The sequence below is a fragment of the Chenopodium quinoa genome, unplaced genomic scaffold, assembly GCF_001683475.1.
Source record: "Chenopodium quinoa cultivar QQ74 unplaced genomic scaffold, ASM168347v1, whole genome shotgun sequence".
Lineage (NCBI taxonomy): Eukaryota > Viridiplantae > Streptophyta > Magnoliopsida > Caryophyllales > Amaranthaceae > Chenopodium > Chenopodium quinoa.
The window spans coordinates 2,819,503-2,889,145 of NW_018745281.1; the positions used below are offsets into that span (position 1 = coordinate 2,819,503).

At 40.8% G+C, this 69,643-nt stretch overlaps 1 protein-coding gene and 2 pseudogenes across 1 annotated transcript; 1 reads left to right on the top strand and 2 right to left on the bottom strand.

Annotated features, from left to right (window-relative positions):
- Positions 1-4,413: 4,413 nt before the first annotated feature.
- LOC110711583 lies at positions 4,414-17,443 on the top strand (annotated as a pseudogene).
- Positions 17,444-17,481: 38 nt separating this feature from the next.
- Positions 17,482-29,799, bottom strand: LOC110711584 (annotated as a pseudogene).
- A 690-nt stretch (positions 29,800-30,489) lies between these two features.
- Positions 30,490-40,268, bottom strand: LOC110711585 (receptor-like kinase TMK4). Its single transcript, XM_021889992.1, has 13 exons — positions 40,170-40,268; positions 39,960-40,036; positions 39,724-39,847; positions 39,335-39,634; positions 39,049-39,228; positions 38,372-38,414; positions 37,943-38,278; positions 36,188-36,223; positions 35,972-36,030; positions 34,350-34,716; positions 33,886-34,047; positions 33,281-33,335; positions 30,490-33,187 (listed from the first exon to the last, which is right to left on the bottom strand). Exons 1-13 carry the CDS (start codon positions 40,266-40,268, stop codon positions 30,712-30,714), a joined length of 4,314 nt encoding a protein of 1,437 aa, XP_021745684.1. The 3' UTR covers positions 30,490-30,711.
- Between the last annotated feature and the right edge of the window lie 29,375 nt (positions 40,269-69,643).

The following is a 69,643-nucleotide window of genomic DNA, read 5'->3' on the forward strand; positions in this document are numbered from 1 at the left end:
TTATCACAGCGAGAGTTGGATATAAACGGATTTAAGTAAATCAATTTAGGGTTTGATTCTCAACACGAGAGTAGTTGGGTTTGATAATTGGGAAGTGAGAGTAATGTGTTTAATGTCTCTAATATGCATGATACCATGAGAATAGGATTGATTGTATGTTAGGGAAGCCATTGATACTCGAGAGAGATCCTTGGTACTTATTAGGGTTTACTTTTCCCCGTTCAATTGAAATCGTATGTTAAGGGTAGAATTACAATTGCATCGATAATAGTTGTGGTGAAGCTAGATCTTGGATGTTTTTAATTGCTTGATTTAATCATCTTAATTAGTTTATTTTCGATTTTTTCCTAAATTTTAGATCCTTAGTTATTGATTATAATTGATTCTTGCTTAGTAGAAATTCGAGTCTATTTAATTATTTTTGAACCATAGTCTCTTGGGATCCGACCCTTACTTGCCAGTCTACATTAGTATTGGTATGTTAGGTTATTTTTGATAGGTACGCGACACGCCTACCAACCACAATAAAATTCCTTTCAATATTCCAAACTCAATCAAACATGTAGTTTAATTAAACATGCTCTCAATCATGCTAATAATAAAAGTGTGGTTCATAATCAACATGCCAACATAATTAATTCCAATCACCAATTCATCATAAATAATTCATACATCACAAATCATTCACCAACATCAATCATACAACAAATTCCACCCAACACCTATCATGATACTACTTGGAATTAATTAAACAAAGCCTAGCATGATTCTACATAATCAAATAATTACCAAGTACGCGAACGTACCTTGAATATGATCTCAAAATCGCCACGACTAAATAAAATCACTCACTTGGAAACCTCCTACAAACCAAAATTACAAAGAGGCATTAATACCTATTCCACACAAATCTCCAGCAATATACACTCTTTAAATCACGCATAAACCCTCTAAAACAAGCTAAAATTTAATTTAAAACCTTTACTTTTATTCCCAATTAATGAGTTATTAAAAATCCTTTCAAGAAACATAATTATAGCTTATATATAAAAATTCCAGCTTTATTAAATCATCTAAAATTGCTGTAATTGTGTTTTAAAACACTTATTTCAATAATTTAAATCACCCATGAACAATTTCCATCAATATACATAAACTTAGAAACCTAGGGTTTATAATTTGGGGCTTTTTAATTCAAAACCAAATCTAAAAATTTATATACATCATACTTAAAATCAAACATCATAAAAATCATCACAAAACTCAAAATCAATAATTAGATCAAGAGTGGATTTAATTAAAAATAAAAAAGAAGAATATATATATATATATATATATATATATATATATATATATATATATATATATATATATATATATATTTCACAAAACACACGCACGCACAAAGGGTGAAAGGGAGTGTGGCTGGCGCCACCTCCCACAGCTGCTGCTGCTGCTGCTGGCCCTATGCTGGCGGTGGCGGCCGGCTGTGGTGGTGGTGGCAGCCGGCCACCGTGGTGTGTGTGGTGGTGGTGGTGAAAAAAAATTAAAATTAAAATAGGTGAAGGGGAAAGATAAGAGAGAGAAAGAAAAAATAAGAAGAGAGAGAGAGTTACCTTTGGGTATTCTCCACCTTGGGCAAGGTTCAATTTGCCCATGCGATGGGTATTTTTACCCCCTCTCTAAACCCTCCTACTTAAATTCCCCTTTTTTACCCTTAATGACCTCTTCTCCTATTCAAACTAGTATTTTGACTTTTCTTAAATACCATTGGCTTTAAAATTTCCTTTTATAAAATAATATGCCCCAAAGTTTCCAAATTATGAAATAAAATATTTTCAAGATTGTTAAATAATTAAAAATAAACTGTTAATTAAACTAATTCTTTTTAAATTAATGAAACACCATAAATAATTCATTTTGAATTATTTAAATACTTTAAGAAATACTTATTTAAGTTAAAATTCATATAAAAATACGGGGTATTACAATATTCTCTCAAGCTAGTCTCAATAAATAAATTTCCTATCTTTATAAGTTTATCGTGGAAGAATATTTGATAATAATATAATATAAGTCATACATATAATACATTAGATTTGAAAAATAAAAAGACTATTATTAATTAGAAATATTTGAGTAAAAAATTCGACTAACATCATGTTCGGGCACAACACCAAATCTATGACTTCAATCTTTGTCCTGAATAATGTTCGATAAATTTGTATCTATACTCAAAACGTTAAATCTTTTAAAGCGAGTTTAAAATCTACAAATTCACTATAAATAAGCAAAACTGCAAAAAAGTACTCCATGTTTACAAAGAGTATGGAATCAGAATTGGGGGAATAATAATTATTTTCCACTAAGTTTATATAAAAATATATTTTCTTAAATCTAGTACTGAGCATTTTGCTAAATAAAGATTAAAGAATCAAGCTTTAAAGCAATCCTTCTATTAATTCCTTCTAATTAATAAATTAATTATACTTTTCAGCTAGACAAAGTTAAATGGAACTATATCCTGTACCATAATTGGTAAAGAAAAATAACTTAAGTTAGTACAATTCTTAATTATTAGTATAGTAATCATGGGGTTCATGTGATTAAGTACAGATTAAAGTAATTAACGACAGTCTTTTGCCTTAATCTTTGTCCCAACTTTAGTATGAAAGCACCATGTTTTGCTCTTAAAGAGACATCTTTTATTGGATATGATGGATGTATATTAAATGATTAAAATATCAATAAATCATGCATATTAAGCTTTTACACCAATTATTGTATTGTTATTTCAACAGGTAAAGTGGATGACAAACCTGTCAAACCATATCCAATTAGAAGAAAATAAATGTTATTTTAGAGTTTCTCCATATTAAATCTGTGCAATTTTTGACTTTTTACACCATATCTTTTACTCATTGTAAAAACTTTTAGAAAGTGATTAGAAGGCAAACAAACTAATTTATCAAAATAATTTTAATGGAAATAAGGAAGGGTTAAGTATTGTGTATTACACTAATTATCTTCTTTTATAATAATTGTAACAATTTAACTTTTGCGCGGTTTAGATAATGACTTTGACTATGATTTTTATCAGTATTTAAATAACATATGTTGCTATGAAAAATATTTTCGGATTAGTCTTTTTTAATATTTTCATAATATCAACCTTTTATAATTACAAATATTTATGATCAGAAAGTGAGGGATACTCCGTAGCTCAAGTGGTTAGAGCTTCCCTCCTGGTTCTAAGAGATCTTGGGATCGATTTTCATCACCCGCTCTTGTGACTCTCTAAATACAAAAAAAAACAAATATTTATGATCAAAATTGTATATTGACAAGTGTTAGTCAAAATGTTGTAATTATTATGAAATGAAGAGAGTATAAATTATTTTATCAGTTTGTTTGTTTACATCATTTATTCTCTTTCTTAAACTTTGTCCCATGATTTGTGTTGGGAAAAAAAAAATATTAATTTCAAAATATTTATTCAAATTTGCCCCATCATTGCATGTCATACCTTCTTTTCATCTTAGCATGTCATTTTGGGCAACAATATCTTCTCTACTTCACTATTTTGAAGCATATCATCACTGCCTGTTAGCCTAACTATCTCAAGCAGACCAGATAACTATTCTGGCTCGGCCTTCCTATTTACCATATATAAGCGAGTGGATTGGCACCCGGACACTTCTGCAGGTGTATACTTTGATCTCCAAATATGACTTCATGCTAGTACTATGACTTCATAACTACAAACATCAACTTTCTCCGTTATCTTGCTCCCCTTCATCATTTAGGGTCAAGGTACGTAGCCTCGAGTTTATCTTATTTGAGTCATTACATATCTTTCATCCACTTCAGTAAATGCAGTCAGGCCAAATTCTAACAACTACTGAAACATAGTAGCATAGTTCAAGTACTCTGTATGTATGCCTTAAGTTTATGTGTGATCTGCAACATCGCGACCAATTTACCAAATTTGTAGTAGGCGTATACAAACATAGCCAACTATCCACTTATCTAGCAACTATCAGACTCGAACTGACACACCCCCAAGTACCCAACTTTACCTTACGCCAACTCTTCAACCATCAGTCAGGCAAAAACATCAAAACCTGCAACATACAGATTTTTCTTGGGAAATTTAACATAAATAGACACAATCATAGGTTATATAAGGCTGCAAACAGGTAGTTCAAAGCTCTGGATCAGATTTGCAATATAGAGGTACTGAAACAACATAAATTTATGCATATTTCCACAAACATCATGTTTTTTCCTACATGTATACATTAAGGGGCGTGTATATATATATGTACAATATCTAACATCTTCTATAAGTAACAAAACATGGATAATATAATACTTGTGAAGTTGTGATTCTTTCCCTTTCATTTGTGTTCTTTCACCTTCTCAAATCCTTTTGCTAACCTAGCGAAAATTCATGCTCCTTTGATCAGTCTAAAGCTAGAAAGTGTCACAACAATCGTCGTGTCTTCCTCTTCCGTGGCCAAAGAAATGTTCCTCAAAAGTGACCAAGTACTTGCTAACCGAACCATTCCAGACTCTGTAAAGGCAGGTAACCATGACAAACTCTCCATGTCATGGTTGCCTATATCCCCAAAATGGAGTACTCTTAGGAAGATCTCTTCCATCAAAATACTGTCCACCCAACGTCTTGACGCTAGCCAAGCCAAGGTGAACCAAGTTCTTGCATATGTGCAAGATTGTTGTACAAAAATGCAGCCCGTTGATATAGGGAGGCCAGTCATGAGTCTAGTGGATCCCAAGAGTTTAAACAACTCATGTGGAACATTATGGAGGAAATGGGAAGGCCTAATTATGCTGATTTTTTTCCTATTCTTAGCTACATTAATCCCTTTGGAATAAGACGTCATTTGGCTGGTTAATTACTTTGATAAACTTATAGTTGTCTTCCAAGATATCATTCACGAAAGGCAGAAGATTCGATTGGTGAATCATTCTGTTGCAAAACAAGCAAACAATGTCCTAGACACCCTTCCCAACCTCTATGAAGAGAATGAGCTGACTATGGATGAAATTGATCATCTTCTCGTGGTGAGTAGTTTATATTGTTATTTTCCTATGTTTTGTTTCTTGCGGTAACTCATTAGGATAATGATACTACAAAATATCCAATGGCAGGACATCTTTGACGCTGGAACGGACACTACAGCAAGCATTCTAGAGTCTGCATTGACAGAGCTAGTAAAAAATCCAGAATTGATAGTCAAAGCTCAAAATGAAATTGAGAAGACTCTAGGAAAAGATTTTCCAAGCATTCAAGAATCTGACATCTCATAACTGCCTTACTTGCAAACCATTGTCATTTGTCAAAGAAACACTACAATTGCATCCTCCTAAGGTGTTTCTCCTCCCTCGAAAGGCAAACACAGATGTAGATTTATATGGTTATTTTGTGCCAAACAATGCACAAGTCCTTGTCAATCTTTGGGCCATTGGTGTGATCCAAAGGTAGTGCCAAAGAGGTTCTTAGATAGTGATATTGATTTGAAAGGACAAGATTTTGAGCTCTTACCCTTTGGAGCTGGTAAAAGGATATGTCCTGAACTAACTTTGGCATGTAGAATGTTAAAATTAATGTTGACAACTCTCCTTCAACACTACAACTTGTTCCGGGTGAGCTCCGGTAACTTCAGTCTTGGGATCCATAAAGGTCTATCGGCCAATTAAGTACCTGCACAGTCAGCACAAATTAGCTAACCCGGGGAATTATCCTGAATAACTGCTCCGATGCTAAAGTTAGCAATTTGAGGAGAAGGATAAGAGTAAAGATGAAAGAGTGTTTAGAGAGAGAGAGAGAGAGAGAGTTAGAGAGATACAGATTGTACCTTAATAATGAATTATGCTTGGGTATTTATAGGAAGATAATTAGGTGCCACCTATCGACATAGGTGGAAAGTTGACTTCGTAGGCAACATGTGTCTACGTGGTAGAAAGCAGCTCTTCACGTGGCCGTGATTAAGGTTGGTATGGAGAGTAAGCCGATATGCGTAATAATGGACAACTAACAGCGTAACGTATTTTAATGGACAAACCCTAACGGTGTCGACACTATCCCGTACAGCTAGCCCCCCAAGTGAGGACGTCTGAGTGACTGACGTTCTCGATTGTCACATGTGCCAAAGTGGATCGTGCCGACAGTAAACGTAGGTGGAGTAGTTGAAAAATCTCCGATTTGCCCCGAATGTGAGCAAAGTAAGAGTATTAATTTGCTCAATTTTAAACATTAGGCCGAGATTGAAAAATCTCCGATTTTTCCCTAAAGTGAGCAAAGTAAGAGTATTAATTTGCTCAATTTAAACATTAGGCTGAGATTGAAAAATCTCCGATTTGCCCCCAAAGTGAGCAATGTAAGAGTATTAATTTGCTCAATTTAAACATTAGGCCGAGATTGAAAAATCTCCGATTTGCCCCCAAAGTGAGCAAAGCCGAAATGGGTATGCCTAAATGGATTTAATATTATTGAAAGTAAAATGAGGTTTAGGGAGACCGACAAAAAATTGAGCGGGAAAATATTTGAAGTAGTAGGGCACGTGTCAAACATCTAAAGTGGGTTGGTGAAAAGGCGCTTTTTCCCAGCCGTTGGATTGCATGCAACTAATGTCACATCAACCGCCATTGTTCACTGGAGTATAAATACTCAAAAATGCGCATTTCTACACATTTCAACTCACGAAAAATTTCGAAAAAATTTCTTCAGTGGTTCTTACGATTGTGCGAATTAAAATTTCGATCTAAGAATCAAATTTCTCAAGCATTTCGAATACCAAGTGTTCATCAGAATATCATTAGCGGCTTTATTTTGTGACTTTACGAGGAACCGGAACTTCAAGAGGTAAATAACCCTAACTTTCGTTTCCGTTTTTTGTTATTGGTACTTGTCCTTTTACAGAAGATTTTAGCAGTATTTTGCTTTAAATATCATAATGTCTGGATCTGGAAAGCACTCGAATATGGGTAAAGCCGATGAGGCTGACCTTTTTATACCCTTGTCCTCGGCGCAAGAACAGGAAGCTTATTATCGGCATAAATTTCTTGCTGACGTCGAGAAGGCTTTACGCCTCGATAATCCCAATATTTTAGAAGATGTAGAGATTGTGGATATTGAGCCTAAGTGTCCGTTATCATTTACGGAGCGATTCAAAATTTCTTGATCAGTACGGTACAAATATCAGCAAAATAGGTGTTAAAAGTACCAAAATGCCGAGAATGAAGCGTACCAGCTATTAGCCTCAAGAGGCTGAAGAAGTCAGTCAGTGTCTTGGCAAAGAACCAATGTCAGAGCCAAAACCGCCAACATCAGATGTTAGGGACGAGGATGTGTTGTATGTCGAAAGAAGTATCGAGGGTTCGGAGGAGGATGTGGAGCAAAGTGTTAGTAATGTGCGAGAAGGTGATGAGGACAGTGAAGAAGAAGAAGAAGAAGAAGAAGAAGAAGATGAAGAGGAAGAAGAAGGTGGAGATGGTGTTGAGGAGGAGGATGACGAAGAGACCGATGAGGATATTAGAGCCGACTTTGCTATCGCCGATCAGGTGGCAAAAGAAGAGAAGCTTGATAATGGCTATAACTCAGAATTAGATGATTCTAAATACCGAGAGCCTTTGCGTTTACCACGCGAGTAAAAAGTGGTAGATACCGTAGTTGATCCTGAGTGGCTCAAGGTTGCTACCGAGAAAGAATATTGCCGGCACGGGCAACATTTCTTCAACTTGCCTGACGCCTATGACCTCACATTGCCTGAAGAAGGTCAAACTGCACTAAATTATCCTGCCGGTCATATCGTGGTGTATGCCAAGCAATTCGAGTTTGGTTTACGGTTTCCCCAACATCATTTTATTGAAAAAATATACAGAGCCTGGAACTTGTGCGTTGCACAGTTGACACCGCCGACAATTCGGAATGTTGTAACTCTTGTATGTGCTATGTTATTCCTGGATTTCCCACTAACCTTGAACCTGTTTCGACGGTTACACTAGATAAAAAAGACAGTCAATCACCGGGATTTTGGTCGTTGTACATGGCTCCCGGTAAATGTACAGTATGGCTGAAATTGACAAGCTACAAGATATGAATGAATCAGTTCTATTTTTTTAGTGTTCGTGATGACTATAAAGTTCGTAGATCATTTTACCCTCTTCATAGTATGTTTGATACAATTAAAAGTAGAAATCTAGGTAGATTGGAAGAAAAAGCATTAAAGTTCTTTGACTGTGTATATGTAAATGCCGGTAAGAAAAGAAAAGTTGTTCCGGGGGTGTGGCTGCCCAATTGTAATAATATTCTGGGCAACGCCCCTCTTTCTCATGTCGGTCTCTACAAGACAGACGAATATGGTATGGCTTCATTAAAGCTACTAATAAATTTTGTCCATGTTTCGTATCTGCTTGTTGTATTGTCGTCCATTTTATCTGAAAAACTCTGTTCATGTCGCCCTTCTCGTGTGGTGTGCTTTTTTCTTTGTTTTCTTTCTTTATTCCCCCTTCTTCTTCTTCTTCTTCTTCTTCTTCTTCTTCTTCTTCTTCTTCTTCTTCTTCTTCTTCTTCTTCTTCTTCTTCTTCTTCTTCTTTTTTTTTTCACTTAGTTGTGGACATCATTTTTTTTACACGTACATTATTCTTTTCATTTTTGTACTAATAAGATTAGTGTGTTTGCAAGAATCAATAAATTAGACTTTTCACGAATTGGGTTGCATCCTGACGGCCGTGTAAAGGAGCAGTGTCCACTCAACCCCAAGTAGGATTATGACACGCTACCGGTTTTTGACACCAGAGCGTCGAAAGGAAAAAAGAGAAGTAAGCGCGATATGTTTGCAGATGAACAGAGAAGGACGCGCCCCAAGACTCTTCCTCTGAAAAAGGGTGGTGGCGCCAGCATTGGATCTAAGAGGTCCAGTGATGCAACTGACCGAGATCAGTCTAAAAAGCAAAAGTCTGGCCCTCCCAAGGATCAACAATCGGCTCAACTGAAGGATGTCCCAGTGGACAACTTAAATGTTGTAAATCTAGAGGATGATGACGATAAAAAACATAAGGAGACAGTGAACATTGTTGTTCACAACAAACCGTCATCTTTTGCCGACAAGGCAACCTCGATCAACAAGGACATATCGTCAACGACCATGCGACTTGGTTCTAGCAGTCATAATGCTTTCATCCCGGTGTTGACGAGCAATTATATAGAGATCCCTCACATCAAGGTTCCTGACGAGGTGAGGGAAGAGTTTCTGGTACCTGTTGGCACTGTAGGTGAGCCATGGCGTCCGTGCATTAACGTGAATTGAGGGGAATCCGTTATCGTCGACGATCCGACGACCGGTGGGAGCATGGGTTGGAGAATGCTGAAGGACTTGGCAACTCCAGCTGATAGGCCTGTTGATCGAATGTCAGCTCCTTACGGCCAGATGATGAATGATTTGCTGAGGGTATGACCTTATTTCATATGTCGATTTCATTTCTTCCCTTCCTTTTGTTTTTCTTTATTATTTTCATATAAGTTAACAAAGTTATTTTCGTATGCAGACTGTCAACTCGGCTGTGGAGGTCGTGCATATGTATAAGTATTATCAAAGATATGCAGACCAAGATGAGACGAAGGTGAATAAGGCTGATGACGAGCGTAAGGTTGCTGTTATCGCGCTCGAGGAAAACAAGGCCCAGATGAAGCTATTGGAAAAGCAAGTTTCTATTATGCAGAGCTGAAAAAGAAACTTTTGGATCAGAACAAGATAACCAAAATTACCGAGTTGGAGAAGAGTCTAAAAGCTGAGAAAGCGGAGAAGAGCTGGAGAAAAAGCTGGAGGAAACCCATCGTGAGAAGCCCGGTATCAAACGCCGAGCCGTCAATCGCTTTCTGAGATTAGATTTGTACCGAGACAAGCTTGTTGATCGTTATACTAGCAGATGGGTGGCGGCACATCGCTGTGTATGCAAAGCCGAGGACTGGAATAAGTAAAAGTGGCAAGTTGTAAAGACTGCCTATGGCAATGACAAATATCATTCTCCTACCAGCTATGAAAAAGACTATTTCGCTGATCCTCCATCTTTTGAAATAATGACGAACGTGGATCCACGCGATATGCCCGAAGAGGAGTTTGAGGATGCCCTTCTTGCCAGTCCTCAGACCGAGAAAGGACTAGAAAAAGAGTCCAAGAAGAAGAAAGATTAATAGAGCGGGCAATTATCACCAAATTTGTCATGTGGGTCCTCGTTGTCATGCAACCGTTGCTGAGCTGTAATGAAGTTGTTTTTGTTATTTTTTAAGACTAAGTTTTTGTCTGTATAACTAAATTAATGTTTATCTTTAGCCGGTTTGATCCTTGTGATTTTTGGGTGATGGTTGTCGTTTTACGTTTCACTTGAAGGTACTCTGACAACTATTTTAGATTTTAATTGTTATGAATATATGAACGTTATTTGTTCTATCCTTTTTATTTGTGTTCTTTGTATATCAATTACATACCGTTCCTTTAGCCTGTCATTTTACTTCCCAGTATTTTAAGCAATGTTTCGTACCAGCTTTTACAGATTTATACCTTATAAAACCTTTATTTAAAAAGAATATTTTGTCGATATTTATCGGTTATGCTGCGTTTTAAGCCAGGTTCTATGTATTGGTGTGCGCTTCAGTCCTCCGAGTAGTTTTAATTAAAACCTACTCGAATACCTTTCGCAAAGACGGATATCGGCCACTATAACATGACCAGATTATAGGTCCAAGTTATAGCACGATTTCACCGGTAGGATACTTGCAACCTTTTTAGGCCGAGAAAAGATAGTGGATCAGACCATCATTTCAACTCGCCTATTAGGTGCATTTGTTGTCTAACCTCCCTCCTCACTTGACTGGGTGAGATAGCTAGCTAGGCTGTTCGCACATCCATACCGAAAGAGGGGGTGGGGGGGGGGGGGGGAAGGTTCTCACACTTTTGATATCGGGTCGTTAACTTCATTTTTATTAACTGCTTCAACCAAATACAAAACACCTACAGAATATGATGACTTTTAGTCATACCGATAATACATATTTACGAACTAATACGAAAACAAACATTAAACATAATATTTCTTAAAGACGCTTACATTCCATACATTCTTAAGGGGTACACCCTCTAAAGTCATCATCAACCGGTATGACCCTTTCCTTAGCGTTTCATAAATCTGATATGGACCTTCCCAATTTGCGAGCTTGCCATCTACGTTTCCCTTACCAGTAGTTGTCGTTCTTCTTAAAACAAGATCTCCATCTTTAAGAGGCCGATAGTTAACACGTTTATTGTAGGCCTAACTCATTCTATTTTTGTAGGCTGCGGACTTGATTGCAGCCTTCAACCTCACCTCTGGCAAAAAATCTAATTGATGCCGCAATAGAAGGTCGTTTTGCTTCTCACAGTAATGCGATACGAAATGTGGGAAAGCCGACTTCGGCTGGGACAACCGCCTCTGAACTAAAAGAAAGGTTGAAAGGTGATTCCCAAGTGGTTTCCCTTGTTGTCGTTCTATTGGCCCACGTTATCTTAAGCACTAGATCGGCCCATAGCCCTTTTGCTCTTCGATTTTCTTTTTCAGCGCACATAGTATCTGTTTATTTGCGGCTTCAGCCTGACCGTATGACTGTGGATGGCAAGCTGCTGTGTAGTCAAACTTCACCTTATATATGCTCAAGAAATTTTTGACAGGGCTGTAATCAAAGTGGGAGCCGTGATCGAACACCATTGCCATCGGGAAACCAAACCGGGTAAATAAGTTTTTTCCAGATGAACTTTTCACCTCGTTTGCCGTCATTTTCGCTACCGGTTCAGCTTCCATCCATTTGGTGAAGTAATCTACTCCAACAATTAGGAACTTTCTTCCCCCCAGTAGCCGATGTGAAAGGTCCGACTATATCCATTCCCCATTGTGCAAAAGGTACTGGATTTAAGATGGGTGTTAAATCGTTGGGTGGCTGGTTTATTGCCGGCCTAAACTTCTGGCATTTATCACACTTTTTTGCATATGCTAGCATATCTGCGTTCATTGTCGGCCAATAGTAACCCCTCTTCATAGCTTCTAAGGACATAGACCGACCACTCGCGTGATTTCCACATTCACCCTCGTGAATCTCTTCTATCAACCTTGTAGACTCATAGGCCGTTATGCACCTTCGCAGTGGTATGAGAAACCTCTCTTATAAAACCCTCCGCGAAACATAACAAACCAAATACTAGCCTTTTTGACTTTTTGAGCTACAAGCTTGTCGGCAGGAAGTGTATCATAAAACTTGTAAGCTAGGATGTCATCATACCATTCTCAACCTCCGTTAATGTAGTTGACCTCCACATGAGTCGCCTCAATACTCTTACGGTCTAGGATCTCTACCATCACCGTTCGCTCTAAATCATTGAAGCTTGAACTTGCCAACTTTGCCAAGGCATCTGCCTGCGCGTTATGGGCACGTGGAACCAGGTTGATCTCAAAATGTTCTAACTTTGTCGTTATTTCCTTTAATTAGGCCAAGTACGTTATCATTGTCTGCCCCCGGGCTTCATACTCACCGCTAAACTGACTTGCAACCAATTGTGAGTCCGTTGATAATTTGATTCGTTTTGCCTCCGCCACTATGCATAATTGAACTCCAGCGATTGCTGCTTCATATTCAGCTTCATTATTAGAAGCCTTAAACTTGAACTTGAACTTTATAGCATACTCGAATACATCTCCCTGTGGGGAAGTCATTATAATACCAGCCCCTGAACCTGTTGACGCTGTCTAACCGTCAACCGAGACCTTCCACGTTCTAGTATCCTCCACTTCATCTGTGTAAGAAGCTTCCACAATGAAGTCAGACAAAGCCTGTGCCTTTATAGACACTCGCGGTTTGTAAACTGTATCATATTCCGACAACTCTATGGCCCACTTAAGCAAACGACCAGAGGTTTCCATTTTCTGAAGGGACTTTTTTAACAGCTGATTTGTAAGAATTTCAATTCCATGCACATCAAAATATGGCCTCAACTTTTGCGCCGCTATCACCACTGCATATGCAATTTTCTCTATCAACTGATACCGTCGTTCCGCGGCATTCAAGACTTGACTCACGAAATAAATGGGCATTTTCACTTTCTTTCGTTTTACGAGCAACATCGCCGCTACCGTTTTCGGAGATGCTGAGATATACAATTGCATCTTATCTCCTTTCTCTGGCCTCTATTGTCGGTAACGACCGGAGGTGATTTTTGACCACCTCGAGTGCCTTTGTCTGCTCTTTCCCCTATACGAATGTTTTGTTCTGGCGCAATACCACGAAAAATGGTAAAGCTTTATCGACAGATTTGCTGATGAACCTTGTCAATGCCGCCATGCGACCTGTAAGATTATGTTTATCTTTTATCGACTTTGGTTGCGGCAAGCTGAGGATGGCATCAATCTTGTCGGGATTTGCATCAATTCCCCTTCACTAACCATAAAACCCATAAATTTTCGTGACTTAACCCTAAAAACACTTCGTTCTGGATTTAGCTTCATTCGGTACTGTTGGAGAGTATCAAAGGTTTCTTGTAAGTCCGCAATGTGATCCGTAGCCAGTCGGCTTTTCAGAATTGAGTCATCCACGTATACTTCCACGTTTCTTCACTTCTGATTTGCAAACACTTTGTCGACCAATTTTTGATACGTTGCACCTGCATTTCGCAACCCAAACGACATTGCTCTGTAACAATAAACTTTGGCATCCGTGATGAATGCGGCCTTGGTTCTGTCGGGCTCATATAAGCTGACTTGATGGTATCCAGAGAAGGCATCCATGAAACTCAACAGAGCATGGCCCGATGTAGAATCTACGAGTCTGTCTATCATGGGCAATGGATAACATTCCTTGGGACAAGCCTTATTCAAGTCGGTGAAATCGACTCACATCCTCCACTTCCTTGACGACTTTTTCACCATCACTACATTTGCTAACCACTCAGGGTAAGTGCAAGGTTCTACAAATCCTGCGACTAACAGCTTGTTCACTTCGGCTTATATAGCCTTGATCTTCTCAGTTGAGAAGTTTCTTTTCTTCTACCTTACTGGTCGCGCTTTTCTATCCACGTTCAATTTATATGCCATAATGTCTGGATGTATCCCTGGCCGAAAAAGAGAATACATTTGCATTCTCCCACACGAGATCAACTAAGTGACACCGTAAATCAACATCCATGTCTGACCCAACCCTTACTACTCAGCCTGGGACTTCAGGCTGTAATTCCACTTCAACGGTTTCTCCTCTCGGCAAGGGATGAGGCACCGATACTAGTCGTGTATCAAAATTCTCCATAGACAAGTCATGTGTGGATGGGGTTCTTTCTCTTTTCTAACCTGCAACACTGCTGGCGGATGTCAGCATGGTTGTTTCAGTGCGGTCACATAGCATTCTCTGGCCATTGTCTGGCTTCCCTTAACGCTCAGGGAAACCTCTATTAGGTACGTATATCATCGTTAGGTGGTATGTCGACACGACAGCTTGCACATCATGAATCATCAGTCTCCCGATGATAGCGTTGTATGCTGACGACACATCCACCACCAGAAATTTCGTCGTTATATCTCTTGTGGCAGCTCCCTCGCCGATATGAACCTGCAACACAATGCTGCCCTCGGGCCTGACGGTAGATCCGTTGAAGCCAATGAATGGGTATGGCACTTATGTCAAGTACTGCCTTCTAATCATCATGGCGTCAAAGGCCTTTGTGAACAATATATTTGCAGAGCTTCCTCCGTCAACCAAGACTCGCTTGATTAGGCTGCCATTTATAGCCAGTATGAGTACTAATGGGTCATCATGAGGAAAAACGATGCCCTTAATATCATCTTCTGAGAAGGATACCGAGGGAATGCTGGAGGGCCGAGGGTGATCTTCTACACCTAAAGCATTCACCACGTGTCTGTGCTCCGACAAGCTTTTCTTGGCGCCACTAATGGATCCCCCGTGCACCGGCCCACCGGTAATAACATCCACCACTATATTATGCCCTGACGATACCTGCCCCTTCCTTGGCATGTCATTCTGCCGACTTGCCTCAGGTGCACGTCTGTGTCTGATTGCTGGTATTCAATCTGTCTTACTGGAGGTTGTTGTGGCCGATTTGTATCTTGTTGGGCTCGGTACTGAGAGAGATTCCCTTTTCCGAATCAAATCCTCAACGTTTTCTTTCAGCTGAATGCAATCTTCGGTGTAATGGCCGACATCTCTGTGGAACATGCAGTACTTCTTCATGTCTCGTCCCTTGGCTTTCATGGGTACCGGCCTGGCCCAATCTTCCCTTTGCTGATTTATGGAATAGATTGCCGCCCTTGGCGTGTTCAGCAGCGTATAATTGCTATATCGGCCCAGGCCTTTTGCTGGTCTGCCTACCCTTTGTTGATTTTTTTGCGTTGCGTTGTCAACCGGCCACCGACTTGACTCTACCGGCGCCGCTCTGTTACTAGCTTTCAAGAGCTCTTCACTCTTAATGTATTCATGCGCCGTGTTGAATGCTGCGCCCAAGTTCGAGAAGGTTTTCTAGGCCATATACTTTTTGAAATCACAATCACTTAGCCCATTCATGAGGGCCATCACAACTATTTCCTGTTGCAACTTGGGAATCGTATTTGCTTCGTTGTTGAATCGTCTAATGAAATCCCTTAGAGATTCATCCTTCTTTTGACCAACTGCCATTTGCCTTGCACTATTGCTTATATATTGGCTTGTGAACATCTCCACCAAAGTTTCAAAGCAGTCGATTGAGCCAGGTTCCAGGTTCGAGAACCAATCTGAGGCTGCTCCCGTCAGCGTTGTCGGGAAGACTTTACACCACACGACATCTTTGTCGGTATACAACAACATATGACTTTTAAATGCCGCCACGTATCTCTTGGGGTCACCCTTGCCGTCATATTTGCATTATGGCATTTTAATTTTTTCCATTCCCTAATCCAGGATCTCCTGAATGAACGGAGAAACTCTCGACCTGACCACGGCTCTGGTCACACGCCTAGATGGCCCACTGCTGGCTTCTTGCCTGTGGGACCTTGAATCTTCAATCCGCACACTCTTTCCAACGATCCTGGCCTTAATGAGGGTGACCCGTCTCGCGGTTGTCGGCGAGGTGGGGGTGCAGCCTGATTAAAGTGACTTTCTAAATTAACAAACGCAGGTAAGGACTGTGGCCTGTCTCCTCCTACCCTGCCAACAACTGTTTTGTCGACTTCCTTTCTTTTCCTAGACATAGCGTGCATGACTCTGGCCGTCAGTTCCAATTCCTCGGGAGTGAACTCATCCATAGGATCTGGCATTGCGGCACGAGGTCGTTTAGGTGTTATCGGCATATTTGCCGTATCATGAGGAATAAGGTAGGTTTCATCTTCCACCACAATCTCTAGCACATTGTTAACGGTCTTACTTGCACCGACATTGAGAATACTGGTGTCATAGTTACAGTTATATCGGTCCGGGGTAGGTACTATAGTTTCATTGTTCCCCTCCATGACCGCTTAAGGTTCTTTGGATGATAGAAGTTATTATTATCCCCTCCTTCTAGCGCCATTTGTTCCGGGTGAGCTCCAGTAACATGAGTCTCGGAATCCGTAAAGGTTTATCGGCTAATTAAGTACCTGCAGAGTCAGCACAAATTAGCTAACCCGGGGGATTATTCGGGGATAACTGCTCCGATGCTAAAGTTAGCAATTTGAGGAGAAGAATAAGAGTAAAGATGAAAGAGTGTTTAGAGAAAGAGAGAGAGTTAGAGAGATAAAGATCATACCTTAATAATGAATTATGCTTGGGTATTTATAGGAAGATAACCAAGCTGGTACCACCTATCGTTTTTAAACTCCCGGTAAGCGAGTAGTAGACTAGTCGCAAGGTAGGTGCAAGAAGGCCTCGTTGCTCAAGTAGTGGCAAGTTGACTTCGTAAGCAACAGGTGCCTACGTGGTCGGAAGCAACTCTCCACGTGGCCGTGATTAAGGCCGGTATGGATAGTAAGCTGGTATGCGTAATAATGGACAACTAATAGCGTAATGTATTTTAGTGGACAAACCCTAACGGTGTCGACACTATCCCGTACAAAGCTGGAAACTCGAAGGTGGTTTAAATCCTGAAGGTTTGGACATGGACGAGAAGTTTGGGATTACATTGCAGAAGGTTAAGCCTCTTCAAATCATTACAGTCCGAAGGAATAACATAATGTATTTTTTATGATAAACTATGTCTCCCAACATATACTCCTGAAGCAGATCTGATGTATACACTATGTCTCCCAGCCTAATTACTTATAATGTTCTCACATAACATATACTCAAGCAGAAATCATATACTCTTGAAGCAAATATATGTTGATGACTATATATAGTGTATTACATTTAATGGGTAAATTATACAGTTTGAGTAGCTGAAATGTCCATATATATTTTCTGATGTAAGATAAATACATGAGTTTTTATTACAGAATATTGATGCATTGATATTTAGAAAATAGATAGTCACAAAGGCAAACAAACTTAACAGTAGGGACAGACTTACTTATCGAGGTCCAGAGAGAACAGATGCTGTTAGTGGTGACTTTGAATCAGTCCCTTGCCTCTCGATCATTGTTGGGGAAGTGTAGCAATAATTACTGATAAGCTCTACAGTCGGCGAATCCTCTAAGATTTTTACCACAGTAGACATGGTAGGCCTTCTTGCTGCATCAGTGTGCATGCACCATAATGCTAGTTTCATTATCTGCTCTGCTTCTTCACCATTTTGCTGCATATGACTGCATGTTGAGCCTTTTGATTTTGATGGACAAATTGACAAACTCGACTAATGAATGTTTTGAGTCTTTGGTGAATAAAGGGTTCAAGCAAAGTTCGTTCCGGAGTAGGAACTTGGATGCGGAGTAGCATTCTTTAAAAAGCCTCGTGCAAATCTCACGTTCGAGTTTTAATTGTGAGCACTCAATAATATAAAGTCGGAAAGGAACTCAATGACTTATGTTAAAGACTACTGGAATAAAAGTTAGTTTTAAAAGATAATTTCTTAAAGAAAAGATAATTTGTAAAAGTTTTAATAAAGATAATTATCGAAGATAATTATCTAGTTGTTTTAATAAATAATAAATTTATCTTTTCAAATAAAATCTTTTTAAACAAACTTTTGATAATCTTTTAAATAAATATTTGATAAAGTTAGCAAGTGGTTTTTCTGTGAGAAAATCTTTTATACGGCTAATGGTTATCAAGTTGTTAGGATAGTGGTTTAATTAGATAAGGCTAGGAAACCTCTTCATGATCACAATCTGTCAAGATAACTCCACAAGTTGTTAGTGGGTTGTTGACATGTGGACGTGATTATGGTGGAGGTTAATGACTAAGCCTTCTCTATAAATACTCATGCAAACTATCTCAGTAAAACATAACTCTTGAGCATAAAAATTCCAGTAGCCATCTAATAACATAAAGAGAGTTATTTTCCTTCATATATTCTTGAGTGCAATAGGTATTTGTAATCACAGATTGTATTCAAGTACTTAGGGGTTGGGATTGTGAGTTTGTAAAGTGAGGTCAAGGAAGCTTCGTTGCTGAAGTCTTCTGTGAGAGTTGGGAACAAGTTCCTAATTTGTGGAACTTGTTAACGGGTTTGAATCTTCACTTGTAAAGAGTTTGATTACTTAGTGGAAATTTAGAAAAGCCTATATCTTCTCTCGTCACTATTTCATTTAGTTAAATTCCGCAAAAAGTTTTTAGATTTCACCTCAAATACAATTCACCCCCCCTCTTGTATTAGCCAGTTAGACTTTCAGTTGGTATCAGAGCAGGAACTCAGAACACGCAGGCAACCCTGTTGAGTAAGTTCCTGGAAAATGGCTTACACAGAGGAAAAGGAATTCGGGAGTACATCCATTCAAAGGCCTCCATACTTCAACGGCAAATTTTATCCTTATTGGAAGGATAAGATGGAAATCTTTATCCAAGCAGAGAATTATCAGGTATGGCGAATTATACAAGTAGGAGATTACGAAATTACGAAAACGAATGCTAATAATGAGGTAATCCCTAAACCTATGGATGAGTATGAAAAAACTGATTTTGAAAAACTTGAAATGAATGCTACTGCCAAAAAGTTTTTAATTTGGGGACTTGGACCCGATGAACATACTCGTGTCAAAGGGTGCAAGTCCGCAAAGGAAATTTGGGATCTTCTGGAAGTTACACATGAAGGAACGTCAGATGTTAAACGTTCCAAAATAGACATTCTTTTGTCTCAGTATGAGCGCTTTGAAATGGGAAACAAAGAATCCATTAAAGACATGTTTACTCGATTTAAAGGTATTACTAACGAACTAACGTGTCTTGGCAAGATAATTCCTATAGATGAGCAGGTCAGAAAAGTCTTAAGAAGTCTTCCAGACAATGACAGATGGAGAGCAAAGGTTGCAGCGGTGCAGGAATCAAAAGACTTCACCAAGTTCAATCTGGAACATCTTGCGGGTTCCCTCATTACTCACGAGATCCAGTCGAACAATCGGACTCAGGAGACTGTCAAAAGTCAAGGGCTAGCATTAAGAGCTAATGAAGAATCCGAAGAGAAGTCTGACATCGATGAAGAAGAAGCTGCAATGTTGGTGAGAAGGCTGAAAAAATTCTACCGTAACAACAAGTTTTTAGACAAGAAGAAAGGATACAGTAAAAGAAATCAGGAACCCAAAGCCAAGTCTTCTTGTCACAAATGTGGAAGCACCAACCACTTCATCAAAGAGTGTCCATTATGGGAATCTGAGAAAGGCAAGGGAAAAGAAGCTGATCAAAGCAGAAATTCCAAGCCTAACTTTTCTAAAACAAATTTCAGGAAAGCAATGATTTCCACGTGGGGAGAATCAAGTTCCGAAGAAGAGGAACAGGAACACACAGACGATGAAGTAGCCAATCTCTGTCTAATGGCAAAGCATGATGATGAGGTAGTCATTCAACCTAATTATTTGAAATCTCTCTCAAAGGATAAATTAATCTCTTTATTGTTAGAAACCTTAGATGAATATAAAGAATTATGTGCAAAACTAAGGCAAGCCGAAAAGGCAACTGGAATTTGTAGAGATCATGTTAAGTATCTGAATAGCTTAAGAAATGATGTTCAAGGCAGATTCTTTGAATTGTTAGATAAAAATATTATGCTAAAAGAATCCCTTGAAAGAGTCAAGAGTGAGAATATCATGCTGAATATTGAATTGACTCAATATAAAATGTTGTGTACTAACATTGATTCTTGCAGGTCTACTGAAGTTCCTTTAATCATGTTTAATAATGAACTAGAGCATGTTAAGAAAGAGATAAAGGAAACCAATGATAAAAATGAGAAACTAGAAAAGGACCTAGAAATTGCAAGAAAAAGTAAAAATACAGCAAGCACGGGTGTTCCCAAGTGGGTAAAGGAAGCTCAGACAAAAAGAACAGAAGGTCTAGGCTATGTTCATAAGAAGAAGTCCACTGGAAAGAAAAAGAAATATGTGAACTTACCTAGTGAGACCGTTTGTTCTTTCTGTGGTAAAAAGGAACATCGCAGTGAAGAATGTACTAAGAAAGCAAATCTGTACAATAAGAATGTGAATTATGTTTGGCAGAAGAAATCTGATTTAAATGTGTCAACACAGGAACCCATGAATGAAAGGGTTCCTACTACTAACTCTTAATTTCTTTTGCAGGTCGAAGTGAGGGGGAACAACCAGTGGTACCTCGATAGCGGTTGTTCTAAGCACATGACAGGAGATGAATCCAGATTTCTCTCACTGACGGCCTATACAGGGGGAACAGTGACCTTTGGAGACAATAAGAAAGGCAACATTGTTGCTGTTGGCAAAGTAGGAAGGTCAAGTTCCCATGCAATTGACAATGTATTTTTAGTCGAGGGTTTGAAGCATAATCTACTTAGTATTTCTCAGTTTTGTGATAAAGGAAACTTTGTAAGCTTTTCTTCTGAAAAATGCAAAATCATCAACAATAACACTGGTAAAATCGTTTTGGAAGGAACTCGTAAAGGGAACACATATACCGTGGACCTTAACAAAGTTCCAAAATACAATCTATCTTGTTTAAGTGTTATTGAGGATGATCCACTTCTATGGCATAAACGTTTTGGACATGCTAGTCTTTCATTGCTTGACAAATTAAGGTCAAAGGACTTGGTAATCGGATTACCTTCTATCAAATTCCTAAATGACAAAATTTGTGAAGCCTGCATCAAAGGAAAGCATGTTCGATCATCATTTAAATCAAAGAAAATGGTAAGCACCACAAAACCATTGGAACTCATTCATATGGATTTGTGTGGCCCCGTTAGAATTCAAAGTAGAAGTGGAAAAAGATATGTCTTAGTTCTTGTGGATGATTATTCTAGATTTACATGGGTCATATTCTTACATAGTAAAGATGAAACTTTTGATATGTTTATGACTTTCTTGAAAAAGACACAAAAATCAATAGGTAATCAACTTATTCATATGAGAACTGACCATGGTACGGAATTCGAAAATTCCAAGTTTGATGAATTTTGCAGAGAACAGGGAATAAGTCACAATTTCTCAGCGCCAAGAACACCACAACAAAATGGTGTGGTTGAGAGGAAGAACCGAACATTGGAAGACATGGCAAGAACAATGCTAATAGCAAGTGGGCTTCCAAGAAATTTTTGGGCAGAAGCCGTCAACACAGCATGCTATATCGTCAACCGAGCCATGCTCAGACCAATGTTGGACAAGACACCTTATGAACTGTTAAAAGGGAGAAAACCTAATATTGCTCATTTAAGAGCTTTTGGATGCAAATGTTTTGTTCACAATAATGATAAAAGAAATCTTGGAAAATTTGATGAAAGGAGTGATGAAGCAGTCTTTTTAGGATATGCATCTAATAGTAAAGCTTATAGAGTTTACAATAAGAGGACTATGTGTGTAGAAGAAAGTATACATGTGATTTTTGATGAAACTAATAATTATGGTTGTATACAGGAATATGAAGATGGAGATTTTGAAATTGGTCTCACTCGTTCAACAGACCAAGATGAAGAATTAATTCCCAGAAAGCAGCATGTTCGAATTACTGAAAATACTAATAAGGAACCTACTGAAGTTCCAAATAATACTGAAGCCTCTGATCAAAATACAGAAGAAACAGAAAATACAGAAGGCGAAGCAAATGCAGAAGCAGAACACCATGAAGAAATGGAAGAAAGAGCAACTCAAAATAACACTTTTATACCAGCTCAATCATTCCAACCAAAGCCATGGAAACATCAAAGGTCACACCCCCTGGATAAAATTATAAGTGACCTAAGCAAGGGAACTTAGACGAGATCCCAACTGAGAAACTTCTGTGCATTCAACGCCTTCTTATCAACACTGGAACCTCGAAATCACAAAGAAGCCTTGGAAGATGCTGATTGGATTGTTGCCATGCAAGAGGAATTAAATGAATTCGAAAGAAACAAAGTGTGGCACCTTGAACCCAAACCAACAAATCAAAAGGTTATTGGTCTCAAATGGGTATACAGGAATAAGCTAGATGAACATGGCACAATTGTAAGGAACAAGGCAAGATTAGTTGTTAAAGGCTACAATCAGCAGGAAGGTATCGATTTTGAGGAGACTTTTGCTCCTGTAGCTAGATTAGAAGCAATTCGTATTTTAATTGCATTTGCTGCATTTATGGGTTTTAAACTTTATCAAATGGACGTCAAATGTGCTTTTTTAAATGGTTTTTTAAAGGAAGACGTCTATGTTGAACAACCACCTGGATTTGAGGATCCAAACTTTCCTAACCATATTTTTAAACTTGATAAAGCACTGTATGGATTAAAACAAGCTCCAAGAGCATGGTATGAAAGACTTTCAAAATTCCTTTTACAAAATGATTTTAAAAGAGGAAAAGTTGACAAAACTTTGTTCTTAAAATCAAAAGGAACTCATTTATTAATTGTACAAATTTATGTTGATGATATTATTTTTGGTGCAACTAATGAATCCTTGTGCAAGTACTTTGCTGATTTAATGAGCAGTGAGTTTGAGATGAGCATGATGGGGGAACTCAACTTCTTCCTTGGGCTCCAAATTAAGCAAACTAACGAAGGAATAATGATCCATCAGCAGAAATATGTGAAGGAGTTATTAAAAAAATACGGTATGGAAAGCACAAAGATAAACCACACTCCCATGGGAACAACCACAAGGTTGGACCAAGACCCCAAGGGAACTCGTGTGGATCAAACAAAATACAGAGGTATGATTGGTTCCTTGTTATATTTAACTGCCAGCAGACCTGACATTTCGTTTAGTGTAGGTCTTTGTGCTAGATTTCAATCGGATCCAAAGGAATCGCATCTAACAGCCGTCAAAAGAATTCTACGATACTTGAAAGGGACGGAAGACTTGTGTCTGTTTTATCCAAAAAGTGACTCGTTTGACCTAAAAGGATATGCTGATGCTGACTATGCAGGAGATTTGGTCAATCGTAAAAGCACATCAGGTATAGTCCAATTCTTAGGCTCTTGCATGGTTTCTTGGAGTTCCAAGAAACAAAACACTGTTGCTCTATCCACTGCCGAAGCAGAATATGTGGCTGCTGCTGCATGTTGCTCTCAATTGCTATGGATAAAACAACAGTTGCGTGACTATGGCATTATTTTAGAGTGCGTTCCTATTCATTGTGATAACACAAGTGCCATTTGCATTTCTAAAGATCCAGTACAACACTCTAAAGTTAAGCATATACATATAAGGCATCACTTTTTGAAAGATAATGTTGAAAAGGGCTTAATTAAGCTAGATTTTATTTCTACTGAATTTCAAATTGCTGACATTTTAACTAAGCCTTTAAGCAGAGACAAGTTTGAAAAGATGCGTGTGGAATTGGGGATGCTACGGCTCAAGTGATTTTTGTTTGGAACCCCTAAGGTAAAATCGGATGTAACTAACAATGCTACGCTCAATCTTGTGTGAATAACACAGCTGAAATTACCCAGGGGAAAGATTTGTGAAGTATTGAAAAGTCACTTATACATACTTTTAATATGTTAAAAGTATTGAGCCATGTTGTTTCAAGTTCCTTTTTCATCATTCTTTACTCTCTGTATCATGATCACGTAAATTATCATCATAATTTACAATCAATCTGCTCTCATTTATCTTTTTCGTTTTTTTTATTTTTCTTCTTGTTATTTTCTTTCTTATCTTTTATTTCTATCTTATTTTTTATTCTTATCTTTTTCCTTCCTTATTTTTTCATGATGAATTTTTCTATTCCTCATAGAATTCAAAAATACAAAAAGATCTTATTTGCTACGTAAGATAAGAAGCATGTATATCAACTTCTTAACTTACGATTTTATTTTATCAACATTGAATTAGATGAGTGCAATTATTTCACCAAATTAAATCCTACTACCTCTAAAACTACCCCACTACCTCACAGTTTAAACCGTCACTTTTCTTTCTCACTCCTCCCCATTAAACTCTTTTTCTTCTTTTCACTCCACCTTCACCTATCAAATCAATTAAATTCCCCATACACTCCCATAACCGGCCTCACTCTCTCTCCTTCCTATTCACACTATTCATCTTCTCCTTCCCTTCATTTTACCTTCAACACCATGAAAACCAACCGAAACACCACCCCAAAAACCCGATCACCACCATTCAAACCCTCCTCAAACACGGGGTCTCCACAACCGGTGCCAATTGCGGTGGTGCATCCATCTGCTCAGCCAAAGAGGAAGGCTAAGGCTGTGAAGGGCGGCGACAGGAAACGGCGCGCAACCACCAAATTCCCATCATGGAATTACACTCTCGGATATCACATCAACTATGATTGGTGTGTGGCGAGTAAGTTCACTGAATTTACTTCTTTAATTGATTATCAAAAATGGACTCACTTGTTCCAGAATTGTTCTCATTACCCTGTTTATCCTAAATTTATTTATGAGTTCAAAAATACCTTTCAATGTGATAATGGTGTGTGCTCGGCCGTAGTTAATGATATTCCAATTTCGTTTGATGCCAATTATCTTGGAAATCTATTTCAAGTTCCTGTTAAAGGCTATTGTTCTTATTTGAAGCACAAACAATCTGTAAACATTGGCCATAATGATGAATGCAAAATCCTTCAATTTATTGGAGGAAATCCGAAAGTGAAAACTACTCACCATCATGCCCTAACACCCCTTCATAAGCTACTGTTTACCTTCACCTGGAAGGGTATAGTACCCCGTTTACAAAAACGGAGTACCGTATCACTCTTGGATGCCTCCCTCATATTCTGTCTTGCATGCAAAATACAGATTAATTTCCCTGCTCTAATGATTGAACACTTGAATTTTTATGCTCAAAAGACCACAATTCCATATGGCTCTTTCCTTACTGTGTTGTTCAAATCTTTTGGTATTGATGTTGAATGTGAATCCCCAACATATCTCAAACCCGATAATATCCTCTCTGAACAATCATTACTTAGACTGAGTCTTAGGCTTACAAATGGCAAAGTATGTTTTGTGCCTCGGAAAGGAGGGGAGAAAAAGAAAGGGAAAGGGAAAGAAGCTAAGGAAGAATGTGATGCAAGCAGTGACCAGGGTAGTGAGGAGGCTAGTGAGGGTGCTACCACCTCCAGTGATTCTGAGGGAGATAAGGAAGAAGAAAAAAGTTCTAACGGAGAGAAAAACAAAGAAAAAATACTTGAGGGAGATGTGCAAGGAGAAAAACAGGAAGATTCTGAGGGGGAACATATGGAAGTTTCTGAGGGGGAAGCTCGAAAATCTGACTTACATGAGGGGCAGGGAACTGATCAAAGTGAGAGGGAACATACCACAGACTCTGAGAGCACAGCTGGACCACCTGTCATTCCTGTGTTTACAGGGGGCCTTAGAAGGAGTAAGAGGAATGTGGTCAAGCCTGCCCTTTCTACTACACACCCTGTGACTGTAGAAACCATCAGCTCCTCAGACAAATCTGATTCCACCTTCAAACCTACCCAAGTTCCCTCTTCCACTGAACCCTCTTCTATTCCTGTCTCACCTACTAGGCAGCCTTCTCATTCACCTTCTCCTCCTCCATTTCAGCCTACTGGCTTTGCTGCTTTCTCTGGAACTCGTGTGTCTGTTTATGATTTTCAACAGGTTCAAGCAGATATGGAGAAGTTGACTACTCTGGTGAGCAAGAAACTGGAGGAAATGGCCTCGGAACTGCTTTCTCTTAAAGGCCAGGTGCAGGCTCTGGCAGATTCTCAAGCAACCGGATTTGCAGGCGTAGAGGCAAAGCTTGCACAGGCTGAAGGCAAGTTTAGTGAAGGCAACAAGGAGATCTTGGAAACTATCAACAGAGTAGCCTTTGAGGAAGTCGAGGAAGACTCTATTGATCCCACAAATCCAACCCTTGATCCTACCAATGCAGCCTTTTAAATCCTTGATTGCACTTATTCTAATTTCATATGTTGAACAATTTTATTTTGGTCTTGTTTAATCTCTCTGAACTTTGGTTTGTACGCCTTTATCCTTTGCTACATTCTCTATGTTCCTCTTCTATTTCCTAAATCGGAACTTGGCTCGTATTTTTCATATGATTGTGTGAGGTTGCTGATGATTTAGTACCTAACTTATTTTTGCCTTGCATTATTTGAGCTCACTATTCCCTACGTAGTCTAGTGGGAGTATAGCAAAATGTTTTTTTTCAATCTTTTGATAATGCCAAAAGGGGGAAAAGACAAACTTCATGGCGGCTAAAGTGTTTACCAAGGAACTCACACATCGAAGGTACAAACTTTTCTAAGTTAATAAAGTCCTAGTAATCTAAGTTTTTAAACTTTTTCTAAGATTTTAAAGTCTTTGTTAATTTTTTCTCTTTTGCTCAGTCTTTTTAAAATAAATACTTTTTAGCTTTTTTTTAAGTTCTTTAATTACTCTGTTTTTTTTGTTTTCATGTCTTACTTTAAATTTCTGTTGCATGCCTGGATGATTTTATTTACTTAAGTTTGTCAATGTTTGTCATCATCAAAAAGGGGGAATTTGTTGAGCCTTTTGATTTTGATGGACAAATTGACAAACTCGACTAATGAATGTTTTGAGTCTTTGGTGAATAAAGGGTTCAAGCAAAGTTCGTTCCGGAGTAGGAACTTGGATGCGGAGTAGCATTCTTTAAAAAGCCTCGTGCAAATCTCACGTTCTAGTTTTAATTGTGAGCACTCAATAATATAAAGTCGGAAAGGAACTCAATGACTTATGTTAAAGACTACTGGAATAAAAGTTAGTTTTAAAAGATAATTTCTTAAAGAAAAGATAATTTGTAAAAGTTTTAATAAAGATAATTATCGAAGATAATTATCTAGTTGTTTTAATAAATAATAAATTTATCTTTTCAAATAAAATCTTTTTAAACAAACTTTTGATAATCTTTTAAATAAATATTTGATAAAGTTAGCAAGTGGTTTTTCTGTGAGAAAATCTTTTATACGGCTAATGGTTATCAAGTTGTTAGGATAGTGGTTTAATTAGATAAGGCTAGGAAACCTCTTCATGATCACAATCTGTCAAGATAACTCCACAAGTTGTTAGTGGGTTGTTGACATGTGGACGTGATTATGGTGGAGGTTAATGACTAAGCCTTCTCTATAAATACTCATGCAAACTATCTCAGTAAAACATAACTCTTGAGCATAAAAATTCCAGTAGCCATCTAATAACATAAAGAGAGTTATTTTCCTTCATATATTCTTGAGTGCAATAGGTATTTGTAATCACAGATTGTATTCAAGTACTTAGGGGTTGGGATTGTGAGTTTGTAAAGTGAGGTCAAGGAAGCTTCGTTGCTGAAGTCTTCTGTGAGAGTTGGGAACAAGTTCCTAATTTGTGGAACTTGTTAACGGGTTTGAATCTTCACTTGTAAAGAGTTTGATTACTTAGTGGAAATTTAGAAAAGCCTATATCTTCTCTCGTCACTATTTCATTTAGTTAAATTCCGCAAAAAGTTTTTAGATTTCACCTCAAATACAATTCACCCCCCCCTCTTGTATTAGCCAGTTAGACTTTCACTGCACATGTCAAGCAGGTCAGATAATTGCTCGGCCTCAGCCTTCTGTATTACCATATCGGTTAGTAGACTGTCATCCTCTTCTGCGAGTGAATAGATTAAGTTTTTCCTCCTGAATATAACTTCCAATACCATAGCTATACACGTCAGCTTTCTCTGTTATCCTGCCACCTAACCATTCACGTGCAAGGTATCCCGGAGTTCCCCTCATTTGGGTCATTACAAAACTTTCATCCCTGTCAATTAATGTCGCGAGGCCAAAATCTGACGATCTAGCATTGAATTTATCATCTAGGAGGACATGTTGGGGCTTCACATCTAGATGAGCTATTCGCTTATGACAGCCCTCATGCAAATACGCGAGTCCTCTAGCAATGTGCAGAATAATCTTTTTCCTAGTATCCCATCCAAGGTTTGTTTCTAGATTACTATGGAATATCCACTTATCCAACGATCCATTGCTGATGTACTCATATATCAGAAGTCTATGCGTGTCTTCAGCACAAAACCCAAATAGCTTTACCAAATTAACATGGTGTATGTTTCCTATAGTCCTCACCTCAGCCGCAAACTCTCTTCTTCCGTGGCCTATGTGATCCAAACGTTTCACTGCAATCTTGGTTCCATCACTTAACATGCCTTTAAAAACCGAACCACAGCCACCATGTCCAAGTTTTCTTTCCGTGTTGAAATTGTCAGTTGCAGTCCTCAAAACTTCATACGTGAATCTCATAGGGGAGTTGGGTAGTAGAAACAAAGGATCCTCTGATCACTCTAAATCTACCCTATCCTCTGATCGATGCTGCCTCTTTCTGTACATTCTTATATGTATCCACAATAATATGAATATAACAGGAACTACAATGATTGCTATCAGTAGATGTAGGGGTACTCGGACTTTAGGGACATGTTTTGGTATAAAAGGGCTTGGTGCTGGTGCAGAGACCGGTGATACGAGGTTAATAAACTCAAAGGTTACTCTGCTCGAAACTGTCACATCTTCCATCTAAGATAAAAATGAACGCCCTGCAAGAGCAAAACATACAGATAAAATGGTGACCAACATCAGTCTTCTTTAATTATCAAGAGAGGGAAAGTGGAAACTGAAAGAATTACCTGCAGAAGAAGGGACATCAATGACCTGACCAGCTTGGAGCTAGGAAGGATCATCTAACCGCCATGCAGCGACTGAACTCAATGAAGCAATAAAAAATCAGAAAGAATGGTAGGAAGTACTCAGGAACATCCATCTTACAAATTTTTATAGTAATTCAAGCTTTTATCATTAGTTTAGTAGTTATAAATTTTCAGCTAATATTATTACAGGAGATTTGATCAGCTGAAATAATTTAGACAGGGTCAATTCGCTTACCTCATATACAGTATATTGGTTGGACTTAGACATGGTCAATTGCTTCCTTTATAGTTTACATAACCACCGGACTAGTAATGATTAACGAGTCTTATGATATCTATGTATACCAACCACGTTGAAATGACTTCGTTGTCTAATGATATCTTATACTCTTCCTACTAACGAGATATCTCTCTCTCTCTCACACACACACACACACATACCATAGTATCTTTAACGTACAACCAATTCTATCTGAATCAAGGCTATTTTTTGCTCATGCGCTCATGGGCAAATAAATAACTTAAACTGTACCATACACAAAGTAAAACCACACATAGAAAATTACCTTCCATGGTTAATTGGCATAGCTAAACGCACCCGATTACCCACACTCAAAACCAAAAATTTTCAATAAATATTCAACTATCACTGAATCCCAAGTTGACTCAAACTTAGACCCAAACAGAACCAAATAGCTCATCAAATCACCCAAATACGATGATTCGAAGATTCGTACTCAATTAAGCCGAACCAAATTGGGTCTGTTTGCCCCTTCTAGTTAGCAGTAGTTTTTTATGGCAAATATACTCCCATATAATGTCCTTTGCTACACTGACTAACAGCTTCAGTTCGCCGGGGTTAGAAATTGTAGTCCTCTTGAGCATCTTCTGATTCTACACGATAATTCATGGTGCTACTGTAAATTCTCGACAGTTTGTGTTACCGTCTTTATGAGAATCTCAGTTTTGGTTGCTTCATCTTGGATTCTACCATTCTCTTTGTTCATGTAGAGCTCAATATTCTTATGGACATCAACGGAAACTGTTCGAATATATATATGACCAACACTATGAAATTCGACTATTTTTAGAAATTATGAAATTGTTTCCCTTTTCAACCAAAGAACTTGATTGAAAAAGTGGAAATTAGTCAAATTTACAGTATATATAGTCTGAAATTCATAAATATAAGATTCTTGAAATTTTAAAAAAGACAAAATACATTTCAAGCTAACAAAATTCATTATAGAAACTGGAGTCAACACCTTATATTAAGAGTAATTTTATAATTGAACTACATTATGCATTATTCCCATAGCCTACTAAAAGTCCTAATATTCATCAAAGTTCTAAAAAATGCCTACAATTTTTTTTTGGGAAATTTTTAGGCACTACTAACAGAATCTCATCATACACTTAAATCAAGCATAAACATTAGACAAGAGGCTGTCAAAAGGAAGATACACATTTAGGCAAGTGCCTACCTCATCTTGGACCTGATAGAACAGAGTCAGAAATTTCTGTCATCAACGGGCTTGTCAAAGAATAGTTATCAATATCCTCGAGGATCGTTACACCCTCTAAAATTTTCACCACCATTGACATGGGAGGCCGCCCTGCTGGTTCACTGTGCAAACACCGGATTGCAAGACTTATGGTCTTCTCTATATCTTCATAGTTGTCAAGCATATCCTCGCTGCATGTATCAAGCAGATCGAGTAGCTGACTCTCCTCTTCTTTCTTTTTCACCTGCATTATTAGAGTGCTTTCTTCAGGGTGTGAGCAGTCCAAGTTCTTCCTCCCGAAAATTACTTCTAACACCACAACTCCATAGCTGTAGACATCTGCTTTCTCTGTAATCTTCCTTCCTAACCATTCAGGAGCCAGGTACCCTCGAGTTCCTCTCATTTGAGTCATTACGTAATTTTGATCTCTATCAATCAGCTTCGCTAGACCAAAATCTGATATTTTGGCATTGAACTCATCATCTAGAAGCACGTTTTGGGGTTTTACATCTAGATGTACAATCTTCTTGTGGCACTCCTCATGTAAATAAGCGAGCCCCTTGGCAATGTGGACAATGATCTTTTTCTTGGTATCCCAAGTGAAGTTATCTCTTGAGTTGATGTCAAAGATCCATTTATCTAATGACCCTTTGCTCATGTACTCATACACCAAAAGCCTATGCGAGTTTTCAACACAAAACCCAAGTAACTTCACTAAGTTGAGATGGTGTATGCTTCCCATAGTACGCACCTCTGCCAGAAATTCCTTCCTTCCTTGCCCAAGACAATCCAAACGCTTAACTGCAACTTTGGATCCATCACTTAAGCTTCCCTCAAATACAGTTCCCAACCCACCTCCTCCAAGTTTCTTATGCATGTCAAAATTGTTTGTAGCCATTTTCAAGGCTTTGTAAGTGAACCTCGTTTGAGAGTCGGGTGCCAGCTGGGAGTTTCCCCATTGCTCTAGATCTTCTTTGGATTCTGTCTCGTGCCTTTTCTTTTTATATATGTATACAAGAATCCCCAATCCAACAATAGCAATCGAGGGAACAAGTACTCCAGGTATAATCTTAGCCATCTTCCCAGAAGATCTATCACTTGCAGCAGTGGTGTTTGGAGTTGTCCCATTGGTAGTACTTGTAATAGGCTTAATATTCCTATTCCCACTGGTCAAAACAGTCACCGAGGATCGGAAGCTTGGCACTTGCCCTCTAAGATCATTATTAGAGACATCAATTTCTGTCAGCTGGGACAAGGTTGTTAAACTATCTGGTATAGTACCAGTCAATTTGTTATCATTCAAGTACAATTGACGCAGATATGTCAACTGTACAAGTGCTTGGGAAATGTTTCCACTGAATCCTTGCCTGGATATATTAATTGCAGTGACATTCCTTGAGGCATCACAAGTCACAAATTCCCACTTGTTACACACATCATTACCATGCCAAGCCTCAGCAAGCTTCAAGGGATAACCCAAAGCTCCAGCAACCTCTAGTAATATCGATACATATGGATCACATTCCCCCGCAATATCCTTACAGAACGAATTGTTCTCAAGAGCACCTGTCAATTGTTTCGGATAAGATGGAAACGGGCCTTGGAGCTTGTTGCTATGCAATGAGATGTTTACTAAGTACAAGGATATTAAGGATGGTGGTATAGGACCGGTCAATAAATTGTTGTCCAGTCTTAGATTAGAGAGACGAGTGCAATTAGAAAGGTTAGGGATGGTACCAGTAAAATAATTTTTTTGTAGCCAGACTTCACGTAAGCGGGTCATCCATGCAAGTACATCAAGGGTTCCAGATAAACCCATGTGCTGATTATCGAGCTTCAAGTTACGAATCCGACTCCCATGAAAAGAAAAAGGGAGTGACCCTGTCAAGTTGTTACATGACAGCCTCAAGTTTTGCAAACTGGTGAGGGAGCTGAAGATATCTGGTATCTGTCCTATGAGATTGGCATTGCTAGCAAAATAACCCACCAAATTAGGAGAGCTAACCAACTCAGCAGGGAAGCCCCAAGGACGGAGACTCAGGTTGTCTTCCAAGGACAGAATTCTGAGGCTGCTTAGGCCAGAAAAGGCACCATTTGGTACAGACGTGAAATTGTTGGATTCCAGGTGTATCTCTTGGAGTAATGCGAGGTTATTAAAGGAGGGGAGAGGCCCGGAGAGCTGATTGCCTTGGAGAAAGATTCCACTGAGCTGAGAGAGGGAGCTTAGATTGGAAGGGAGAATACCACTTAGATTAGATGAGGGATAGCTGATAGATTTTACAAAGCCATTGTTATCACATATTACTCCCTGCCACATGCAAAACTTGTCCCCTGACCAACCAAAAGGATGCCCGAGTGTAGTAGCCAAACTCTTCATGGCAGCTCCATCAACTGTTGTTGAGAAAATAACAAGGGTAACTAACAGAAAAATAAGAGTAGAGAAATGAACACAATACCTGTTAACATTGAGAATTTGTGTGTACTTACAACTACTGCATGATTACAATTACAATATCGGTGGTAAACATAGAAAAATTGCGATGAAGTACCTTGAATTTTTAGCACCATAGTGACTTAACACTTTCAAAATATCTAAGAGGTATCCTAATTTTTAAATTTTGAGTGATAAGCAAGTCTCCAAACATTACTAAGAAGAAATGTATATCCGTTAACCTTTCTAATTTGGAACAGACCTTTACCAATAACTTTTGGGTACACCCAGGGTACAATTCCTTTACTTTACATTACCTATTTGTCGGGTAACTTTTAACTAAATTTAGGTAAACTTGGGTTGGATTAACTATAATCCATTGTATTTTTTTTAATTAAACTATCTTTGTTTCATGTTATGTGCAACAAAGACATTGACATGAACTCTTAGACAAAATTTGTTTGTATGTTAAATTGAGAGAGAAAGATAAAGATGCATATGATGAATAGAGAGGTAGATAGGATAGGAATGACAATATTAAAAGAAAAGAAAACATTTGATGTGCATAATATATAGAAACCATTTTTAGTAATTGCTGTGGGGTTCAAATGTTTAGACCCAACTAAAACATATATTACCATACCTATAGTTGGCTCAATAGACCAGTTTGTAACCTTTTACGTGTTCAGAAAATTCATACTTTGAGTGAGAACACAACGATACCTTGAGAAGGGGCAGTCGGAGGTTGAAGAGGAATATCAATGATTTTTCCGTATACTGGTTCATTTGAAGTTAAGTTGTTGAGTTTCTGCAATGTCCTCAAGTTAATTCCAAATTTAGCAGCGATCTGACCAGTGTTTGTGGCAAGGCCATTGGAGGGATGACCTGAATTGCAACACAAAAATAGAAACAACAAAAAGAGAGGTTAGTTTGGCAGTGTGTTTTCTGAAAAATAATTCATTAAATTCAGTTTAGATCACCAAGTTCCAATTCTCGGTACTCATAGACTCATAGACGTCATAGTAGTTTCAGTATGACAAATGCAAAGACAAGACCCTTCAAGTACAATTATGTTGTGTTATTCTGTAACAAGTTATTATTTTGAATTGTATGATTCTATTGTGAGTGGAACACACAGCTCTTGTTATATTTATGTATACTCCAAATTATCTTGTAGTTGTGCATACCTGTTTGTAGTTGTGCATGTGCGTAGTGCACCACCTTTTGCCCCTCTTCATCGTCGCAACTGCATGGCAGTGGAATCCACAGCTTCTGTCCCTCAATCAGCGTATCGCTATCTTCGAGATGATTTACATCCTTGACTAGTTGGTCAGTTGTCAAACTATTAAAAAGGGTTTTTGATATATAGTTTAGGTCCTTACCGCTCTCAGCCTTGGTAACAATGTGGACAGGAAGGCCATCAGAGAGGCCCGTTCCGTTTTTACAGCGACAAGGGAAGGGGATCCTTACTGTCTGACCTCTGTAAATCAGAAAATTACGAGGGGTAGAAGGAGGCAGGAAGTTGGTCAGCAAGAGGGAGGTCAGGCTCTTGACCTGAAACAAGAATTGGATGTCGCCCAGTGTAGTGTTACTCTGTGTAACATAGCCTGCTAAGGCCTCGCAAGTGGCCGTGTCTGTCATGCATTTGATTAACGATTTGTTTATTTCTAACAAGGGTGAGCACTCCTCCTGTTCTATCATGCAGTTAAATGACGATTTGGTGTTTTCAAAGGGGGGTGATGGATAGTTTGAACAGCATACGGTTTTGAGATTCAAAATAAACACTAATAATAATGTAATAAACTGTTGAGCACCCATTTCTTTTTAATACTATTAAACATATAATTTATGCAATGCTATGTACATTTTTCTCTAAGATTTTGAGAATAAGAAAATATAAAGATGGAAGTATGTCAAGTAACCCAGAGTCCCAGAGAGTACGTGTTTTAAAGGTCGACTGCTACTTTTTTTATCACAAAGAAGCATGGGGTTGACTGAGTAGAAATGTAGAATCAATAAATTGGACTGCTATTGATTAGGTACCTATATTTCCCTACATTGGCAAAGTTTTTGACAGTATTGGCATTATTTGAGACGGCGAAGCCTAAATTAAATTGCGTCCACAACCCAAAAAACAAAAGAAAAAAAAAAAAAAAAAAAAAACTAAGCATTGCATTTCTCTTACATATACTTGGAGCAACTAGCCCCTTAGAACACTGAAGACTTGACCATAAAAAAAAGCTGATGTGATTGATCTGTAAGCTAGGTGATGGAGCCCATCATAGACTTCATAGTCCTTACAATTATTTAACCGTGTAGAATGGAACCTTACATTTCCCATCATAGTCCTTACAATTATTAAACCGTGTAGAACGGGACCTTACATTGCCTGGTTATTTTAACTAACTAGGCATGACTCATAGAACAAATCAAAATACTCTGAATTTTATGCCATCGGTGCAATAATTAATGATCCATCATGTACCCATGGCTCCAAGTCCATACGTACCAAAGGCTATTTTTGCTCATTTGGATGGCTCTCAAAGTCTTGACACTCAAAACATAAACCTAATGAGCAACAAAATAGCCATGGATCAAGCACATAATGGATAATTTCTGCTCCTAAACTGTGATCATTAAACCCAAAATCACAGTAACTAGTAGGACTGCAGAAGTCAGGGAGACGGAAAATACTGAGTCCGTCCTAATATCCCCTTTCACATCTTTTAGCTTTAGTATCAGTCATTGCCTAAACGTTAGACACAGACTCATTACCAGCTTTATATAGTGTGTTAGAATACTGACTTACTGAGGCATCATGTATACAGATCACAACAGCATCTGATCCAAGCCCAAACATCTTGTCAGCTACAAGACTCGTCTTCAGTTAAAACTACACAGCAAGCCAACATATTGTTTGTTACAGTAAACTATGCCAAAATGTAGTTAGCAGAATTGTAATTTGAAGTAAAAAGCCATATCTTATAGGGCTTATATAAATGATCCCAAGGCAATCTCAGCTCACCATCTCTCTGGTAATTTTCCCAATCTATATCTGAAGCTATAGATAGTGTAAACTACATTAGTACATTACTAAACATTTACTTAGATGTACTCTACTACTTAGATGTACTCTACTACTTCTCTCAAAAAGAAACTCTACTACTTTAGTTACCATTTACCAAGGGTGTTGTTATTCGTCGCTCGCAATTTACCACCCGTCGCTCGCTTTTTGGACATGAATTTCCTAATTTGCCCCTTGCTTATAAATAGTCACGAAACTCACGGACTTCACATTTGACGCTAAAATTCTCTCTCTAAAATTCCTATTCTCTCTCTAAAAATCAGAATTCAAAATTTTGTTTTTTTAATTTTTGGAAAAAGAAATAGTTTGTGAAATTTTGAAAATCAAAACCCAAAAAAACAACAAACCAACAATAACAATCCGAAATCACTGCAATGGCTGACGGGCGGCGGATTCGGCTGACGTACGGCGGTCGTGGCGGCGGTAGAGGCGGCGGCGAGCAGGTAAACGTCGTTTTTTTTTTAATTTTTTTTTCTGGAAAACAGGGACATCCACCTGAAATTTCCGGATGTCCCATGGAACTTCCTGATATTTTTGTGAGCAATTTTAATTTCCACTCAATTTACAATTTTTGTATTTTTGTATTTTTGTGAGTAATTTTTTGTTTGTGTAATTTGTTTTTGTTTGTGATTCTTTTTTGTTGTTTGTGTGTTTTATTGTTGTTTGTGATTTATATTGTTTTTTGTTTTAGGGTTATTTATGTTTTTAATGTTTTTTTTTTGGGTTGTGTATATTATTTTTGTTTGTGATTTTGTTGATTTTGTACGTATTTACTGTAGATTGAGGGTTCGGGATCTCGTCACGTAATATCTAGACGTTTGAATGCGTCAGTTAGGCGGGATTCAAGCCGTTTAGGAAATACGGTCGAACCGTTTGATCACCAGCAGCAATATGGGTCCGCTGGTAACTGGTCGGGGGACCAGCAGGCACAAAGCAGCCTCCCCATGTACACTACAAGAAAAGAGCCAAATTCCGACGGACATATTCCGTCGGAAAAAGGGAAAAATTCCGTCGGAAACGGCCTTTCCGACGGAATTCCGTCGGAACAGGTCTGTCGCAAACCACTTCGTAGGAAATTTGGGATATTCCGAGGGAAATTCTGTCAGAAAACAATTTCTGACGGAATTTCCGACGAAAATCATCCCGTCGTAGAAGAAATTGACTTTCAACGTCAGTCCGTCGGAAAGTTCCGATGGAATGTTCCTCGGAAATTGTCGTCGGAACAGTAACTTTCCGCCGGATAAATTCGTCGGAACAGTTAACCTTCCGACGAGTCTTTCCGTCGGAACATATATTATTCCGACGGAATATTCCGTCGGAAGATTAACTCTTCCGACGAAATTTTCCGTCGGAAGGGTTAACCTTCCGACGGAATATTCCGTCGGAATTATAACTCTTCCGACGGAATTTGTCGTCGGAATTTTAACTCTTCCGACGAATTTGTCTGTCGGAAAGTTTGCTTCTTCCGTCGGAATTATACTGTTTTATTTTACAATTAATTGTAATTAGTCTTTCGTAACCTATAAATCCTGCACCTAATTTAAAATAAATTTTAATTTATAATTTAATTACCCAAATATTTTTATATATTAATTTTTAATAATGTATACATTGGGTCCTAGTGTCCTACTATACAACATAATCTAAATACATCTACATACAATATAAACAAATTCTAAGCTACAGCCGGAGTACTTTGCTCTGCACCGCCGCTATCCGGGTCGGGGTCTCGAGGTTGATGCGGAATGTTGGAACATTGGTCGGTGTTGGAGAATCGACGCATCATCTCTTCAAACCTCTCTTGGTTTTTCCTTTCTATTTCCGTCAATCGAGCCTCCATCTCGAGTTCCATTTCACTGAGCCTAGCTTGCACCCTTTGCTTCACCCTCTGCTCCACCTGATCTTGCATCTGGGAAAGAAGGGAAGGTGTGTAATGCTGGGAAGACTTGGAACATGTACCCTTCCTGTTGGCATAATACAGCTCAGAACCTTCGCCAAGTCCCTTCACACGACCCTTCTTGTTGCGACCACCTACGGTTTCCCAGTACAGCTCATTTGGAGTCTTCTAAATCCCTTGGGTGCTTGCTTCTTCGGCTCTCTTCTGGAAGGCGTCCTACAAGATACACAGTTGAAAAGGTGCACAAAGATGTAAGTTAAATTCAGCTTTCTGAACAAAATAGAACCAAGTAATGCCTATACGACCTATTCCTTGCCTATTTCCTACATATCTAACCAAATGAACCATTTCTTTCTCATAACATGTCTATTATAGGTAGTTTTAGGTGTACATGCATTGAAAACACATAAACAATCACAGAATCAAGTTTTGGGAACGAATTGGATCGAAATAGGACCAACTGAGGCCTATGCGACCTATTCCTTGCCTATTTCCTACATTTCTAACCAAATGAACCATTTCTTTCTCATACCATGTCTATTATAGGTAGTTTTAGGTGTACATGTCTTGAATTCACATAAACAATCACAGAATCAAGTTTTGGGAACGAATTGGACTAAAATAGGACCAACTGAGGCCTATGCGACCTATTCCTTGCCTATTTCCTACATATGTAACCAAATGAACCATTTCTTTCTCATAACATGTCTATTATAGGCAGTTTTAGGTGTACATGCATTGAATTCACATAAACAGTCATAGAATCAAGTTTTGGGAACGAACTGGACCGAAATAGGACCAACTGAGGCCCATGCGACCTATTCCTTGCCTATTTCCTACATATCTAACCAAATGAACCATTTCTTTCTCATAACATGTCTATTATAGGCAGTTTTAGGTGTACATGCATTGAATTCACATAAACAGTCACAGAATCACATATCCAAAGTGTTATTGAAATTATTACTGCAATTTGCTGTGCTTTGGCGTTGGTTGGAACTTTGCCTTTCCCGGGCACTTCCTTGAAGTGCGTCTTCAAAAACAGCTCAGGAGCTGTCGGGAGCTGGCCTTTGTTCTTCGCCGCCTTTGGTTGAACATGCAGAGAATGATTAAGATTCAATGTTAAAGCACCTTTACACACAGTAATACACAATTCTATTTTATTTTATATGCCTTTACAACAAACTTACCATCCGTTTTACATGTTGTATAGCAGATATCGACCCTTGATAGTGGGTAGCTTCAACCGGATTTTCCATTGAGCCGCCCCTCCTATTCTTCCTGTTTTGGGCCAATCGCGCCTTGAAAGTTGGATCACTGAAAACAACTTCCATCATTTTCTTGTGGACGTCCTCATTCAGCCACCCTGGCTTAGCGCCTCTCATCTTGTGCGTGACCGTGTAGAACATGTCACGCAGCCGAGTAGAAAACTTCTTTTCAAAAGTTTGCTTTACATCCTCGGTCAGCTCAGGTGCCCAGGTGAAATCTTTCTGCAAATGATGAATTTGGTTAGTCATATACGCAACTTCGTTTCGAGCAATTTTCTTAAAACGTGTTAACTAAGTTTAAAATAGCTTACGCTGAATAGGCTCCACCAGTGTTGTTTCGTTGCTTCATCCACCTCTCCGTAATTCCGCCAAGGCTCGCGGTAGTACCCGGTCAGCGCCCTGGATACTGCACTCCTCACCTTGTTGTCGTCAAACCTACATTTAAACAACAGGGTTAGATGAACACCATTCAAAAAGTTGTATAAAACTCGTTAACACATAATAGTTAGGAGTATATAAAACCAATTCATTGAATGTATGTACGTACCAGAGCACAGTAGGGTCTAAAACTGGCCTCGTAGAATGATCCTGTGTCTGATCTCGTTGTGAGCTGGAAGAATCCACCTGAGTATCATTATTAAAATAAGCTAATTAGGAACAACCTTGAAATATTGGTGCATAAATGTAGAGATTGGACTAAGACTGAAATAATGCTGAACACAACTAAATATATAATCAATATAGAGAGCATACATACCTGAGTTGTACCCAAATCATGTGCATCCACATCCGCCATGTCCTCATCCGAGTCGACGGGCTCCATTGCCCGTTCACCTTTATCTGTACCGCTACTCATGTTCACCTGAAATAGTTATTAATAACTTGACATCATATTAAAATTTACAAGTGTAATACAATGAAATAAGCTAATTTCAGCGTAAAAGTAATGATTTATTAAAAGACCATTTTCTGTTTTACAAAAACAACCAAAATGAGCATCGAAAAGTAACATATCCTCCTATTCATTAGTGTCATCACTACTATCACTACTGGAATCATCACTACTATCATCTAATAATACATCGGTATCATCATCCTCAAAACTATCACTAGAGTTGATGCTAGATTCATCATCTTCATCGCTTGAGACAATAAAACCAACGTCATCATCTTCATCATCGTCATCCACGACGTAGTCTGGAATATCATTCGGCGGGCAAAGCGTTGAATGTAATTGTGGAGATGGTGCCTGCAAAAACTCTAAGTCCACCGGAGCATCCACCACTGACCTTGCTTGTGTTTTAAACACAGTCCACCATTGAACTCGATCCCGTTTCAGGCTAGGGTATGATGCGTAATACACTTGATCCACTTGGTAAGATAAAACAAAGGGATCATACTTGGGGTATTTCTTAGTATGATTCACTTCGACAAGCTTGTACAGTTCATGTATGTTCATTCCCCTACCACAATCAAACAACTACACTTAAACAAAATAGTCTTGTACTCTTTTTCGGGACCAGTGTAGACCAGTTCAATAATGTCGTCCAGAATGCCGAAGTACTCTCCACCATCCTCACTTGATACGCACACGCCATAATTCATCGTAGATTTGTGCTTCCCATGGGCATGTGTATGGAAATTAAAGCCACCGACAAAAATCTGCTTTCAAGTTCTAACACGCTTGAAAGGGCGCATGCACAACGCTCGTAGCACATCAGAATTTGTGTCCTCCTCAACAACCTATCCACGTTTAGAATATAACAGTCACAAATCCCTAATTGAACGAATTGGAATAGTAAGGAATATTAAATCATAATGTATGTCATATTTAGACAATTTATATCACCTTGCGATGAAACCAATCGGAGAATTCAGCTTCGCATTTCTCCATTACTTCTTCTCTACGCAGATTAGGTCGACTACTAAGAATGTAGTCCTCGAACTTCCTACGAGGCACATAAAAAAGGTAAATCAACATTGTTATCATTTAAGTTGTTCACAACTTTGAACATAGTTCAAAGACCAACATTTTCTACCTTTCGTATTCACCAAGAATCCCGGTGTTCCGTAACACGAACAAATGAGCGCACTCGAGTTCTTTTTCATCTAAAAACCGAGTTTTGCCCTCATTAGACACACGACCGCTATCCTCCGTGAACAACTCTGGAATCTCAGAGTCGTCCACTGTGGAGTCCACGTCGGCATTCACATTACGACCGAGATCTCGTGTTTTAGTGTCAACCGTCGCCTGAAAGTAGTTACTGCAGAAGTTTGCTATCTCTTCGGTGGTATAAGCAATGCAAATGGATCCTTCAACTCGAGCCTTGTTTCCAATTTTTCGTTTCAAATGATTGAGGAACCTGCAATCATAGTTATGTAATTGTATATACACGACATGACATTGAATCTGATGTAAGAAATATGATGTGCATGGGTCTTTGATTTACCTTTCAAAGGGATACATCCATCTATACTGAACAGGACCGCATAACTTCCCCTCATATGGCAAATGAATAGGTAAATGCTCCATGGAGTTAAAGAATGCAGGGGGGAAGACCTTCTCAAGCTTGCACAAAATCTCAGCTATGTTTTTCTCCAATCGCTCCATGTCACCAACTGATGTTGTATAGCAACACAAATCGCGAAAGAATTGGCTGATCTCTGTTACTGCATTCCAAATATGGCTTGGGAGCAATTCCCTTAGAGCAGTAGGCAACAACCTCTCCATGAACACATGACAATCATGGCTTTTCATTCCGTGTAGCTTACATGCTTGCATGTCTACGCATCTGCTCAGATTAGAGGCATAACCATCGGGAAATCGCAGCTGTTTTACCCAGTCACACAAAACTTTCCTCTGAGCCTTGTCAAGAGCGAATGGAGCCCTAGGCATGACCTATTTTCCCCTGTCATCCTTCTGAAGATGAAGCTGCGGACGTTTACAATATCTGGCAATGTCATTTCGAGCAGATGTCGTGTCACACGTATGCTTTTTCACATCCATTATAGTGTGAATTAATTGATCAAAGAAGTTCTTTTCAATGTGCATGACATCTAAGTTGTGACGAATGCGCAGATGCTTCCAATAGGGAAGCTCCCATAGGATGCTTTGCTTGAACCACCCCTTCTTTTCTTTTTTGAGGCGTTGAAGTGACTCGGGCCCATCTGTAGCCTTCGGAAGATCTTTCACACATTCCCACAACTCCTCACCTGACATAATGTGTGGAGGTGCACCTTTTTCGACTTTATTTTTGCAGAATGCAGTCCTACTATTCCGAAATGGGAGATCAGTCGAAAGGAACTGGCGGTGGCAATCAAACCAAGAAACCTTACAACCATGTTCGAGCCAAAATGCTTTACTTTTCTCCAAGCAATATGGACAAGCCTTTTTACTAGATGTGCCCCAACCGGACAACATACCATAAGCTGGGAAGTCACTAATAGTCCATAGGATGGCTGCTTGAAGAGTGAAATTTTGTTTCATTGCTATATCGTACGTATGCACGCCTACTTCCCATAACTATTTCAACTCCTCAATCAACGGTTGCATGTACACATCCAAGTTGCCCTTAGGGTTTTTAGGACCAGGAACGAGCAACGAAAGGAACATAAACTGTCTTTTCATCACATTGAAGGAGGCAGGTTGTAAGGGGTCAAAATGACAGGCCAACAAGAATATTGTCCCCCAAACTTGCCATGAGGAGCAAAACCATCTGTACACAAGCCAAGCCGAACATTACGAGGCTCGGAGGCAAACTCTAGAAAGCAACTGTCGAGGTGTTTCCAAGCTTCACTATCACTAGGGTGTGCCATTGTGCCTTGAACTCGGGGATTTTTGGAATGCCATGTCATTTCCTCCGAAATGTTCTTGGTTGTAAACAGCCTTTGCAACCTGGGTGTGATCGGGAAGTAAAACAAAACATTCAAAGGCACGTCACTACCCTTGGAAGTCTGCTTGTATCGGTCGCTGCCACACACCCTACATGTCGACAGCTGAGCATCAGCCTTCCAAAACAACATACATCCTTTCGGGCATGTGTGAATCCTTTCATGAGGCAGTTTCAAGCCCTTCACAATCCTCTTCACCTCATAGAATGCGTCGGCCATATGGTTGTTGTTAGGAATTGCTTCATTGAGCAAAGAAACAAACCCATCAACACATCTGTGGGCCAGGTTATACTCGCACTTTAGACTAGTGATTCTAGCGGCCATCTCTAGCACAGACAACGAACTCCCTTCGTATAATGGCCGTTCAGAAGCCTTCAACAAATCCAGAAAATGCTTAGCTTGTGCATTAGGCTCCTCCTCTGATGAAACACTAGCTTGCTCTGAATGCCCTTGGTCCTGACTATGACCAAAAGCATCAAAAACCATGTCACGGTATTCGTTGGACCGCCGTTCAGGAACTCTCGGAAACCCTTCCCCGTGGCACATCCACTCATAGTAATTAGGTATAAAACCCGTGCGAAACAGATGAATTTTTACCGGTTCTGGATCCCAAAGTCGTTTGTTCTTACATTTAGCACATGGACACCTAACTTCGTTCGGGTTACTACTCTAGGGATTATCTTTGACGTATTGAATGAATTCATCAACCCCTTTTACGAACTCTGGATTAATACTTTGCCCAACCCTCCTTTCATACATCCAGCTACGTTCTGTTCGTTTCATGATTACAACTTCTACACAACTCACGCATATGTATAATCACATTAGTCATAAAGCGTATTTCCTAGTCATAATCCACCAAAGTGTTATGGTAAAGCAAATGAGATTTGAAATGCTTCCAAAGGGTCCTTATCACTCCAACCTAACCCATCCTTGTACGTTTAATCTCACTAGTGAATGTAAGCCAGGTTTTCAATTCTATGGAAAATCCGTCAGCATTTCCCTGCAGTTCTCCAAGTACACGATCTAGGCGAATAAACACACCTTCATATGTACCTAGAGAACATTGTAGAGAAATTACAGGGCAGGATATTCCCAAGAATCAATAACAAGGCATACATTAACCACCTAAGTGAGAAATAGCATACAAGGACAGTCCCAACCAAGGACTATTCAAGACATACTCCTAATGTGTATGCCTTGAACGGGTATCTAGGCATATGATTATGCAATTGATTCATTAACAAAATATAAACACTAAACTAACATACATTATATTAACAACACTAACATATCATAACATCATAATATTCAAATAAACCAAATCAAACACAATCAAACTAAACTTAAACATGATAATGTTTGATAGTAGTGACGAGTCCTTTAAATGAGAAATTGTTTGTGTGTTAGTGCTGAGTTCTGTTCCTGTGCTACTGTGCATGATATATTTAATACACTGCTTATCTGACTTTGTATTTCTGATTTAACAAGGCAAATAAATATAGATGAAAGCTTGAAGTTTTGATTGATAATGGCAAAAGAGGTTACAAATGATAGGTTAATAGCTTTAGGCTATTATTACTCTCTTTGATAACTTAAGGTTATCGCTCTCTTAGTTACTCGAGGTTACCATTCTCTCTCATTCCACAGCCCACAATACAAGGCTCATACCTTTCTACTGCTATGCTCATTCCCTTTCATATTCAAGCAAAACTACAAAATAACTTAATATTAATAATGTTTGTCCGCTACTGTTCAAGACTATCAAAATTCAGTCCTATGTTGCCACACTCCTTAAGTCCCTAGTGCTTCCTTAATTAGTTTTGTCTTATCTTAGATTCTTAATTGAACCTACTGTTGGTTTATTTAGAGTGTTGTAGTGGAGAGATCTCTCCACTTGTTAGCGCGCTTGTGAAAGACAAGCGCGGACCGCTCCAAAAGCGCGACGAAATCGCGCTGAGTTTCTGGAAAAACTGTAAAGTTTAGGAGGCGCGCCCGCGCCTTGGTTTGGCGCGGCCCGCGCCTAAACCGCGACAAAATCGCGTCAGGTTTCTGGAAAAGTTGGAATTTTGGAAGAACGAGGAGGAGCGCCCGCGCGAGCAAGTGGCGCGCCCGCGCGCAGGGTTGGCGCGCCCGCGCCCCATGGTGGAGCGCCCGCGCTGCTGTGGTGGCGCGCCCGCGCCTTCCCGCTCGCGCCCGCGCCTCCTCGCTCGTCTTCGGTTTTTTACGGTTATTTCCTTTATTACCGTAAAGGGACCTTGTTTTCTTTGGAATAGAAAAGAACAGAAAAACTTCCTCTCTGAAAATTTTGCTCTCTACACTTTTAAAGAAGAAACTTGCAATCTCTTCTTTGATTCTTCATCTTCTAAGTTTATGGTTTGAGAATTTGATCATCTTTCTACACATCTAAGTGCTTAGTGTGTAGTGTTCGTCTATTGTATCTCAAAGCGTGTTTCTAGTTCAACCCAAGCACCGTTGTGGGGGAGATTAACGCTTTAGGAAAGTGTTCTCACGCCTTAGACGAGTATCAAGAATCGAAGACTCACGTGGTCTGGTATTCTCATGATCTTGGTTGTTCTTTTGGCAAGGAAGAGGCAAGTATAGTCTTTCATACTTATAGTTTAGATTGATTTTCTGTATTTGGTATTTTCTAAACTTGTTGGTGTTTGGTTGGAAGTGTAATTTATATTATTCTTCTTTATAATTTTCTGTTATATCAAATTCTAGGGTTAGAATTTGTTCTAGCATTATTTTGATATAACAATCTAAATAACACCTACAAGTATTAATCTTCAAACAAGTTTAAAAATAAAAAAACAAAACAAAAAATTCAAAAGTACAAAGCTTTTTTTTTTTTTTTGAAGCATCAAAAGTACAAAGCTTGTACACTTAAAAATCACAAGATAATGTAAACGCTAAATGTTCGATGCAATTATAAACAACTTAAACAAATAATAACCTAATATTTTTCGGCATGCAAGAGGACTATACTTAGTCACAATTGACAATACAATATAATTGATTTATATATGAAAAATAAATTGATAATAGCCTAATAATCTCTAATTAATTTTGGGTTTTCTAATGATTCAATTAAGTAAAAAATAAAAAATAAAAAAAAATAACAAAAAAGGGGAGTTAGGAGGACTTACCACTGGAATTTTGTGGTGGTTTTAGTCGCGGCGACGGAGGGGAAACGGTGGTGGAGCTAGCGGTGGTGGAGGTGGCTTCGATGGTGGCTGCGTCGTGTGAATTAGGTGGCTTAAGGTTTCGGGATTTTGTAAAAAAAAAAAACGAACAAGAACACTAACCTCCTTGTGCGTCGGCTTCCCGGAGGTGGTTAACCACCGGTGGTGGCTGCGAAATGGCGGCGACAGCAGGGTATCAAAACTTAGGGTTAGAAAAAAAAATAAAAAAATAAAAAAAAAAAGGAAAAAGGGAATTACCTGGTGGCGAGTAGCAGCGACGACGGTGGTGGCGACCAGCAGGGCGGCGACCTCTCTTTCTTTTCTCTCTTCCTCTTTCTCTTTCTCTCTCTCTGTTTATCAGATTTGCAGTGCAGCTATGGCGGATTTCTGAATCTAAAAAACGCGATTTGAATTAAAACAGTTCCGACGGAATATTCCGACGGACTAATCTGCCGGAAATTGTTTCCGACGGAATATTTCCGCCGAAAAATTCCATCGAAAGAACTTGGGACATTGTTTGACTTTTTCAAAAGATTTCCGACGGAATTCATTTCCTCGGAAATTATCATTTCCGACGGAACATTCCGTTGGAAATGATAATTCCGTCGGAAATGATAATTTCCGAGGAAATAATTGTCCGTCGGAAATTTATCGAGGGAATTTCCGTCGGAAATTACATTTTCCGGCGGAATGTTTCGACAAACCGAAATTCCGTCGAAAAATTAGAAATTTCCGACGAAAATTGTGTCCGTCGGAAAAAGTCCCTCGGAAATCTACCTATTTCTAGTAGTGGTACTCGTCGGGTGGAGTGCCTACATCTGATGATGAGGACGACGGGCGGTCAAGTCAGGGTGACCGCGATTCAGAGTATGACCCTCAGGATTATCATACGGTGTATAGGGGTCAGATTGGGAGGTTTGTGAGCAGTAGTCAAACCAGTCAACCTTCCACCAGCGCAGCAGTGGCATGGGTAGTGCACGGGCCGATGCCAGGTGGTCCTTAGGACAGGATCGTTATCTCTAGTTTTGGGGGGCACGTGGCTGCGTATATATGGGGCGGTTAGGAGCGTAATGTTTTGCGCTGTTTGAACAGGACACAGCTGTGTTCTAAATTGGTCACCTGGCGAGGTCGTCTTGCGCAGGAGCATTTGGAGCTGATTGACGGTAGTGGTTTGTCGCACCTGCCTGGGATCATGTTTAGGCGTTTTGACTGGCCGTTGATATCCACTTTTGTTGAGAGATGGCAGCCCGATACGAACACATTTCATATGTCATTCGGGGAGATCACCATCATGCTGCACGATGTGTAAAACATTCTAGGGCTTCGTGTAGATGGTGGCCTGGTTTCTGCTACTCCAGGCACGGACATCCTACGGGACGCGTGCTCGGTTACCCTGGACATGACACCAGAGGAGATGAACTAGAAGCACGGTACGAACATCATTTGGCAGGGTAGTGGGGTACTAACCGAGAAGATTTTGGAGACGACCTTGGAGGCGCAGAGGCCCTTCAATATCCATTATATTGCGTACATGTGGTTACTACTTGGCGGTTGTCTGTTCCTGGACAAGAGTGGTAACCGTACGCATCCGTCCCTCCTCAGCGAGCTTGTTGTTGATGAGTTGTCGGTGACTGACTACTCTTGGGGCTCAGCGACTCTAGCGTATTTGTATCGGCAGTTAGGTACGGCATCTAGAAAAGATGTCGATTCGATCGCTAGTTGTCTCACGCTTTTTCAGGCGTGGATCTACGAGTACTTTCCGTGCTTCCGGCCTCAGCAAGGTACCTTGATTAGGGAGCTCAGTGTTCCGCGCGCGTCTGCTTGGGATGTGGGAGCAGGATGCCCCAACAAGAGCATGGATCACCTCCTCGCCTTTCGGTCTAGGTTAGATCAGTTGACCGACAATGAGGTCAACTTGCTCCCCTACGGAGTTGATGCTGCACGACACGTGCCCGCCACCTTGTTTATTGGCTGCCTCTAGTATCGATCTATCATTGAGCCATACATGTCTGATCGAGTGAATCGGCAACCGGGGTATGTCCAGGACATTCCGAGGACTATTATCAGACCTGAGAAGGCTAAGAGACCAACGAACTTCAAGATGTATCGGGTTGAGTTTCCGACCGAGATGACATCGGTGATGTGGTCTCGGTTTGTCCCTGGGTCGTCGTCCAGTGTTGTTATAGGTGCCTTGACTAGACTCGGCGGTGGAGGTCCTACGGTCGCTCTTGGTTACATGCAGTGGCTGTATCGATTTTCCCATCTTCGTATTTCACTGGGTGGGCCGTCATCTGATAGAGATCACCGACTTTCAGAGAGAACTAACACGGACTATGTAAGCACTTGTGTTTTATTATACTTTAAATGTCATATATACAATTGTGGTTTATATACTTACTGTGTTGTTTTCTTATTTGCAGTGGATAGGTCGGTCGATGGAGGTTATATGTCGGGCACTAGATGAGCTTAGTAGCATGACGCGTGACACCAGGGCAATGGCTGAACAGCTGGTAGCAGACTGGAAGACGATGATAGGGTTGTCATGACACTTGTCTTTGTTTTCTTTTGTATTTGGGACTGTAACTATTTTTTTTTTTTATGATTGTGATGACACTTTATTGGATTTTGTTGTTATTTTGTTGAACCAATTTTTTTTGTTGAATTTTTGTATTATTACTTTTATTTATTGATTTATGTTACATAGTGACAACTCTTCAACATAAGTTCATAAATCTTCTTATCATAATTACATATAGCTGTTCAACGTAAATACATAAATCTGGTTAACATAAGTACATAAATCTGTTCAACGTAAGTACATAGATCTTTTCACTGGCTAAATAGTGTATCCCACATGTTCCTTCGAGCCTGATATTGCTGATCCCATCCGTGAACACTAGGCTCATGGTTCTCTGTCCACTATCCTGCGATCGGAGTAAGAGGTGAGTTCTCTGCAAGCTCAAGACAGATGAAGTGGGAACTCCCAACAGTAGCGATCGCAAATTCTTGGACAGATGCTCTGACCGTGTCCCGTGCACGCAGCGGTAAGATAATGAGGCAAGGGTAATAGCATGTCGGTACGATACCGACACCCAGAATGATAACCATTGCGTTGAACCAAGTAGCAATAGCAAATAAATCTTGAATTGCAACCATCCAGTACCGTGAACCAACAGCCCCGCCTTCCCATCGGATACGTTCCACATTCAGTAACACCCTTCCTAACCCGTATATCCTTTCGTACAAGTTTTGGTGAGTACTAATCTCGTTCGCTATAATTTCCCGAGCGTCATACCAGCGCGCTTGATCATCGAGGAAGAAGTCGGCCACATAACGAAATCCACAGTTACCATCGCCAATGACATCCTTCCATGCCATAATGTAAGGCAACATCGGTCCTGAAAGCAAGTGCAAATACCTGCATTGGCTGATGTCACCTTAATCTTCTGCTCCTGCACAAAATTTTATGTTTTCATTATTAGTACGTTACAAGTTAAAGTACGTGTAAATCACAAAATTAATAGCAAGCCGTACCTGGTTGCAGCGCACCAATTTCAGTGTTTCGACGATCCACATGTTCGAAATAACTGAGATTACGTCTGGTGTCGTTTTTTCGGCGACCTCGAACGTTGAGGTTTACTTGTGGTTTTTCAAGGTTTGTATGGTCTGGATGCAACTCCTCCTCGATGATGCGAGACACATTTCTAAGCACAGCACGATCACTACCGACGACCTCATCAACCAGGAAACGGAAATGTGCAACTTCTTCGTTCGAGTCGTTAACGAACTCCGGTTCATTAACACCATCGCCGATAACCAACGTCTTCCAAAACGGTTGAATTAGCCTTGTGTACAAGCCTGTTTCGGCAACCAGCGATTCATGTAACTGGCAAACACAAGGCAAACCATAGGTCACAAGCATTGCAAATCTACAGCGCTCATGAACCTAATAACTCAACTCTCACATCCTTCTCATCTCGCCATCCAGAACTTTCAAACAATGGTGAGACACCCTGCCGTTAATACGAGACAGTGACAACTGTCTGTACATCTCACCAATCTTCGACCTTGACACCTCCAACGAATTACGAATGACAATAATCTGGTTGCCAATATGACAATATACTCGGGCCCATACGGTATCCAAAAAAAACTGCCAATAATTAACATTATAAACAAAATCGTTAGAATTTACCAATATTAGAACTACGACAAAACAAATGCGACAACTATGAAATTCAAAAAACAAACCTGTCGAGGATTCAAACCACATCTTAATGGCCGAATGTTGACTCTCAACTCTGCAAGTGCTCGTGTTACCGAAGTGCAGAACCTGGTTCTTCCAGAATGTCACAAATTTGGTCTTATGATAAAGCCATCTCTAAACATAACTAATCACATTTGAGAAACTTGCCCATCGAGTTTTCATTCTATCTACAGCTGAGTTATAATCCGCCTTGATCGCAGCATCCATAATACGTTTTCAAACACCGTTTTTGAATTTCCCCCCAATCTTCTTGTTCTTGAACATATTAGTGACCCGAGCCTCCACATCTTTGTTAATGTGCCATCGACAAAGCAAATGCGACATCCCGGAAAACACTTCTTTCAATGCAGCACAAAGACCCAGCTCACGTTCTGTCAGAAATACCGACGACTCCTTATCATACCCGATCAGCTCTCTCAATCTCTATAGAACCCACCGGTAGCTTCCCGTGCACTCGTTGCGCATGAACACATAACCCAGAAGGAAATTCTGATTTGTGGGTGTTACACCAGTTATCTCAAGGAACGGCATCCCGTACTGGTTGGTCTTGTACGTCGAATCCATACCGATCACATGCGGGTACGTGCGTAGTATGTTCACCGTGATCGGGTGCACCATAAACGCATGCGACAGAACGCCGACATTATCAGACATGACCCAGTAAAGGTACTGGCTTTGTCTCGCTAAATGCAAAAATTGTTGAATGACTCTTCTCCCATCGGACATCTCCACCCTCAAGTCATTCCGGCAATTGTAGATATGTCGGATGTTTGAATGATCGTCGGGAAATTGTTCTGCAATCGCCGCCATGATGTTACGCGGCGCAACCTTCGACTTCGTCACGTCGCGGACAACCTTTCTTCGCATCCGGACTGAGGCCACTAATCTTACGATAACCCTCCGGATATACAATCATTGGGTGATTATGGGTTCCAGTTGCATCGTTTTTTGCCCGGATCCTCCAACTATCGGTCACGAACACATAGTAAATCTTGATGTAGAACGGACAACCAATAGCTTTGGTTTTGTTATCCCTCCGAATTGCGTACTCGAGATCTCTCGGCTGGCTCTTTCGGCCCCTATCACACCTCAAATACCGGTAAGGCCGACCATCTCTAGTTTTGCAATAAGACGATTTAACAAGAATAAATCCCAGATTTAGGACAACAGCATCCGCCCAGTTAATGGCATCATCGAACGTTGGAAAAACCGTGTTCGTGACAAAATGCTCACTATAGTTCACACATTCGACGCCGTCTTCGTACTCCGAACCCTGTAATGATAAAAAACCCAATAATATAAATAATCATAACAACAATAATAAACATAACCATAAAAATAATAACAATAACCATAACAACAATAATCATAACAACAATAATAATAATAACAATAATCATAACAATTCTAAAAAAAATAACAACACTAATAATAATAACTATAATTACAAAAATAATAACACTAATAATAATAATAACAACACTAATAATAATTATTATTATTATTATTATTATTATTATAATAACAACACTAACACTAACAACAATAATATCAACACTAATGCTAATATTAATAATAATAACAATACTAATACTAATATTAATAATAACAACATTAATAATAACAATCATAATAATAATTTCTTTATAACAACACTAATATTAATAATAACAAAACTACCATTAACAACACTAATATTACTATTAAAACGAACAAAGCAACAACAAAAAAAAAAAAAAAAAAAAAAAAAAAAAAAAAAAAAAACCGGTTATTAAGGACATCCGCCTGAAAAATCCGGATCCTCCATATTCAACCCAAAGATTAATAAACGGAAAACATTTGTGAAAAACAAAATTCGATTTCAAGTGAAATTGCTCGGGAATATTGAGGCTCGGGTTTTTTTTTAAAAGAAAATTAAGAAATATGATACTCGGTAATGTTTTGAAGAAGCTCGTGTTTCATTACAACAAGTCGGGGCATCCTTATATTGAAAAAATCAAGCAAAGGTTAAAATGGTAAAATCACTTTAATTTGCGAGCGACGGGTGGTAAAAAGCGAGCGACGAATAGCAATCCAGTTTACCAATCAAGCTAGCAGCTAATCTTCCATAGGAGGCGATTCTGCACGTATTGGCAGGTAAGAATACATACTAAAGTTTGCAACTCCCGGTGACTGAACATTATTTCCTCATAATACTAGTATCCAATTCAAAATATAAAATAAGAGATCTTGACTATGAAACTGACAGATACCAAAGTTAATTAAAGAGAAATAAGCATCGGTACTTATGGAAATTGGAAAGAACGAGTATAGGTAGACATAACCAACTAACAAGCATGCAAAAAAAAAACACACACACACAAGTACAAAAGAACAGATATTATCTAGATATAATAATTAAAAATCAATGTGTTCTGAAGCATTGTGACCAATTTTACAATAAATAAACTCACCTCAATGACGATGCAAACTGATAGATTTGTCTATCTCCAAGGTAACCACAGTCCAGCCTAGTTGTTCATTATGACACCATCTGCATAATCACCATGAATTCATAATATCAACATGCAAGATATAAAATAGTAACTAAATAAGAAAAAGTTCTGTATGGTTTAAAATCAAGGATTGTAGGCCTTGTGGCTTCTAATTCATTGATTTACAAGGTAGTTTAAATCAGGACCTGACCAGTAACCGCTCAACAGAGCATCAGGCAGGATTTTTTTCAGCTTGTGTAACAGAATAGCACATTAGCACATGTAGAACATGGATTAAACATTAAGGCTTCTTTGAAAGCCTATCACTCCTGGAATTTCAGCATGCAAAGCCACAACTATACACTATCAACTTACCTATTCTGACCATTTCTATTCACGTCTCTCTCTTCTTATTCTAAAAAGTCTAAACAACAGCTGATGGAGCAATAACGAAAAGATTGACTTCTGCTCTTAAGTTGCAACAACAATGGTTCCGTTAATCTATTAGCTTACCCTCCTAAAACTTTTCTGGCTCGCCATAATCTCCCTCCGATGCTAAGCAACTGTCTCTCTGGCCCTTTACATTTTTCCAACCTCACATTACTCCAAGTATTTCCTCCAGCAACTTCACGTCTGTCCAATACGGAGCCTTTTCAGACATAAACCGCCTCCAAGTCTCTCTTTAGAAGACAGTGCACATTCTTTTGCACCTTCTCTGACGAGTTGGCTGATTCTATAATTTTGGCAGCATATTACGCTAGAATTGTCAATCTCATTGGACCAGTATGACATATTTGTGGCACCCTGATCAGATTGCAAAACCTAAGGCTATTAGACAACAATTTGACATCACTACCAAGTTCACCCAGAAGAAAACTTAATAAACCAAAGCAAATTAAAAGGGAGACATGATACCATAACCTAGCTCAAGAAGTCTTGTGCCACATCAATCAGCTATCTTGTACTATGACAAGCTGTTCATGCCTGCCAGCGCCAACATCTGAAATCTCGAACAAAAGACTGTCTACGTATAACATTGTTGAGGCATTAACCACAAAAATTAAAATCCACAAATAACATTATGTTCCTTAAATTCTAAACCCTTTATCCCACAATTGCATACCTTCGTTTCACTTGTAAACCCGAAACCTGAAACCCAAGCATTGCGTTCTTTGAATAACCATGTAAAACTTCCGAGAAAATGCATCCCCACCTTTGCCAACCCCCACAATAAGAACAACCATTAATAATCAGGATCGTTATTCCTTGGTTATCAATACTGTTTGGGGTCAAAAAATATCAACCATTGGGCTTAGCCCATAAATGAAAATAGCCAAAGCCCAATTAAGAAGGTTCAACCCTCTTCATTCTTAGCCAAGTCAACAGTGGCAGGCCCAGTCAAATGGCAGCCCATTTGACTGGTCAAGCCCAAGTCATACAATAGACAAAGGTATAAAAACCTTCATTTGCACACAATTACATTCATTCACAATAAGCCTCAAGCACTAAGTATCTTGCATAGCTTTCTCTCTCTGACGAGATACACTATATTGACTTCGGCATCGGAGGGGCCTTCCTCGGCACAACCCCCGAGGCCAGTTTACGTGTTTTGTGCTGTGCAGGAAACCCTCGGCTCCGGCATTACTCGGACCGAGACTCGTCTTCTCCACCATTTCTGGGCCTGCCGAAGGCCCCATTGTTTTCGTACCGAAACAATTTGGCGCCGTCTGTGGGGAAGATACAAAAAATCACGCCAAACGTACTTCACGTTAGTTCCGTATGACGAAAAGTGGAAAAAGCATGAAGAGTGCCAAGAAGAGAGGTGGGGCTACCTCCTCAAGAAGGGAGATGATCACGGTGAGGGAGCCTCGTTCAAGGTCTCCCGAACTAGAACCTTCATCCCCCTCCACTCCATCGTCCAGAGCTCCCAGCTCTCAAGAAAGGGAAGCTTCAATAAACCCGCACTCGCACCACACTCTGCAGCAAGAGCCCTCGCCGAAGCGAAGCGAGTCAAACGCGAGGAGCATTCTTCACCGCAGCAGTGAACTCTCGCGGTCCCGGCAGAAAGACACCCCACCTTCGGGGCCCTCTACGGAGGAAGTGGCCAGGGCCGTGGCGGTTTGCATGGAATTTCTAAAAGCCCAAGGAGCTCCACTCCGGCCAACTCCACCTGAATCTCCCTCTCTTCCGCCGAGAAACCTGAGAAGGAGGATCGGTGAAGAGAATGATGGACCGGCTCCACCTTACAAGGAGCTCGGACAAAGGTGGCAGGAAGACACCTGGAACTCCAGCAAGGAGAGGAAGAAGAACCCACAATTCTTCGACCACTCCGGGGCCGAGAACTCAATGAGTTTCCGGAGCAGCAATACCACTTCCGAAATTCCGGAGGCAGCTCGCCGAAGCGTTCTCGAACGCTTAGGCCCCAGGGAGATGGACGTGCATAGCCGTCTCACCTTCCCGGGAGATACCAAGGCTGGGGCGCACTCGGAATTGCCTCGGCCTGGGACGAAAACCACTTCCACCTCTCTAAGAGGGAGAAGCGAGGTCCCATCGGCCGAGCGCAGGGGGAAGGCTGTTATGATCCCAACGAGTTCACCCTTCCAAAGCTGGATCCTGGAAGAGCATGTGCCAACGGTGAAAATACCGGCGCACATCACCTATGACGGTACCTCGGACCCAAAGGATCACATTGCCTCCTACGAGGGGCACATGTACCTCAATCCACGGTCCGAGGCTACTTGGTGCAAATACTTCCCGACGACCCTCAAAGGTGTTGCACAATCGTGGATCACCAAAGGGATCAAGGAGGGCTCTATCACCGGCTGGGATGACCTTTCCAGCAAATTCAAGAGCAAGTTTTCCACGGCTAATCGCCGCGAGAAAACGACTGCAGAACTTATGGGTTTGCAGCAAGCAGAGGACGAGAGCCTCCGCGAATACCTGACTCGTTTCAGCAACGAGTCATCCAGAATTACGAGTCTGGACCAAAGCCTCGACGTGTTTGCGCTGCGGAACGGCCTCCAGACAGGCAAGTTTCTTGACTTCATGGTCATGCATACCCCGCAGACCTTGGAGGAAGCTCTGGAAGCCTCGGACAAATTCATCCGAGCTGAAGAGTGGAACAAGGCAAGGTCTCAGCCCCGTTCAGGGGCTGATAAGCTGAAGGGACAATTGTCCGACATTTCGGCACCGAGGAAAGGGAAGGCCAAGGCCTCAGAACCGTCCTCGGTGGCCGAGCCGAAAAAGGAGAAGTACGTCCCCTATTCGGGTAGGTACGACTCATACACTCCTCTCACCCTCCCTCGTGCAAAAATCTTCAGCACGACGAAGGATGAGGGGAGATTCAAGAAGCAACGGCAGCTCCCACCATGGCATCAACAAAAGGGCAAGAATCGATGGTGCGAGTTCCACGAGTCTACTGGCCACCGCACCGAAGATTGCCTGCAGCTGAAGGACCAGATCGAAGATTTGGTCCGAAAGGGGCACTTGAAAAAATACCTTGCGGGTCATCGCGAGGAGGGAAAAGCCGAGAGAGATCCTCGGCAGAATATGGACTTTCCCCGGAAAAAGGACAAGCAACAACAAGACAAGGATTCCCTCGACATTCTTGTCATTTCCGGGGGAACCCCCCGAAGTGCGGCCAAGCGCCACTTGAGGGGTCTGACCCACCAAGTAAATCAGACCGAGCTTCGGATGCTTCAGTCCCCGGTGTCGAACATGCTGTTCACGGCCGAAGACTGTGAGGGGGTGGCATACCCCCACGATGACCCACTGGTGATAGTGATGGGCATCGCGAACCGCAATGTCTGGCGGACTTTCGTCGACGGCGGAAGCGGGGCGAATATCCTCTTCCGAGGGGCATTCGACCAGCTGAAGATGGAAGCCAAGCATTTGACACCGGTAACATACCCGATATCGGGATTCAATGGCTCTTCATCGTACCCCGATGGGAAGATTCGGCTTCCTGTCACCATCGGCAAAGGCCGAGCACTGCGGAGCACCATGGCCGAATTCCTGGTCGTAGATGCTCCCTCTGTGTACAACGTGATCATGGGGAGACCCCTCATCCACGACATCCAAGGAGTTGTCTCAACGTACCATCAGTTAATGATATACGTTTCGGACGAGGGACACTCCGAAAAAATAAAGGGCAGCCAAAAGGAGGCCCGAAGATGCAACCACCTCAAACCGTCCAAGAGTCGCCGCAGCGACCAAGACGATGAGGAGGAAAGAGAAAAGGACCGTAGCGCGAAAAGACCTAAAAGGATCAGCGCTTCGACCCATGAGCCCCCAACAAAAGAAAAATCTTGGGGGGGCGAAAAAGCCAGTTCTCCATCTGAGCCGAAAGACTCAGAAGAACAGCCGAGGCCCGGGAAACCTGCTGATACTGACAGCAGGCCGGAGTCCGAAGAGTCCAGTGCCAAGTCGGTAGAACTGGACTATCAGACGGAATCAATAGAGCTGGCCGACGGAGACCCTGAAAGGTGCGTCAGCATCGGACTTGGGCTAAAACCAGACGTCCGTGCCGATCTAATTATGCTCCTTCGGGCCAACAGAGATGTGTTCGCTTTCTCGGCGGCAGAAATGCCTGGGATTTCCCCGGCCCTCATCTCTCACAAGCTTAATGTCGACCCATCATGCTGGCCCATTAAGCAGAAAAAGCGGAATTATTCCGCGCAAAAGAACCATGACATCGCAGCCGAAGTCAAAAAACTGCTGGATGCTAGGTTCATTGAACCTTGCCAATATCCGGAATGGCTGGCCAATGTGGTGATGGTTCAGAAGGCCAATGGCAGCTGGAGAATGTGTGTTGATTTCACGGATCTGAATAAGGCATGCCCAAAGGACTTCTACCCCCTGCCGAGGATCGATCAGCTAGTCGACTCGACAAGTGGTCATGCCCTGCTCATCTTCATGGACGCATTCTCGGGATACCATCAGATCTTCATGCACCCCGATGATCGAGCGAAGACAGCCTTCGTGACGAGCTCCGGGGTGTATAATTACAAAATGATGCCCTTCGGGTTGAAAAATGCGGGGGCAACATATCAGAGGCTGGTTGATCAGGTGTTCGCTGAGCAAAAAGGCCGCAATATGGAAGTCTATGTTGACGATTCTATCGTCAAGAGTAAAGAGGAAAAGGACCATGTTGTGGACCTTACCGAAACCTTCGCAGCCCTTCAAAAGCACCAAACGAAGCTGAATCCGAAGAAGTGCATCTTCGGCGTGAAGTCGGGTAAATTCCTCGGCTTCATGGTCAGTAAGAGGGGGATTGATGCCAACCCCGCTAAAGTGCAAGCAGCTCTGGATCTCCCCGAGCCGAAAACAAAAAGGGATGTTCAGCGCTTGACCGGCAGAATGGCCGCCTTATCCAGGTTTATCTCTAAAGCCTCGGACAAAGGACTGCCCTTCTTTCAAGCACTCAAGCTCCCAAAATCAAAAGATCTCCTTTGGAGGGACGAGCAAAAGCAAGCCTTTCAGCAACTCCGCGAGCACCTAGCTCAACTCCCAACGCTGGCAAGACCAGCCGATGGAGAAATCCTATACCTGTACGTGGCGGTCAGCCCAGCCACAGTAAGTGCGGTGTTGCTGAGGGAAGAAGAAAAAATCCAGCAGCCGATCTATTTCATTAGTCATACCCTGACTGATGCCGAAACACGCTACCCCTTGCTCGAAAAAGTCGCATATGCAGTAGTGGTAGCTGCTCGGAAGCTGAGGCCGTATTTTGATTCCCATCAAATAACAGTCTTAACTGATCAGCCGCTGGAAAAAGTCCTCGGCAAGGTAGAAAAATCTAGTCGGCTAACGAAGTGGGCTTTCGAGCTTACCGAATTTAGTATCAACTACCAGCCAAGGGCAGCCATCAAGGCGCAAGCCTTAGCGGATTTCCTGGTCGAGTGTTCTTATCAGGAGACACTTGACGAGCAAAAAAAGATCTGGACCGCATTGACGGATGGCTCCTCCACCGTGAATGGCTCGGGGGCAGGGGTCGTCATAACCTCTCCCGAAGGCAAGACCTTCGAATATGCACTAAAATTTTCCTTCAAGGCCTCGAATAATGAGGCTGAATACGAAGCGGCAATTGCCGATTTGGAATTGTGCATTTCTTTAGAAGCCGAGCATGTCCGGCTGAAAACAGACTCTCAGCTTGTCGCAAATCAGATCAAAGGAGAGTACGAAGCCAAAGAGCCCTCAATGGTAGCATACCTCGCAAAGATCAAAACGGTTATTGCGAAGCTGAGGTCTTGTGAAATAGAGTTGATCCCAAGGATCCAGAATGCGCAAGCCGATGCACTCTCCAAACTCGCTAGTTCAACTCTAACCGAACTGAGTAGATCTGTGTACGTGGACATGCGCCGAGAGAAAAGCGTGGCTGAGGTGATGACCTTAGACTGCGCTATGCATGAGCCTAGCTGGATGGACCCTATCTTGGCTTACAAGATCCGGGAAGAACTCCCTGAAGATAAAAAGTTGGCCTCGAAAATAAAAAGAATCAGCTCGAGATTCATAGTCTTCAGGGATAAGCTCCTCAGAAAGTCCTTTTCCTCCCCGCTATTAAAATGCGTGGGCCCAACAGACGCAGACTACATCCTTCGGGAAATTCACCTCGGCATTTGTGGGAATCACATAGGGGGAAGAACATTGGCCCATAAAGCATTAAGGGCTGGATACTTCTGGCCAACGATGGTTTCAGAAGCGAAAAACATGGTCCGAACTTGTGAGAAGTGCCAGAAGTTTGCACCGGTCATCCATCGGCCATCTAGAGATCTTCAGCCAATCTTGAATCCCCTCCCGTTTGCTCAATGGGGATTGGATATATTGGGACCCCTCCCCGAGGCTCCTTACCAGAAAAAGTGGTTGATAGTTGGTGTAGAATACTTTAGCAAGTGGATCGAAGCCGAGGCAGCCTCGAACATCACAGAATAAACGGTCCGAAAGTTCATTTGGCAAAACATCATTACTCGCTTCGGAATACCGAAGGTCTTTGTCTTCGATCATGGAAGGCAGTTCGACAATCTGCCACTGAAGAGGTATACGGATTAGTTCGGCATCAGGCTGGCATATTCCGCGGTTTGTCACCCACAGAGTAACGGACAAGCCGAAGCCGCTAATAAGCAGATCCTCAATGCTCTCAAGAAGAGGGTTGAAGACCAGAAGTCCAAGTGGATAGAGGAACTTCCTGGAATCCTCTGGGCACTTCGAACAACCGAAAAAGAAGCAACGGGACATTCACCATTCGAGTTGGTATATGGCTCTGAATCTGTGCTCCCAGTGGAGATTGGCTTAGAAAGCTTAAGGGTCAGTCTCTTCTCGGCCGAGGACAATGAAAAACTCATGAAGGAATCCCTGGATTTCCTTGATGAGATCAGGGATTCGGCTCGAGATAGGATGGCTGAATACAAGCATAAGATCAGCAAATCTTACAACCGAAGAGTCCGCCAAAGACCCCTCAAAGTCGGTGACTTGGTCCTTCGGAATGCTGCGGCCGTTCAGAAAGGCCGGATCCATGGGAAACTCTCAGCAACTTGGGAGTGACCCTATGAGATTTTTGGTGAGCTTCAGCCAGGCACATACCGACTTCGGCAGTTGGATGGCACTGAGCTGAAAAATCACTGGAACGCTGATGTACTCAAGAAATTCCACGTGTAATATCCTAAGGGGGGCACAATCTATGTAAGTACATCAATGATTATTAATGTAAAAAGGCCTTCGAGCCACCATTTATTTTGTCTACGGTTTCCGCAATAATTCAAGGTTTTTGTTCGGCGCTGTCCGAAATATTGCATTGTGATGCATTGTACTTCGGCAAGTCGTAAAACTGGTCAAAAGGAGGATAAAAGATAAAAGCCCGAAATGTTGCATAGTGATGCCTCGCACTTCGGAAGAATTTGTTCCTCTAGGCAAAGAGGCCATAGGCGCATCCGAAACATAGCCTAAAAAATAGAAACTGATAAAACCCCAGAGTATTGCATAGTGATGCCTCGTACTCTGGATGAATCAGTTCCGGGTGGTAATTGCATTTTCGAAGTATTGCATAGTGATGCCTTGTACTTCGGATAGATTACTGCCCTGGTCCGGTGATTCGGATAGCCGTTCCCTCGGATGAATTTAAAGTATCTCAAAAGTATCGTCCTCAGAGTCCGGCACTCTTGGGCAAGGAATAAGAACTTTTGGAAAAAATAAAGTAGACACAAAGAAAAAAGGGCTTCGGCTAGGATGAGGCTATTAGGCCACCACTCTCAGAGCTCAGAAGACACGGTCTTCAGAGTTCTGGGGGAGGTGTAGCGCACATGGGCAGCCGCACTAAATCCTCAGCCAAGCATGAAGTACAAGCCGAAGTCCCATACTTAGAAAAATTTTGCAAAAAATTCCAGAAAAAGTGCAAGACTAAGAAGAGCAGACAATAAAAAGGAGAAAGCAGATGAGGATTCCATTAAAGCTAGAAATGTTAAACAAGTTTAAAGTCACAAGCAATCAAAGTCGGCAGCCGCCCACAAGCGGAAAACACAGCTGCCGAAGGTACACAAAAACAAATATAAAGTTTGTACAAAGGCAAGCTGAAGCAAAAGAACAGGCAAAATATGATGCGGCGTTTACAAGTTAGGCGCATGTTGATCCGCAAGATTCTGAAGACGGCTGCCCGAGTCCCTATGCTTCAGCATCTCCTGGAGCCCCAGATGGACCAGCTCCAGCTGAAGAGGACGCAGGTCCAGCGGCTCCAACATCGGTGGCAGCCCCCTCAGCCTCCTACGCCTCAGCTTCAGCCTGGCGAACCAGGAAATCAACCTCAGCCTGACTGGCTTCATGGATCCGAGGATTATCAGCATCCAATGACCAAGCCTCGACCTGATCCCAGTCCATGGTAGGGGCAGCATGCAGAGCCAGGCGCCGAGCAGTCTTCCACCCATTCTCAAAACCTTCGGCATATTCGGCTTCAGTGTAAATCCGGGTTTTGAGCAACTCTTGGGCCTCCAGCAGCTCGGCCTTTTGAGCCTCCAGGTCATCCTTCAAGCCCTGGTTCACGGCAAGCAGATCGTCTTTTTCTTTCTGGGCCTCTTGCCGAGCCAGAGCCAGTTGCTGCTCATGAGAAGAGATGAGGAGCTCCCGGGCTTCAGCCTCTTCCTTGGCCTTGGCCTCAAGCCGAGCCTTGAACTCTTCAAGGGTATCAGCCCCAAATTCCTTCATGAGGGAATGACCCTCCTCAATCCAGGGGAAGATGATCTGCTCTAGACCTTGGCTGAAGGAGCGGAAGGTCTCCTCCATCTGCTGCATCTCCGCCTCTTTGGCTGCGGCTTCCTCCTCAGCCTTCAATTGCTTCAGCTCGCCAGCCGAGTCAGAACCCGAGCCTCGTCAAGTTTATCTGCCTTCTTCTGCAGATCGTTGAACATTTCCATGCTGAGGAAATGATTATGTACAGCCTGCATACTTCGTAGATTAGTCGAAGTCCAAAAAAAAAAAAAAAAAAAAAAAAAAAAAAAAAAAAAGAGAAGAGAGAAAATGTAGATGGGTACCTGCATCAGAACCCTTTGGTTCTCCAGAAGGGGGTGAGGCACGCTTTCTGAAGGCTCGGCAGCCCCCGCAGCAGCCCCAAGCATCCAAGCCCTTGCCCTCTCGATTGCCGAGAGGTTGCTTAGGTTGCCGAAGTAGGATAGGGCGGACTCGCGCCTGTCCTCGAAGACTGCGCGGGCATAGCTGGGAACGGGGACTAAGGGCACCGAGCCGAATCCCATTTCAGAGGACTGGAAAGTCCTGAAGGAGCCAGCAGCTGAAGCGGACGGCGCGTCGGCGTTTTTGGCCTCCTCTTCGTCGGCCTCTATCTCAATAACTTGCGGCTGACCCGCACTCTCAGCAGGCACTGCGTCCTCAGCGTGGACGAGCAATGCATCAGCCTCTCTCCGGACCTCTTCGGAGAAGTCACTGGCCACATGGCCCGGAGAGGGGAGGGGCGTTCTCTTTTCAGTTTCTCCCTCGGCTGTAGCATCAGCGGAAGGAGAGATGACTTCTCGAGCCTCCTCCTGCTGGACCTTCGTCTGACTGAAAGCAGAAAAGGGGGAGGGGGGAATAGCATCTGTAAAATGAAAAGTGCCGAAGCTTTGAACTTAAGCAATCGTGAAAAATACATGAAAAATACTCTTAAAACTTACTGAAGTTGCTAAGAGGCGCTTGTCCTCAGAATCTTCCTCTTCAGAATCTTCCCTCTCTGGCTCAGCAGCAGGAGTGGAAGGACTTGCCTCGTCTTGAGGAGCTGCAGCGGCAGCGCTGGCAGCAGCAGCAGCTTCTTCGGCAGAAAGAAGGAAGAAAGGATCGATTTTCCGGTACCAAGGCTTCTGCCGCTGGTACTCAAGAACGCTAACAACCTGAAGCTTCCTGGGATTAAGGCTGAGAGGTCGGTCCTTGGATTCGGTGATCTTTGGCGTGTTTGTGAGTAGAACCCTCTCACCGCTGATCCCAAGGACTTCGTAGCTAATGCCTGAATTCTCCTCGTACAGCTCTGAAAAGAGAAAAAGAGGTCAGTTCAGCCGAAGGGATTAAAAAAAAAAAAAAAAAAAAAAAAAAAAAAAAAAAAAAAAAACATGCAACTAAAAGACTCGGCCCCAGCCGAATCACTTACCACCCTGGTATCTTCGGCTGAGGCCGACAACAGCAAGCATCTTCTCTTGGAAGATGTAATGGCAGCAAGGTAGCCAATTCTTCGGCACATTCGCCATTCGGCCAGTGGCCCCTGGCACTTTTGTTCGACCGAATAGCTCCATCTGACGACGGTCAGCCTCTGTAAACTCATCAGGGCCAATGCTGGCCATTTTCGGGTCAGACTTCCTTAAGTAACGGGGCCCCCCGAAATAATTCGGATGCTCTTCGTCTGAAGGGGCCCTAACCCAGATCCACTGACCCCTCCAATCTTTGTCCGAGGTGTCATTCGGATAGGTTGAGAGGAAGCCCTTCTCGTCCTCAATCTGCCACCACCCTCGGCCGTGCCATTTATTAGACTGGGTGTTTAGCGCGAGTCTGTGGGTGCAACGAAAACAATGAACGCTCGGCTCATACCCACAGAACAGGCAAACCCAGAGATAGGTCATAATCCTTCGGATGCTGACCGGAGTTAGCTGAGAGAGGGATATGTTATATCCATTCAGCAGCTTGATAATGAAAGGGTGAACAGGGAATCGCAGTCCATACTGCAGCTGCCGAGTGTACACCCCGATGTATCCGGGAGGAGGACGGTGAATCCTGTCCTTGGCACTAGGCATTCGGCACCAGTAACCATCTTCTTCCAAGATGCCGTAAAAGATCTCAATTTGTTCGGCGAAGCGATACTGGGCACTGTTTTCGATCCACCATGAATAAGGAGCGGCACTCATTATGCCCTCGTTCTCCCTCCTGTCAGTCCACTCCCTTTCCTCAGGAGTCAACGGCCTTGACGCTGAGGCCATGCTTCGGCCGGACGTGCTAGCCTCGCCCATATCAGCAGGAGGAGCGCTAGACAAAGGGACTGCCCTCAGCGCCGCTCCTCTCGATTCATCAGCAGCCCTAACCCCTGCGTTAGGGTTTCGGCCGCTGAGGAAGGGCATCATCGCCAATGGGCGGCTCCGCCTCGGAATTAGCTGAGGTAGCTCCTCTTCCTCCCCGGAGCTTGACTCAGATCTAACCGGCGCTTTTCCCCGGTCACCGGCCATTTTTGGGGTTGAACGGAAAATCAAAAATAGAAAACCTAAAAAGGGTAATTCGAAATCTGAGGAGAATCTAGAAGAAGAATTACCTTAGTTCGACACGGAAACTGCCGATCTTGAGGTTCGGAGCACTGGATTTTGCTCAGAAACTTCGAATTGCAGTAAAATTAAGGGAAAAGAGTTGAGAAATGGGAAAGCTCAAAGCAAATATGATGGGTTTGTGAAGCAGTTTGCTGGGAATGCGAAGGAATGGTGAAGTAAGTGGCTAAAGTAATTTCTTCAAATCAATTCCTCACAATTCGCGCCACTAATAACCTCATTAATCCCATGGACTCCCAAAAACCGCTCGTATTCCCCACTAATTAAAAATGTTGAGCAATCCACTCCACTTCCCCATTGTTATTAATTAACCGTCATTAAGGGCTATTAATCATTATTAACGGTAACCTTAACCGCATGGGGGCATCAGCAATATTCAAACACTATTTTCATTTATTTCCCTCCAAAATCCTTCGGCCAATCAAACCCGACCCGTTTTCCTCACGAATCGGGTCTGGGGGGCAAGTTGTTTGGGGTCAAAAATATCAACCATTGGGCTCAGCCCATAAATGAAAATAGCCAAAGCCCAATTAAGAAGGTTCAACCCTCTTCATTCTTAGCCAAGTCAACAGTGGCAGGCCCAGTCAAATGGCAGCCCATTTGACTGGTCAAGCCCAAGTCATACAATAGACAAAGGTATAAAAACCTTCATTTGCACACAATTACATTCATTCACAATAAGCCTCAAGCACTAAGTATCTTGCATAGCTTTCTCTCTCTGACGAGATACACTATATTGACTTCGGCATCGGAGGGGCCTTCCTCGGCACAACCCCCGAGGCCAGTTTACGTGTTTTGTGCTGTGCAGGAAACCCTCGGCTCCGGCATTACTCGGACCGAGACTCGTCTTCTCTACCATTTCTGGGACTGCCGAAGGCCCCATTGTTTTCGTACCGAAACAAATACTATATGATTCTTCCTTTTATTTCATAATGTCATCACTTTAAATCATTATTAGCACCATCAAATACCACCTTTGCCTCCCCCTCTTTCACCCTCGAAACTTCGAAGCTCGTCACTTTGCCACCTTGATGCAGCCCCTTGGATCACTATCACCACAAGCCTTACTAATTACAACAACTTTCTTAGCAAAATCCCAAGTATGATTCAAAATTAATACTTAAGAAGCTCAATCTCATTCTCTGAGGCATTTCGTCGAACATGTAATAGGCAAAGCAAAAACCCTAAATCACCTCACCAAAAATAAGAAAACTTCTCAAAATTGGAGAAATTTCATGGAATTCCATAGTTATTCACAGATTTTCTGTAAGAATTCTGGCGAATAATCCAACCATGGTAACGTTGTACCCTCATCTTTGCAGTTTCTTCAGCTCTCTTTCTCTCTCCTAAAATTGCTGATTTTGATGATAAATTCTCTGAATCGCTATTCGTCGTTAACAAATTACTAGGTGACGTTAACATTTTTAATTGAAATTACATTTTTGCCCTTGTGGGTATTTTACCTATTTAAAGGTCCACCATGGGTAAATTACTTACCGACAACATAAAAACACTACCGAGCCCACCACTTGTGTTAAAAAAATTCCCGAGCATTAAAAAATCCCGGTTCCACCATTGTACGACGATCCCGAGGAATTTAAAAATCCCGGGGCATAAAAGAAAAGTGTACGGAGTGGTGTTTTACGATGGACGACGACAACGTTCACACGCCGGAGGATTCGACGGAAGAATCTGTAAGTATTTCGGAAATTTTTTTTTTATGTAAATGGACATCCGCCCGTTATTTCCGGAAACATGGGGGGATCCGCCTGAAATTTCCGGATATCCCCCATGACATCCGAAAATTTCATCCGGATGGGTACATCCGCCTGAAATTTCCGGATGTATGTAGGGACATCCGGAAATTTTGGGCGGATCTCCCCCAGAATTCCGGAAAAAATAGGCGGATGTCCCTTTTTTTTTCTTACGTAATTGTTATTGTTATTATTATTATTATTACTATTGTAAATTTTTGTAAATTTTTATTATTACTATTATTATTATTACTATTGTTATTGTTATTATTACTATTGTTATTATTATTATTACTATTGTTATTATTATTATTATTATTACTATTATTATTATTACTATTGTTATTATTATTATTATTACTTTTGTAAAGTTTTGTTATGATTATGATTATTATTAATATTATTATTACTATTGTTGTTATTATTATTATATTAGTTATTATATGTTAATGTTACGTAGTTATTGTTGTTATTATTATTAGTATTATTATTGTTATTGTTATTATTATTATCATTAGTATTATCATTAGTATTATTATTATTGTTATTATTATTATTATTATTATTATTATTACTAATATTAATACTATTAATACTATTAATATTATTATTGTTATTATTGTTATTTTTATTGTTATTATGATTATTTGTATTATTATTGTTATTATTATTGTTAAATTTAAAATACTAATCCTTGCGTGTTTTATTTGTTTGTGTTGTTATTTTGATAGGATTCGGAGGTTGAAAACGACGGTGATGTTGTGAATTACAGTGCACATTTTGTGACAGACACGGTTTTTCTAACGTTTGACGATGCATTTACATGGGCGGATGCTGTTGTAATAAATCTGGGATTTATTTTGGTGAAATCGTCTTTCAACAAACAGAGGGATGGTCGACCAGTTCGATATTTAAGATGTGACCGGGGACGCAGGAGTAAGCCGAGAGATCTTGAGAACGCAATTCGGAAGGACACCAAAACCAAGGGCATTGGTTGTCCTTTCTACATCAAGATATGTTACGAGTTCGTCACCAATACTTGGTTTATCCGGGCGAAAGATGATGTAACTGGGACCCACAACCATCCGATGATTGCGTATCCAGAGGGTCATCGTAAAATTAGTGGGTTGAGCCCGAATGCGAAGCAGGTTGTGCGTGACATGACGAACAGAAAAAACAATGGAAAAACAGGAAAAAAAAAAAAAATTCTGGAAACCGGACTTCCGCCCAGAATTTCCGGAAGTCCAGGGACTTCCAGAAATTCCAGGCGGAAACCCCACTTCCGCCTGGAATTTCCGGAAGTTCCCTGGACTTCCGGAATTTCTGGGCGGAAGTCCAGTTTCCAGAAAAAAAAAAATTTTCAAAATTCAAAAATTTAAAACAAAAACGAAAAACTCACCGGCTCGCCGCCGCTAACGCCGCCACCACGACCACCAAACATCAGCCTAATTCTCCGTCGGTCTACCATCGTCAGATTCAACTATTTTGCTTTTTTTTAAAAAAAAAAAATTTCTGATTTTTTTTTTCCAAAATTTCTGAATTTTTGGTTTTTTTAGAGAGAGAAAGTGTCAAAGAGTGTTTTTGTGAGATGGGTAATGTCTCGTAAAACCCTAACTTACTTTATCGAGTATTTATATACGGAGGGCAATTTAGGAAATTCATGTAAATAATGTCAACGTCACCTAGTAAAATGTCAACGACGTTTAACAACCCCCTAAATTCTTCATAAAAATTGGAAAGATCGCCATTTTTAATGAAGAATAAATTTTTTTTTAAACATAATGAAGAATAAATCTGTAGGATAAACATAAGATTTGGGGTTATTTGATTAGTAAGATTCAATCCGCCATTGCCGAAAAATGGCGCGAGCTGTCATTGTTGGAGAAAATAATTTAGGGTTTTAATTTTGTTTGTGATTTTGGGCCTCAGCCATTACGGTAATGTCGTGGATACTGGATATATAGTCCATGATGACCTCTTAACTTAACCTCTATTTTGGATGGATTAGATTTATGGAGTACTCCTTTTATCTCGGAAATTCTTTTAATGATAAAGTTAAAATACAAGAGTTTGATACCTAAATCTAGTTCATTTATGTATGGAGTATTTTTCCCTAAAAAAAAATGTACAGAGTATTTATTTTTATGAGTAGGTAAGATGGGACCAAATAAAGTCAACTTCTCACAAGTCATCTTGATCCAAGTTAGCGGATTAGTCGTTTTAAGAGTGGAGGGTGGGGTAAGGGGTCCCTTCTCCTATATGTCCTTAAGTGGGATTTGAACTACAACTTTGGGGTTGGAAAGCATTCCCTTTGCACAGGGCCAAGCTCGTCTTGGGCGTAAATGAAATTTGATTTGTCCATTGTCAAAAGAAGAGAGCTTAGCTTGAATGATGGTACTCACATCAGACCCGTTAGAGGATGAAAGAAAAGAACTTGAATCACGGCTCTCCGATACATATGAGCCGGTTGTCAATTAGCTTAATTAATAAGGTCCATGATGGACAAACCCAACACCTAATAAATTTTTTACCCAAAAAGAAAAAGGTTTGTACTCCACATATTATTTTGCCACATTGTTTTTAATACAAAATGGTAAATTCTACTTTAAATGTTTAATGTTTAGTTACTCAAATATGTCTACTTATTACGTCGCTTTTAACAATTAGCCTATAACATTACGCAATTTGTCATTACACTTCCTAATCCGTATGAAGTTTAATCTACTAGTTATGTTTTAATTTAAGATGACAACTAAAAATTCACAAAATTGGGAACTTAATTGTTTGGCATACTACTACGGTTCTAGATTTTTCTTTATATTTTAAAATAAATTAATAAACAAACAAACAAAAATATTGCACACAGAAATTCGATCACCTAAATTTTGT

Coding starts and splice junctions, on each gene's coding strand:
- LOC110711585 (XM_021889992.1), bottom strand. CDS start 40,268: ATGAGTAGCGGTACAGATAAAGGTGAACGGGCAATGGAGCCCGTCGAC. Junction 39,848..39,959: donor TTAGACCCTACTGTGCTCTG/GTACGTACATAC, acceptor GTTTAAATGTAG/GTTTGACGACAACAAGGTGA. Junction 33,336..33,885: donor TCCGACTGCCCCTTCTCAAG/GTATCGTTGTGT, acceptor TTTAAAAATTAG/GATACCTCTTAGATATTTTG.